This window comes from Haliotis cracherodii, unplaced genomic scaffold (genome assembly GCF_022045235.1).
Source record: "Haliotis cracherodii isolate W230 unplaced genomic scaffold, xgHalCrac1.p SCAF_23, whole genome shotgun sequence".
Taxonomy (NCBI): Eukaryota; Metazoa; Mollusca; class Gastropoda; order Lepetellida; family Haliotidae; genus Haliotis; species Haliotis cracherodii.
In genome coordinates, this window is record NW_027266279.1 from 13785325 (window position 1) to 13857413 (window position 72089).

The 72089-nt window shown below is 42.8% G+C and overlaps 2 protein-coding genes across 2 annotated transcripts; both read right to left on the bottom strand.

Moving 5' to 3' along the window:
• Positions 1–2945: 2945 nt before the first annotated feature.
• LOC139471578 (sodium- and chloride-dependent neutral and basic amino acid transporter B(0+)-like) lies at positions 2946–51341 on the bottom strand. Its single transcript, XM_071253956.1, has 15 exons — positions 51186–51341; positions 20652–20838; positions 19225–19356; positions 16843–16970; positions 16024–16217; positions 13691–13829; positions 11558–11692; positions 11074–11177; positions 10463–10587; positions 9786–9898; positions 7965–8093; positions 7116–7215; positions 5823–5929; positions 4446–4616; positions 2946–3522 (listed from the first exon to the last, which is right to left on the bottom strand). Exons 1-15 carry the CDS (start codon positions 51339–51341, stop codon positions 3400–3402), a joined length of 2043 nt encoding a protein of 680 aa, XP_071110057.1. The 3' UTR covers positions 2946–3399.
• An 11463-nt stretch (positions 51342–62804) lies between these two features.
• LOC139472001 (uncharacterized) lies at positions 62805–67296 on the bottom strand. The gene is made up of 5 exons (XM_071254509.1): positions 67119–67296; positions 66291–66386; positions 65954–66025; positions 65527–65916; positions 62805–62863 (listed from the first exon to the last, which is right to left on the bottom strand). Exons 1-5 carry the CDS (start codon positions 67294–67296, stop codon positions 62805–62807), a joined length of 795 nt encoding a protein of 264 aa, XP_071110610.1.
• Between the last annotated feature and the right edge of the window lie 4793 nt (positions 67297–72089).

Here is a 72089-nt window from a genome sequence, read left to right on the forward strand (position 1 = left end):
GGTTTCACACTGCAGTGTATACGAAGAAGAAAATTGTGTTATATAAATTGATGTTAATTGTTACTTGTAGGTCCATTTTGATGATAGATTCAAATGTACACGTGCGTTTGTTTACATTCATTTGTGCCATCACCTGTCTTGGCTTTCCAAAACTACACCAACTCACATCACTCACACCAACTCACACCACACTCACTCTCAAACCAACTCACACATCACACTCACTCACTCCCACACTCATTCCCATCACACTCACTCCCACACTCACTCTCACACCAACTCGACCCGTTAAGATTCCGGGGTGGAATAGGTCTTCAGCAACCCATGCTTGCTGTAAAAGGCGACTATGCTTGTCGTAAAAGGCGACTAACGGGATCGGGTGGTCAGGTTCGCTGACTTGGTTGATACATGTCATCGATCCCAATTGCGTGGATCGATGCTCATGATATCAATCACTGAGTTGTCTGGTCCAGACTTGATTATTTACAGACCGCCGTCATATAGCTGGAATATTGCTGAGTGCGGCGTTAAACAACAAAGCAACCAACCATCACACCAACTCACATCACACTATCTTATATCTCACAGAGAATAAACTGACTGGTTGGCCCTGTGTTCGTATCTCCCAGTTCACCATGAAAATATTCCTGTATTCCTGTCAAGCAGAAATTGAAGAATTCAATGGAAAGAAATCTCCATGACATCATGAATACACAATGCCATTTAGAAAGTGGTCAGCACTTTCTTAGTAAAGTACAGATTCTAGTACTTTTTTGGGTTGAGTCCCGTCCGGGATTCGAACCCACACCTGCCAGGGTGAGGCACCTAATCGCCAGCACACAAAGTCAGCGATCTAACCCACTCAGCCATCGAGCCTTCCACAAAAATGAAAGTCCGACAACTGGTAGTCTAGATCACGTACTTTGAGTACCCCTCTGACAAGTGTAAATTGGCACGGCTCCCATGGCCGAAAGCTATGAATACACAATGCCATTTAGAAAGTGGTCAAATGTAACTAATGTTATATTCGGGATAACACTTTCTTAGTAAAGTACAGATTCTAGTACTTTTTCTGACGTGCTCCATGACATCGTTCAATAATATGACAATAACTGCATTGATCATTTCAGAAAACATTTATTGTACACTGTAGTATAAAAATAAAGTACACAATTATTATAATATTCATACAATCGTTAAATCATGATATGGTATGGGGATATTTTCTTGATGTACATACATACATATGTTGAGCATTTCATTGAAAAGACAAAGGTAAATTCACAGACACATAAACATTATTTGATATGTTGCAAAATGGCGTTGATACGATATTGCTATAATGTGAATACAGAAATAACTCCGTTAATCCGGAAACCCGCCTTCTCAGCGATTTTACCCGGGTCTGTAATGTCCGGATTAACGAGGATCATCTGTATGTGCATAAATCGGAAAGTTGGATGAAACAGGACATGCATGGATGACACGTTGGAATAGCGTTTAAACACTGCAAAACAAAAATAAGCACGTTTCTAATAAACCGATATCAATTTAAAGTTGAACAAAGTTAATTGAAAACTTTTTCACTCACGCTTTTTTTCAGGTTCAGATTATTTTAATCATATCAACAAATCTTCCCAAAACAGCCATGTTATTTTTCAGTCACTACGACGGCAGATTATATAAACATTTTGATACACGAGCCATTTGAAAAAAATATATCTGGAATACATTGTCCATTTTGATAAGAAAGCTGACCCCAAACCGTCAATGTCTTTGGGCTATTCATATTCGTCTCTCCTTCACTAGAAAATGGACACCTTTAAAGTGACGGATAAAGAAGCTGTTTAGGATGTACTGTAAGAAAATAATGTTTCATGTTTTCATCTTAATTTATTCTTCCCGTCACACCTAGGAAAGAACTGCGCCCGAGACACACAGTATATTAATTGTTTTCTCATACGACTAAAGAAGCGCTACCCTATTGGCCGAGGGACGTTAAAAAAACCACTGCTCGGGTAGCCGAGTGGTAAAGCGTTCGCTCGTCACGCCGAAAACCCGGGTTCGATTCCCCACATGGGTACAATGTGTGAAGGCCATTTCGGGTATCCCCCGTGGTGATATTGCTGGATATATTGCTAAAAGCGGCGTAAAACCATACTCACTCACTCACTCACTCACTCAAACACACATTCCCTGACTGACGAGGATAGATTTTTTTTAAACTAAAAAGGCAATTCAGCACCAAATCCTATATTATTGACATTACATCGGGATCAATGACAATATACTGTGTGCTTAGAGTCTGTGAGTATATCATAGTCCTCGTAATTATGGGTGATCGCCTCCGTAGTCTAGTGGTAGAGCGTCCGCCAAGAGAGCGGAAGGTGCGGGGTTCGATCCCCGGCCGCGTCATAACAAAAGACGTTAAACGATGGTACTTGTTGTTACCCTGTCTGGCGCTCGGCATTAAGGGGCTAAAACAAGGACTGGTAGGCTCAGAGTCAGTATACTGGGGTATTCATGTTAAACTGCGGCATGGTATCTCAGTCCATACATCTAGACTGCATAGAAAAAACTATGATGCTAAAGCCCATGTTTACTTTTTATATTCCTACCACTTTTTTATATTCCTTCTCCGAATAGAGGGCAATATTCCTGGGAATTAGATGGTTATACTCGCCGGATTCATCACCAGTTTGAGACAATGTAACATCCAATAACGATTTGAAACGCAGTCAGTTTCATATGAAATATACAGGTTTCGAATCTACATTTGAAACTTCAAAATGAAAAGAAGCATAGTAAAATTTGCAAGCCATTATGCTTTACGCTATAACGAAGAACAATGTTCTGGTTACTGGTTTCAACAGGCAAATGTTATGATAAACAATATCCACATGTTCATTATGTTATTGGATATTCTGGACACCGTACATCAGGTACCAACTTGAAATTACATATGTAATAACAAAAGCTTACAGTAAAATTGTTTTTTGAAGGTTGGAACAACAAGATTAACACTTTAATAACAACATAAAAATCAAACTTTCGTAACAGTTAAACCCCAAAAATATATTTAAGCTAAAGAGCCTTTTGGCGAGGCACGGATAACCGCTTTGCAAACTAATTAATCTTTTTTCGATTTAATTGTACAATGCATAGATTATCGATATATCTTTTATGATGTTCATCGGTATAGAATGCACATATCGTATCCGAAGCATCTTGCGTAAACCGCTTTACCATGGAGTCAATTGGTGCAAGAGCTTCTTTGACGTTTCCTGTACCTGAGAAATAGCAAGCGTGTTGTTTTCTTGCAGTAGAGGCAAGTCAATTCTAACCTACACTACCAAAACAACATGCCCAACTCAAGAAATCAATAGTCAAAGGTTGATGTTATTGGGCGAACCCTGGGTTGAGGTTTCCTTTCATGGGGTACTCTTGTGGACCGACTCGGTAGTTCTCGGCTCTGTCAGCGGGACCCCATTTAGATGTTGGGCTGAATATTTTTCTGAATCGCTGGAAAAAAAGATCATAGGTAAATGAATAAATAATGAATGTTGTTATACGCCGCAACTGTAATAATCCAGTTATATAGCCTGTATGAAACAAACCAATATTGACAGAATTAACAACAACTCGTTAGCCTAAGGTACTTGGGCACACAGCCAGCCAGGGCTCATATGCGCATGAAGAGATTTTAGCGATAAGACTACTGCTAAAAGCGCTTTGTGCATGTGAGCCACGGTTACACCCATGATCCCAGTCTTAGTCGGTTCTTGCGATAAGTGAGTGAGTGAGTATGGTTTTACGCCGCTTTTAGCCATATTCCAGCAATATCACGGCGGGGGACACCAGAAATGGGCTTCACACATTGTACCCATGTCGGGAATCGAACCCGGGTCTTCGGCGTGACGAGCGAACGCTTTAACCACTAGGCTACCCGACCGCCCCCTCATGCGATAAGTACAAGGTAAAGTATTCATACAATCCGCGAAATCCGTGGTGTTTTGACATTTTATCGTTTTGAGTATACAGGCGGCAACCACATATTTTTCACAATGTTTTTTTCAAAAATTGTTTGTCAGCTTACAGCTAAATAGGCGAAAGAGATAACAAGTTTAATGAACGCTAATTTTGACGCCAAGTGAATGTTGTTTTAAACCGCCAATATTCCACGTATGTCCACGTCCTGTGGCGCAGTATTTGATGGTAGGATTCCTGCCGTGGGGGAATGGTGGCAAACTTGCAACCAGGGCCCACTTGCACAAAGCGATCTTAGCACTACAACTATTGTAAGCCTATGTTAAAGTATGGGAGTTACGATCATCTTAGCACTAAGATCGCGGTGACGTTTTGTGCCAAGAAAGTTGCTAAATGTGAAACGACATAAGATATAATGGCCGATTTCGTGATGAGGTGTGACCGTTATGTTGTCTTACCTCTGTCAGTGAGCCTGGTGTTTTCAACAAGATGTAGAAGAACCAGGCAGGGATGGGGATGATGACAACGGCAGCCAGTACCCATCCTAATATCTGGGCAAACACCGGGTAGGCCATCTTATTCGGGTAGGTAGGGGGTGTGAACTTCACCATCCTGTATATGAACATGGCCTGTTGAGATAAAAAAAAATAAAATATTTTTTTAATATTGCAATATTATTATGTTCCAATAAACAAAACCAATAAAGGATCAAACATGTAGGATTTAAATGACTGAGTGAAGGTGAATGATGTTTTATGACGCAGAACACTTTTCCAGCTGGATGAGGGGGCAGGGTGGCCCAGTCGTCTAAGGCGCCGCGATTAGCTGTGTGGAGTTGCGTCCCTTGGGCACGCCAGAAACCTATGATTGTGGGTTCGAATCCCGGTTCGCCCCGATTATGTTTCTAGGTTTGTCAGCACCATACCCGTGCTCGTGGGGTTTCACCGAAGTGGTAAACGTCTGAGACCTGCATCACTTCCGGCTTTCCTCCCACATTAAGCTGACACGCCGCTATATGACTGGAATACTGTTAAAAGCGGTGTTAAACCCACTCACTCACTCCAGCTGGATGATGGCGTCCTGTTATCAACGAGTGAGTGAATCTGATCTGTACCAGAAAATCCAGTGGTTGACAGCATGAGCAACGATCCATCCCGGCAGGGTATCATGACACATAATTGAGCAAAAGGTCACACATTGTACCATCCGATCCTCATTTATAACAAGAATGAGTTTCCTTGAGACCTTTTCCAACCCGGATTCCCTCCGACAAATATTACTTACTCTTTACCTTTCTCGTGATGCCACCGGCGTCTGAGACAGAGGATTACCGTACATAGGATTAACAGATTACCCTCATAGCAGTAACAGATAACCGTACATAGAATTAACAGATTACCCACACAGCAGTAACAGATTACCGTACATAGAATTAACAGATTACCCACACAGCAGTAACAGATTACCGTACATAGAATTAACAGATTACCCACACAGCAGTAACAGATTACCGTACATAGAATTAACAGATTACCCACACAGCAGTAACAGATTACCGTACATAGAATTAACAGATTACCCACACAGCAGTAACAGATTACCGTACATAGAATTAACAGATTACCCACACGGCAGTAACAGATTACCGTACATAGAATTAACAGATTACCCACACGGCAGTAACAGATTACCGTACATAGAATTAACAGATTACCCACACAGCAGTAACAGATTACCGTACATAGAATTAACAGATTACCCACACAGCAGTAACAGATTACCGTACATAGAATTAACAGATTACCCACACGGCAGTAACAGATTACCGTACTTACCCCGATAAGGAACGGAGAAGCCACGGCCCAACAGAACACCCAGTAAGGCCAGACGTGGGGCTTGCTACCCAGCATGAACTCGATATCCTTCATAAAGCGCATCACGCCTGGAAAAAATACACACGAATATGCCGTAACAGTTTATTTGAAACACGGACAATGCTGTTTTGCAATTTGTTGCTGTCACATACTCATTTGCTTTACACAACGATTTAATTAAATATCCTGATTTAAACGACTCGCATTTTTTAGGTTGGATGATCGATATCGATCGATTTGTTTGTTGTTTGTAATCTGACGCCCTCTTCCAGCTATGTCACGTCGACCTGTAAATAATCGAGCTTGGGATAAATCTGTGGTTGTACGATGACACACAGCCATGTAACAGGGTCTGAGGGGGTAGGGGTGGCCCACTTGTCTAAGGCGCCGCAATTAGCTGTTCAGAGTTGCGTCCCTTGGGCACGCCAGAAACCTATGATCGTGGTTTCGAATTCCGGTTCGCCCCGATTATGTTTCCAGGTTTGTCAGCGCCATGCTCGTGGGTTTCATCAAAGTGGTAAACGCATCACTTCGGGATTTGCTTCCACATCAAACTGACACGCCGTGATGTAACTGGAATACTATTCACAGCAGTGTTAAACCCATATCACTCACTCCTGGAGACTGAGACTGAACACCTGATATAATTTTAGAGGACTTGTACGGCAAGCGATGGTACTGTGGGCCCATTCTGGCATGGAATCCTTCAGGGTCGTATACTATACTATACATGTACATTAGTGTTCAAAACAAGCGTCTATAACGACCGGGAAGTCGACAACGCCGCGCCTCAGTCGCGATAGTGGGATCATTTGTTTTAATCAGATGTGGGCAAACGACCGTTTTATCGCGTGGCGACTAGGTTTCAGGGATTTCATTTTGAAGAGTGGTGTAAGTAACTTTTGTACCCTACAGACCGACAATGTACAAAGATTGTATGTACGACTCAATCACCTTCAGCAAAATTCAATTTTCTCGACCATGTCATAATGAGATGATAAAAAAATATATTTATTTGATTGACTACAGTTTGTTTGATGTTTAACGCCGCATTCAGCAATATTCCAGCTATATCAGGGCGGTCTGTAATTAATCAAGTCTGGGACAGACATTCCAGTGATTGACATCATGAGCATTGATCCTCGCACCGAGCCTGACCACCCGACCCATTTTGTCGCCTCCTACGACAAGCATGGGTTGATTTGGATCGGTATTCGTAACCAGATTTTGAAGAAATAAAGTATTGCCACCTACCATACACCCACATGACGGCGATACACTCGAAGCACGCCACCACCAAGACAGAGAAGTCGGCGCCGAAGTCGTTCATCAACGTCACAACGTAGTCGCCCCCCTAAAGAAGTCATAATATTACACCCAACTTGAAATGGGGAGGGTTTGATGAAAACATTACATACAGGGGACTATGCTGGGGTGGGGGTGGGGGAGGGGGTTAAGCAATTAGATTCAAATTTGGAGATAAACCTGCTGTGTTTTGAAATTTGATGTAGTTCCACTGTGGAGTAGATACCTCTTTATTTTAATTTGAACCGAGCGCTTATTCTTTATTAATTATTCAGTGTATTTTATCTGGAAAGATTGAGGTCACGACAAGGTCATGTTAAAGATACGACAAATAATAATAATCATACATTTTGATCTACATTTTCTTTCCATTATTGTCTTATACACTAATAAAAAGGACCACTCGATGTTTTCATATTACTATACAGTAAACTACGGTTATAACGAACTCAAAGGTACTACTAATTTTAGTTCGTTATAATCGTAGTTCGTTAAAAGTACATACACAGCATGACTACAGCAAGTAGTCGGGACCAAAATGTAAGTTCGTTATATCCATCAGTTCGTTATAAGCGTGTTCGTTATAACCGTAGTTTACTGTATAGTTAATAGGTCATGTCAGTATGTGAAAGAATAGGGTTGTCTGTAACTTATTTTGAGTGGTATTAATACTATGGACCATTCCGCTGACATTGTCGAGGATGTTAAACGATCAGAAAATCATAAAAATGTATTTGTTGCGACCTAAACGCCCTTTCTTTCATAATTTCTCAAGGAATGGACTTTGGCGCCACCTACCGGACAGACACAGGGAAGAGCCAGGAAGTAGCAGCCGATTCCGAGACCGACGCACAGCCAGCTCTTGTACTTCCGGAGATGAGGGAACTCATCCTGGATGCAGGTCAACACTGTCTCCATCAGACCAAACTGCAGCAGAAAAATTGCGTTAGTTCATACATTAGTTGGGGGCAAGGGTGGTCCAGTCGTCTAAGGCGCCGCGATTTCCGTGCAGGGTTGCGTCCCTTGGGCACGCCACAAACCTATGATTGTGGGTTCGAATCCCGGTTCTCCCCGATTTTGTTTCTAGGTTTGTCAGCACCATACTCGTGCTCGTGGGGTTCACCGAAGTGGTAAACGTCTGAGACCTGCATCACTTCGGGCTTTCCTCCCACATTAAGCTGACACGCCGTGATATAACTGGAATACTGTTAAAAGCGGCGTTAAACCCAACTCACAAACTCAAACATTAGTTTAGCTTAATGTGGGAGGAAATCACAAAGTGTTTACTTTGGTGACTCTAGTGAACACACGTCTGAAGCTGACAAACCAAGGATCACAGGCAAGTGGAATCCAGGATTCGAACCGGCAATTAGCGGATCTTAGTGTTGCATAGATGCATCACCATAGTATACGTTCCTTCCACTACTTGGATATGGGGCGGTTGGGTAGCTTAGTGGGTAAAGCGTTCGCTCGTCACAAAGGCCTGGGTGGGCACATTGTGTGAGGCCCATTTCTGATGATATTATTGCTGAAATATGCATAGAAGTGGCGCAAAACAATAGTCACTCACCTGGCTACTAATGTTTGTACAGGAAGACGGAATGTGACAATGAATAACGGTTCATGAAGGAGGTTTTCATTTTCACCTTTAATTTCGAGAATGTGCGGAATTTTAAGCTTCAAAGAAGCCGCCTTCAACGTACTAAATTATAGACTAGGACCAGGAAGATCCTTGTTGCCGGAGCTGCTATTCAATTGGCTGATGATTTTACGCCCCTCGTTTCTCAGTTCACACCTGAGGTATGGCTGTGCATCCAGTTATTATTCTCACATCAATGACATCGCGTTTCGTCATTAGCTGAGTCACTCAAAGTTATACGGAGAAACTATTTTGTCCATCCGAGGTGAGGTGAAATTGGGTTTAACGTCGCGTCCAAGATTATTGCACTTTTATAGCGACGTGCATGTACGTGTGTGTGTTTATGTGGCTGCTTGTACTAGTCCGGACTGATGCCGATTTATAGTGCTAGCTCACTGAGATACCATGCCGCAGTTTAACATGAATACCCCACTCAGACACAGTATAAAGACTCTGAGCCGCTCTTTCTCACATTTGTTTCTTGCCAGGATCAGTGTTTGAATAATATTTTGAATGCTTGACTGTGTGTATGTTTTGTTATATTTCTTAAAAATCACCTTGGCACCGTTTCCAATACTTGTATTTAATTTCCCCAAATGTATACATACATTGTCTTTAGAACGTGAGGTGACCATTGCCCTGGATGGCCATCCTCCTCATGTAACGGGGAAAAGGTGAAATAAAATGTTTAAAATAAAAAAAAGACTCTGAGCCGACCAGTCCTTGTTTTAGCCCCTTAATGCCGAGCGCCAGACAGGGTAACAACAAGTACCATCTTTTAACGTCTTTTGGTATGACGCGGCCGGGGATCGAACCCCGGACCTTCCGCTATCCGGGCGGACGGTCTACCATTAGACCACGGAGGCGGTCTTGTCCATCCGATCGTAATTGTAAGCGCCTTCTTACGGCATGTACTTTCTCCTTCTGGTTACCCACAGGAATTCGTATGAGATGCGAACAAGGGGGGTCTGAGCACTCACCTCGCTGTCCAGTCCCAATGTGAACAGCATGAAGAAGAAGATGACTGACCACAGCTGAGGAAGGGGGAAATTGGACAGCGCTTCCGGGTAGGCCACGAACGCAAGTCCATACCCTGACAGACAACAATATTACGTCATATTCAGCATGTATTACATTATGTTTATATAATTCAAAAATATTTGCTTATGAATACCAAGAATTGACTGCAGGAGTGAATTTAGTGTTCTATAGTGCTAGCCCAGTGAGATACCGTGCCTCAGTTTAACGTGGATACCCCACTCAGACACAAGTGTACCGACTCGTTTTTATTGTATCCCCTTAATGCCGAGCGCCAGGCAGGGTAACAACAAGTACCATCTTTTAACGTATTTTGGTATGACGTGGCCGGGGATCGAACCCTGGACCTTCCGCTCTCCGGGCGGACGCACTACCACTAGACCACGGAGGCGGTCGTCAAGGCAAACGAGTGGTTAATAACACAAGCAACAAGCCACGCGGTTGTTGTACGTTAACCAAAACCACGCCGCACATTGTGTCCATTTTATAAGGCATTTTCAACAAACAAGAGCACTTGGGACAAAATAAGTCCCGAAATCCCGGCGGGCAGCTAATATGAATTCGAAACCAGCGTAGGGTGCTCGTTGCAATAAGAATCACAATAACGACGTTGACGTACCTGCTTCAGCAACGTCGGTGACGTTGGCCCCGATGGTTTTTGCCATTCCACCAAAAGTAGTGAATATGACAAAACCTGCTATAATGCTTGTCACAAGGTCCATGACACTTATAAGTAACGCGTCGCTGGGAAGAAAGAAAATCAATCACAGAATGCGCAATAATATTGACAACAACGAGGAAAATAATGTGAAATATACATCTACAGCAATTATTTAAGGAAAAGACATATAACTGTATAAAAGAAACTATATACAGTAAAGTACGGTTATAACGAACTCAACGGGACCACTAATTTTAGTTCGTTATAACCGTAGTTCGGTATAAGCATATTACAGCATAACTACAGCAAATAGTCGGGACAAAAAAGTAAGTTCGTTATATCCGTCAGTTCGTTATAAGCGTGTTCGTTATAAACGTAGTTTACTGTACTTGAAAATTCACACTTCACTCTGCTCAACTTGTTAGTTGCCCTTAACGACAAGCATGAGTTGCTGAAAAAAACAATTCTAACCGGGATCTTCATAGGAGAAATTTTCGTTTATCATAAATACACCAACTTTTTGAAGCAGACAGGTATCACGGTATGTGAATTATTGAAATTTCACTTACCCATACACGTTGTTATTGAACTTGTTGTAACTGCCAAACATGAGGATCCCACCAAAGGACACCGACAGCGAGAAGAACATCTGTCCTGCAGCGGCAACCCACACCTGGAGATACACAGAGTGAGAGAGGGGGGTAAAATGCTGCTATAAGGAGTATTACTGTTATGTTATTGTGTTTCAGCACCATACCCGTGCTCGTGGGTTTCACCGAAGTGGTAAACTTCTGAGACCTACATCACTTCGGGCTTTCCTCCCACATTAAGCTGGCACGTCGTGATATAACTGGAATACTGTTAAAGGCGGCGTTAAACCCAACTCACTCACTCACCCACCCACTTGATGTGTGAGAAAAGTGGGTGTTCGTTGTTTACCACTTTGGTGATACCCATGAGCGCGAGTGGGGATTTGAAAAGCATTTTAGCCACAAACTCAATACCTTATGATGTTTCAAAGCAGCAATTTTTGTTACGGATTACAGAACTCACCTCTATATCAAGCAGCTTTGACCACTCTGGTATAATGAAAAACTTGACCCCGTCAATGGCACCATCGAGTAACGCCCCTCTCACCAACAGGATGAGTAAAACTATATAGGGGAAGGTAGCTGTGAAATATACAACCTGAAATATACAACATGGGACTCATATTGCTATCACAGAGAGAATGGCATGGTGATATGAATGGTTTAAGAAAAGGTAGCTGTGAAATATACAACCTGAAATATACAACATGGGACTCATATTGCTATCACAGAGAGAATGGCATGGTGATATGAATGGTTTAAGAAAAGGTAGCTGTGAAATATACAACCTGAAATATACAACATGGGACTCATATTGCTATCACAGAGAGAATGGCATGGTGATATGAATGGTTTAAGAAAAGGTAGCTGTGAAATATACAACCTGAAATATACAACATGGGACTCATATTGCTATCACAGAGAGAATGGCATGGTAATATGAATGGTTTAAGAAAAGGTAGCTGTGAAATATACAACCTGAAATATACAACATGGGACTCATATTGCTATCACAGAGAGAATGGCATGGTGATATGAATGGTTTAAGAAAAGGTAGCTGTGAAATATACAACCTGAAATATACAACATGGGACTCATATTGCTATCACAGAGAGAATGGCATGGTAATATGAATGGTTTAAGAAAAGGTAGCTGTGAAATATAGAACATGGGACTCATATTGTTATCAGAGAGAGAATGGCATGGTGATATGAATGGTTTAAGAAAAGGTAGCTGTGAAATATAGAACATGGGACTCATATTGCTATCACAGAGAGAATGGCATGGTAATATGAATGGTTTAAGAAAAGGTAGCTGTGAAATATAGAACATGGGACTCATATTGCTATCAGAGAGAGAATGGCATGGTAATATGAATGGTTTAAGAAAAGGTAGCTGTGAAATATACAACCTGAAATATACAACATGGGACTCACATTGTTATCACAGAGAAAATGGCATGGTAATATGAATGGTTTAAGAAAAGGTAGCTGTGAAATATAGAACATGGGACTCATATTGTTATCACAGAGAAAATGGCATGGTAATATGAATGGTATAAGAAAAGGTAGCTGTGAAATATACAACCTGAAATACACAACATGTGACACATACTGTTGTCAGATGGAGAATGGCATGGTAATATGAGTGAAATATGAGAAGGTAGCTGTTCATATATATTTAATTGGGGAAATACGTATTATGATGAATGAAAATATGCAGGTACGTGACATCCAGCATTCGTAATAATAGCATATCAGATAGTGTTTGTTTGTTTGTTTGAATGTTGTTTAGCAATATTCCAGCTGTATGACGACGGTCTGAAAATCAACGAGTCTGGACCAGACAATCCAGTGATTGATATCATGAGCATCGATTCATGCAATTGAGGTACGATTATCAGATAGTGAACAAAAATATGGATAATGCTGCAGTCAACAACATTGCAACCATATCAAAGCAGCAACCATCAGTCACCAAGCTGACAACGCGATTCACATCAGTCGGCTCTAACGGCAATAGTGAGTGAGTGAGTATGATTTTACGCCGCTTTTAGCAATATTCCAGCAATATCACGGCGGGGGACACCAGAAATGGGCTTCACACATTGTACCCTAACGACAAGAATGAAGTTACTTAGGACCTCCTCCCTTCCTTGAAGACCCGGATAGATTTGAGCTTCAGTAACCCATGCTTGTCGTAAGAGGCCACAAGAGGTCGGATGGCCAGACTCCTGACTTGGTTGATGCATGTGATCCTGTCCCAACTGCGTAGCTCCATACTGCTCATGGTGTCAATCAGTGGTTGAGGTCCAGACTCGATTCCAGACAGCCGTCATATAGCTGGAATATTGCTGAGTGCGGCGTTAAACAACAAACAAACAAACAAATAAATACTCTGGGGACCATTTCCATGGTGTACACACGGATCCTGGTTACGAATGGTCCCCCGGATCACTGCCCATAACCAGCCGCCATTATAGTCCCCCGATCCCATCCCATCCCACTACAAGCGATGTGTGCTTGGAAGCCCGAGCAGGATCACTTGAATAGTTTTGTCCCCAACTGGCTATATTACTTTGTAGATTGGAGCTTACCTTGCCTGAGGACTTAACACCTTTTATAAGGCAGAGTACGACTACTATCCACGACAGCAGTAGACAGAGTGACAGCTTCCATAATGGCGCACCCATGTTCTCAGGTTCGAGCCCGGCGGACCGTTGTATCACCTCCTCGCTGTAGAGAGAAACAAGTGCATCTGATGGCAAGAAACAAGTACATCTGATGGCAAGAAACAAGTACATCTGATGGCAAGAAACAAGTACATCTGATGGCAAGAAACAAGTGCATCTGATGGCAAGAAACAAGTACATCTGATGGCAAGAAACAACAAGTGCAAAAGTGAGCGTGGCTCACTAATACCCCCGACCCCTTGTGTCAGTAGTTACAAATTAAATAGCTAGGATAGGGTTAGCCTTAGGGTTTGAAAAATTAATAAAAAAATGGAAAATTAATAAAAAAAATAATTTTCTTTTGACTGCACCCCTCCATATGACACAGATTATATGTACTAAGTTTGAGATGTATCCTCTGAATAGTGTAAGAGAAATTGCGCGGGCAAAGTTTTCGGATGGACGGACGGAGTTAGTGAGTGAGTGAGTGAGTGAGTTGGGTTTTACGCCGCTTTTAACAGTATTCCAGTTATATCGTGGCGTGTCAGCTTAATGTGGGAGGAAAGCCCGAAGTGATGGTGCTGACAAACCTAGAAATATAATCGGGGCGAACCGGGATTCGAACCCACAATCATAGGTTCCTGGCGACCCCAAGGGACGCAACTCTGCACAGGGAATCGCGGCGCCTTAGACAACTGGGCCACCCATGGCCCCAGAAGCTTATGAAGAGACGGGGTCTTGAGTAAGGGACACAACTCTGTGAAGACTGTTCTCGGTTCTTCTCAATCCCATATACAGTATACTACGGTTATAACGAACTCAAACGGACTACTAATTTTAGTTCGTTATAACCGTAATTCGTTATAAGCATATATACAGCATAACTACGGCATATAGTCGGGACTAAAAAGTTAGTTCGTTACATCCGTTAATTCGTTATATTTAGCCCCTTAATGCCAAGCGACAGACAGGGTAACAACAAGTACCATCTTTTAACGTCTATTGGTATGACGCGGCCGGGGATCGAAACCCGGACCTTCCGCTCTCCGGGCGGACGTTCTACCACTAGACCACGGAGTCGGTCACCTCGGTTAAAAACAATGAAACTATGAAGTACTGTTACCACAGGCGTTGTCCAAGCTATTACGAACATGAAGGTAGCGGAAAAGGCCGACTACATCCGAGTGAACCCAAATGGACTGTTCCCTGTTGTATTGACCTTTTCTCCAATTCACAATTGTTACCCTTTGTTTTATCAATAGTTGTTCCTGTGATACTTCAAGACATGGACAAAACGCTTGAAATTGTTATCAAATGTGCATTTAAAGTCATATAAACGAGAACTAGCCTTTGCATTTTGTGGACACGTAACAACGACTGTTTTGGTTTGAATGTTGTTTAATGCCGCACTCAGAAATATTCGAGCTGTATGACGGCGGTCTGTAAATAATCGAGTCTGGACCGGACAAACTAGTGATTCATATCACGAGCAACGCTTCGCACCCTCGGTCTATGTTGACCAAGTCACCAAGCTTGACCAACCGAAACATAACGTGGCCACTAACGACTAGTATGTGATGATGGGGATTTTTTCTGACCCTATTAAATATAGAGGCAAGGTAAAATTGTGTCTGAGGAGAAACAGACAAAGACAGTTTTTAAGCTCAGGTTTCTCTTGAAATTCGAAATCTTTGCCCTTTTCACTCATTTTCTAGCCATGCTAAGTACTTGCTAATATAAATATATCTAAACCTGCAAGCGTTAAAAGAAAAAAAAAAGCTTGCAGTGAGTCATTTGAACATGTCAAGTATTCATCATTATTAACAATAGTTTACGTAACCACAAAATTTGACATTTATAGTGGGCCCCAAGCGTTTCCATACATGAAAAAATACTTGAATTCTATTGGTCAGTGGCGAGTTGATAAATGTCCATGTACCTGCTACAGCGGTGGACAACTGGAACATAGAGAACTCGTAGTCATGGTGACAGACATTTTTTACCGATTGCTGTTATCTCTGCAATTTAAGCTACGGCATCGTGAAATGTATAATAACATTGCTTGTAGTCGATGTACGAGATGCACAGCGCCTAAAAAATTGATGCACAACTGCCGTCTGGCAATATGGCGACGTTCAAACGCTTCGCATTTCAATCTCCGTTTCTTGTCAAGTTGTGGTCACTGATAAACATGGCGGTAACACAGAGGGTTCGTCAAAGCCTACAACTTAATATTTGCAATCATCCACATCACTTACTTGAAGAAAAACTCAGCTGACGACTTTGGCAAGCCTGTGTACGTGAGGTTTGTGCAGTTGACAGTCAGCAAGCTGTCAATGGTTTCATTTTTGGTGCAGGCGCACTCGGACATCATCTCATTTATTGTAGCGTTCAATGTACAAAATGGCGGCGCCTTTCTCCTCTGTTCCACGCATCCCAATGCGATCCATTCCTGGAAACCATTTTAAGTGAGTGAGTGAGTGAATACGCTGCTGTGAGCAATATTGCAGCCATATCACGGTTGGTTGGTTGGTTTGTTGTTTAACGCCGTAATCAGCAATATTCCAGCTTTATGACGGCGGTCTGTTAATAATCGAGTCTGGACCAGACAATCCAGAGACTAATATCATGAGCATCGATCCACGCAATTGGGATCGATGACATGCTTCAACCAAGTCAGCGAGCCTGACCACCCGATCCCGTCAGTCGCCTCTTAGACAAGCATTGTCGCCTGCTTCTGCTATCAAACTGACACAGTAAATGTGATGTATATTCGGAACAAATATGAAAAAATATATACTGGAATTCCAGATCAGCTTTTAAGTAACCAACATGAACCAACACAATTGAAGTAAATATTTATTTACTCGAACCTGTTTTTATTTTTTAAAACTTGAATCGTGAGAACAAACAAATATATATTTGAAATTGGACATTTATTTGGATTTTTTTGGGGTTACCGACCTGAATTTTTGGGGCAAATGTCTAAAAATAGTCAGAAAGAAAGTCAGGCTTCATATTGAAGGGACATTACTACAATATACATATTCGTTAATCCAGACAGTTGCGTAACTCACCTCTTTACACTTCGTCCAGGGTAGCACGGCCTGCATGGAGGAGAAGAAGTAGTAGAGGGTGTAGGCCATGATGACGTTGTAGTAGATGGCGACGTCGAGGGAGATGATCACCATGGCGATACCAATTCCTGCAATATGATTGGACCTTAGTTATCACGGCGTTGGAGTAGGTGGCACACTAAAGTTAACTGATGATAGGCAAGGCATGAACAATGGAGTATTTGGTCCACTGAACAGCTGATATATTTTTTATTTTGAAAGGTGTGAATCCTTTTAAGTATTTTTTTACAATGAGACTCAATTTACCATATTTAGCTGCACAAATACCCAATGAACAAAGTCTTCATGTGAAGGTAAACATGAACACATCTATTCATAAGTGCATTGTCAAGTAATTTAATAAATATAGAATACTAAACGAGCTCCCGTGTAATACCAATTTTATGAAACGAGTGAATAGTTGTGGTATCTGACGAGCGAAAGCGAGTCAGATACCAGAACTATTCACGAGTTTCATAAAATTGGTTTTACACGGGAGCGAGTTTAGTATTTTATTTATTACTGGCCATTTAAAACGTTTTTTGAATTATACTGTCGAGTGTGAATAGGCTGACACCTACACGATCCACGGCATAACACAATTGAGTTTAACATAATAATACGTCAAACACGTCAAAAGTTGAAACGTATGAATTTAATACCATACAACGGTCTACCTTTAGAATTCAGGCGTCCGTTCCACAAAATTATCGCAACTCACATACTTAAACGTAGACCAAGGACTGTCGTTGCGCTACAGCACGATCGCCTTGTGGAACGGGGCCTTGCACCTCAAAGTTTATAATCACGTCACAATACCCGACGAAATTTTGTTGCAAGATCCTTCGGCGATACAATGCCATGTGACGTCAGCCTAGCAACAAGGTTGCTGGGGTCATCAAGTGTGCTTAGCTCCTCTCAGTGATCTATCATCTCCACACGCAATGTCGTTGAATAAGCCAAGGTATGTTGAGAGCTTTCAATATTAACGTGTTCCGAGAGTACATAAGCACGCGTTTTGGTATTACACAATGTGTAATACAGCTGTATGTTTATTAAACGGGTGATCTCTTCACGGGCAAGTAATAAAGAATTGACTTTCACTTTGTGTGAGTTCATTGGAGTGAGGGCCAAACTGTATGAACGGTTATATCCCATTAGTTAGACGTCCCATTAGTTACTCTCCCAACACCCAACATTTCTCTCATCCTATTATACTGAATGGCCAAATATTATAAAATTTGTGAAACTCTTATCAACAACAAACACACAGGATCTAAAAAAATTATCGAGATTTATTGTAAAAATGTCCATTGGTATTAAAAAATGCTAGGTAATCACATGTTGTTATTAATTGCCATCTTGTCTGCTTTTTGTACATATGCATAATTATTTATTGTAATATGCTCTTGTACCACCTTTTGTGGTTTCTGAGAATAAACCGATTCTGATTCAGTTAGACGTCCCAATTGTTAGACATTTTTATTTAGGCAAAGAGGGAATATACCTACAGGTGTAATGGATCAGTCCTAACTAGATTAAAGTACTGCGTAGGGATAGGTGGCTCACAGTTTAGGGAGTATATATGTTACAATTTCGTTTAATTAACCTAAATTACCTTACTCTCAGCACAGGTTCAATAGGCATGAGATTAACTATGTAAACTATGGAGTAGCTTAATTGTCTTACTGTATGATCAGTTGAAGGAGATGAGTTAAGATTATCTACTTATCAAACAAATAAATATGATATTGGGGTACGTATCATTATCAGTATCGATATGACTGGTTTAAGGAAAGTAGAGTACATCACCTCTCGGCGTGGAAGTAAGCAGTTGATATTAGATGGATATATTTACAACAGAAACTGCGAGAGGCAAGCCTGCACACATTGGAGATGTGTCGTCAAGACGTGCAATGAGAAATGTACGACTGTCGGTGATAAATAAACTGTAACAGTTATCAAATGTAAAGTGTACATTACCAAAAACTGTCACAAAGTGTTGTTACAAACTGTATAAAATTAATCAAATGTAAAGTGTCATTAAATGTTAAGTATAATATTAAAGTATCTATTTAAAGCTGCTTTGCTTTGTTTGTCAGATCTTATCTGGACTATTCCATTTTAAAGTCTGAGGTAACAAGCATAAGGATTAGTGTGCACTCAACCGTTTAAAGTGTTATTATAAGCTGTCTAACTATAGGGACGTCTAACTAATGGGAGGACACCGTATGAACGTCGGAGCTTGCAGATCGTTTTTTATACAAAATATAAACATAATTCTAAAAACAAATTATTTTAAGATAGTTTCTTGGTGCCTATTAACAAAGATGATTCTCTCACCCTTAGCGCTGGGGTTCATCTCCCAGACGCCTGTGGGTCCTTTCCCCGAGAACTGCCCCATGACCAGCTCCATGAAGTACATGGGTTTCCCTATCAGCAGCTGCAGGACCAGATAGGCGATCAGGAAGGCGGCTAAAACAAAGGAGGAGAGAATGAGTGATTAGTGTTTAACGTTGCTTTGGTTGGTTGTTTAACGCCGCACACGGCAATATTCCAGGTATATGACGACTGCCTGTAAATAATCGAGTCTGGACCAGACCACGCAATTGGGATCGATGACATGCATCATCCAAGTGGGCGAGCCTGACCACCCGATCCCGTTAGTCGCCTTTTACAGTGTCCCCGCGTCACACTCCTCATCCTCAGACCCAAGACCCAGTTTCGATTCCCAACATGAGTACAATGTGTCAAGCCTAATTCTGGTGTTCCCGCTGTGATATTGCTGGAATATTGCTAGAAGTGGCGTAATGGGGCATTTACACAGGATGGCGACCTTCGTGCCTCCTGTGTGCGACCATAAAATCTGCCAGGTCGTCTTAAAGGAGGCAGAATGCCTAGGTCGTTCCAAGGTGGTACACAGGATTTTCAGACATTGCCATGGACGCCATGGTCGCCGTGAATTTTTGAACATGTTGAACATGTTCGCCGAGGAGGTTGGTTGTTCAAAGGTGGCTCAAAGGAAGCAGAAGGGAGGCACAACCATTGCCGTTGTTGCAGAATGAAGGCACAGTGGTCGCCCAGTTGCCGCCAGTTAATTTTTCCCGTCAATCTGGGTGATGCTTCTGCCCAACTTGTGCCTCCTTTGGGCGACCAACAGCGTCCACTGAACGATGCCTCCATTCGGCGAGCACGGCAACCCTTGAGACACCATGGCAATGCTTCTGCCTCTTTTCTGCCTACTTTGAGCTACATGTAATGCTTCCTCAACCTGCCTATAAAAGAGAGGGCTTGTATCTGCAGTGTTCCATTGTGATTGCAGACGCTGAACAACTCCTGGAGCAGTTACATAGAAACATGATTTTCTGGGTTTAGGTTTGTTGGTTGATTTGTTGTTTAACGCCGCACTCAGAAATATTCCAGCTATATGAAGGCAGTCTGTAAATAATCGAGTCTGGACCAGATAACCCAGTGATTGATATCATGAGCATCGATCCACGCAATTGGGATGATGACATGTATCAACCAAGTCAGCGAGCCTGACCATCCGATCCCGTTAGTCGCCTTTTACGACAAGCATAGTCACCTTTTACGGCATGGGTTGCTGAAGACCTATTCTACCCTGGATCTTCACGGGTCTGGGTTTAGGAGACCATTGAACGTCCTGGCCAGATTTTGATCGCTCAAGGTGGCACAAAGGTTGCACAAAGGCTTTAAACTCTACAAACTCACTCAATCTCCGACGACGACAATGGCAACATCAGACTCACCCCCGCCATTTTTGTAAGCCAGGTAGGGGAACCTCCAGACGTTGCCCAGCCCCACCGACAGTCCGATACAGGATAGAACGAACTCCGCCTTGCTTCCCCATTGACCTCTCTCCTCCACGTCTGGTGCCGTCTGGTTCCGTTCATCGTTATGACTCTGGTAGGCGTCCGCTGACCGGGCGCTCACATCCTGAAAGGTAAGGAATCTTTGAATTATGGTTGCCTAAATACATGGGCGGGGTTAGTGTGAGTGAATGTTGTATAGAGCCGCATCCAGAACCATTCAAGCTACAAGTATAACACAGCTACCTCTTAATAACGAGGGGCGGTCGGGTAGCCTTGTGGTTAAAGCGTTCTCTCGTCACGCCGAAGAGTGAGTGAGTGAGTGACTGAGTGAGTGAGTGAGTTTGGTTTTATGCCGCTTTTAGCAATATTCCAGCAATATCACGGCGGGGGACACCAGAAATGGGCTTCATACATTGTACCCATGTCAGGAATCGAACCCGGGTCTTCGGCGTCACGAGCGAACGCTTTAACCACTAGGCTACCCGACCGCCCCATCACGCCGAAGACCCAGGTTCGATTCCAGACCATACCATACTCACTCACTCACTCTTAATATCGAGTCAACAAAATCCAGTGGCTGATAGTATAACCAACGACCAACGTCATCGGGGCAAAATGACACCCACGCTTGACCACCCAATCCACTCGGGTATATTGTTATTCCGGACACTGCGCTAACCGGACAATTACTGTTATCAACTTCAACGCGCATACCAATAACTCGGTGGCGTTGATTTTTCATCTGGGGGCACGGGTGGCCCAGTCGTCTAGGAAAAGGAAAAGCGTCAGTCGTTACAGGATCCATTGATCACGTGTTCGACTCCAAGTGTTGTCCCTAAATCGTTCTAAGTCTGCCAGGGGGCACGGGTGGCGCCGCGATTCGCTGTGCAGAATTGCGTCCCTTGGGTACGCCAGAAACCTATGAATCCCGGTTCGCCCCGATTATGTAACTAGGTTTGTCAGCACCATACCCGTGCTCGTGGGTTTCTCCCCGAAGTGGTAAACGTCCGAGACCTGCATCACTTCGGGCTTTCCTCCAACATTAAGCTGACACGCCGTGATATAACTGGAATACTGTTAAAAGCGGTTTAAACCCAACTCACTCACTCACTCACTCACTGATTCTTCACCCAGACATGCTAATGTGGAAGATTTGAGTGGACCAGATAGCAGCTGGATTAACGGGGCGTATATGTATACCTTGAACATATTTCCACCATGAATGACCTCTTACGTAGGAAAAAATATAATCATTAAGGTCACAGTTCATAAACAGACAATATAAAAACCTCAACGCCAGAGAATAATAAGTTTCTGTTTTCTGCCGAAACACTTTCCATTGGGCGTTAAAGGTAACATCGCCATGAAAATTTATAGGAATGTCTTACTTTATGGAGTGGACGGCGCCATTGTTATTGGTTTATTGGGCAAGGTCTTCAAATTATTTGTATTTCTGAGAACACTTCTTTTGGTGAGGTGAGGTGAAATGGGGTATTTAGGAATTGTAATTCACAGGAATAGAAAACTAGTATCAAGTCTTAAGTCCCTCAGTGATAATGCTTTGAAAGCAATGTTTTGCCTGATAAAAAAATCAAGAAATTTAAATTTACCTATGGACTGTGTATTATCAGCTTTTGATACGATGGTATTACCAATATTAACTTATGGTTCAGAAATCTGGGGCTTTGAAAATTTAGAAATTATAGAAAGAATACACCTCAAATTCCTCAGACTTATCACAGGATTAAGAAATTCAACTCCTCGTTATATGATATATGGCGAATTAGGTAGGCTACCATTAAGAATAATAATTTGTAAACGAATGATATCTTTCTGGCACAAATTAACATATCAAACTGGTGTGTATAAACTTTCACAGCTGTTATATCAATATCTGTCAAATAACGGGAACAAGACTATTGCATCAACAGATCCCTGGGTTAGATGTGTTATGGATATACTAGACAGTATTGGATTATCTTATGTATTTAACAATCCGTCAATTTGCACATCAAAGTGGCTAGTGTCAGAAGTAGAGCAAATACTTAAAGATCACTTTTTCAAGAAAAGGAGAAGTGATGTTAATTCTAGTTCTAAAGGCTTATACTATAAACATTTAAAGGACACTCCGGTTCTCGATAAATATCTTCTATTGCCAAAACGAATAGCAATTCCAATACTACGATTTCGAACCTGTAATCATAATTTACCTAATGAGACTGGCCGATGGAAAAATATTCCAAAGGAAAATAGAACTTGTAAATTATGTAATTCCCCATCTATTGCTGATGAATTTCACTACTTATTCAGATGTAATTATTTTAAAAGAGAGAGGCGAACATTTCTCTCATCCTATTATACTGAATGGCCAAATATTATAAAATGTGTGAAACTCTTATCAACAACAAACACACAGGATCTAAAATTTTAATCGAGATTTATTGTAAAAATGTCCATTAGTATTAAAAATGCTAGGTAATCACATGTTGTTATTAATTGCCATCTTGTCTGCTTTTTGTACATATGTATAATTATTTATTGTAATATGCTCTTGTTCCACCTTTTGTGGTTTCTGAGAATAAACTGATTCTGGTTATGATTTTGGTATGACGCGGCTGGGGATCGAACCCCGGACCTTCCGCTCTCCAGGCGGACGCTCTACCATTAGACCACGGAGGCGGTCCTTCTTTAGAACATAACACGTTCACAAGTGTTTGGATTAGTGATGTTGTATGACATTTTGGTAATAGTCCACAATTCATGACACGGCTTTCCAATAAGGGCGTCACATAATGTTTACATGTGATAGAATCTTAGCCACTCCCGTGAGGAAGGAAGTCTTTTACCACTAGGCTACCCCATGTTGACACAAACATGGTAAACTAAATAAATTTAAAAAACAACAACAAAGTGACAACTGGTTTTGCGGATAGGCGACGGCAGAGAGTTGCATGGTCCAGACACCAGTGTTTTTTTGTGTTCTGTTTTGTTTTGTTTGTTACAAACATGAGATACATGCATTTAGGGGTGCTCTTAGTTTTTTGTTTGTTTGTTTGTTGCCGCACTCAGCAATATTCCAAACTTTATGACGGCGGTCTGTAAATAATCGAGTCTATGCCAGACAATCCAGTGATTGACATCATAAGCATCGATCCACGCAAATGGTGCACGATGACATGCATCAACCAAGTCAGCGAGCCTGACTACCCGACCCCGTCGCCTTTCACCTTAAGCAAGAGTTGCTGTAGACCTATTCTACCCCGGGTGTTCACGGGTGGACGGAAAATGACAAGAAAAGTTTGAGTATCACTTGATTTTGGTTGAAAGACAATTTTTAAAATGCATCGGCAATTGTCAATACCAGTGATAAGAAAACAAATGCACATAAACATATTTGTAAAAAATGTTGTTTTAATCCTTCTGCTTTCTACAAACATAAACAAGGCCTCACTTGATGTAATGTCGTATTTTTACTGGTTTTGCACACTGTCCAAGGTTACGCTGTTTTCATAAACACTTCAAACTTCAGTGCACACAAACCTAAATCCAAAACGAAAATGAAAAAAGCAAAAACCTTATCAAACACAAGATACAAAACGCAAATAGGACATGAGACGTGTATGCGGCAAATTGTTGTTACAGCACATTTAATGGGACTCGCATGACTGGCGTAATGAAACACGTCTATTGAAACGCAACACCCCTCAGAAGGGCTGAGCGTTCAGTGACGCTTCCATTATGCGTCAGTACTTTAAAGTACTCCTCAGGGCTGCACTTACAAAGCTATCTTAGCGCTAATACCCTCGTCCTTGTGTAACTCCCATATTGCACCATAGCAAGTGTGGCAGCCATCTTTGCTCGTTCAATCTCCACATTAGTACAATTTGTGAAGCCCATTCTTGAGTATCCTGCCGTGTTACGCAAAGAATATTGCTAAAAGCTGCGTAAAATACAAATCACTTATTAAACTCACCTAAAGCCCTATCTGAGTTGTTATGCTAAACTTGTTTTGTGGAACGGGGCCCCGGAATATCAAAATTGTTCTCATGTTTTGCCCATGGTCGAAGACGAAGCCGCCTTTGTGACGTCATCCCGATAATGTATTCATTTGTCAATTGCACATCCAAATATCACGTGCTGCATGAGCTGCACGTGCAGAGCATATTATAAAACATAACTCGAGACGCCTTAAACCCCATGTACTCCGAGTGATCCTGCTACAACGAATTTATCTTTCCGACATGTGTTAATATGACATTGTAAAATAAATCAAATAAATTCCAAATTGATAGAAAAGAGCTGCTTGATTGAGCTGAGGTTAACTTGTGTTATGTCACGTGACTTCCACTGACTCGGGAAAAGCGTGCGGCTGTTTGCTTTGAAGCGGGATTTCTGCCTCTCAGAAAAACACATGCAGTCTGCAGTGAGAAATGTATGACCCTTCAAGGCAGGTAACACGGCATTTTATCAAGATCACGTGGACCAATCAGATCTCATTATTCTGACATTGAAGTGTGATAATTATTATCATGGTGCCTTCAGTGCATTTATCGGCGAATTTATTTATAACACTGATCAAATGACGAGCTTTTATTGGACGAGCGGCTTTAGAAGCGCGGTAGATAACAATTACCGTATATTCATATTTCTTTTACCTTAAGTAAAACGTCGTGTACTATGTCGAAATATCGAGAGTTGAATCTGCTTGTTAAAAGTACATTGTGGAATAACGTTTAACGTCGTTTTGAACAGAACATCGTTTTACCACGGTTTAATGTGGAAGCCATAAGTGATTTTGGAACAGAATATTTTTCGGCCACTGTTGCAAAATATATTCATAAACAATCAGTAATTGTAAACTTACTTACTTTGAGGGCCATTTGTTTGTATTTGTAATTTCAAGGTGTTATGTTGAAATTTCATGATAATAAGTTGAAATTTTAAGATAATAACTTGAAGTTCAACTTAGTATCTTGAAATTTTAAGATAATAACTTGAAGTTCAACTTAGTATCTTGAAATTTTAAGATAATAAGTTAAAATTTCAAGTTAAAAAGTTATCATCATCAAGATTAACAAGATCATTATCTTGAAATTTCATCTTAGTATGTATCTTGAAACTTTAACTTAGTATCTTGAAATTTTAACAAAACATCTTGAAATTTCAACTTAGTATCTTGAAATTTCAAGAAAAATAAATAAATAAATATATGGCCCTGAAAGGCCTCCGTAGTAAAATATGAATGACTGATTGAAAAATATATTCATAACAAAAAGATTTGATAACATACCATCGCCATCTTCTGTCTCATAGTGACTGTCACACAGCTGTCAGCGACTGTGAGTGGTCTGTGTCAGACTGGGGACAAACCTCGCGGACAATCCCTACAGTGACGAGCATGTGTTTGTCGAGTCGTGGTTAGTTTGACGAGTCGTTAAGACAGACATACCATTAATTCCTGTGCCCGTTCCTGGCTGGCGTCCTAAGTGCGATGCTTCCGTGATCTATGCAAATTTCTGTTTATTTTGGTTTAGTTTCGTAGTCTCTGTTTAGCAATTGACCCATTGTAGTGTTTTGTATTTAGCAAGGGCTGGAGCCGTTTAATTTCGGGGCCCACTTTGTGCTGTGCGTGAAGAGGTTTGGTTTTGAACTGTTGACGGATTTTGAAGGCACGAAAAGTTATTAGCTCTTTCATTATACAATGCGTGTGTAAGTCATTTTTATCATACCGGCCCTTTCCAGGGATGTAACTAGTTGTCAAACTTTCTATCTGCATGAAAATTATCATTAACCATTGTTATTCATTTCTCCTAGTAGGGGTCGAGTCGGGATGCAGTGATAAGAGGAGACCAGTGAAGATCAGGGGTAGAATAGGTCTTCAGCAACCCAGGCTCAGCAACCAAAGCGACTATGCTTGTCGTAAGAGTAAATGAGTGAGTTTGGTTTAACGCCGCTTTTAACAGTATTCCAGTTATATCGCGGCGTGTCAGCTTAATGTGGGAGGATTCGAACCCACAGCGACTAACGGGATCGGGTGGTCTGGCTCGCTGACTTGGCTGATGCATGTCATCGTATCCAAATTGGCTGGATCGATGCTCATGATGTCAATCACTGGATTAGGAGGTCCAGATTCGATTATTTACAGACCGCTGTCATGTAGCTCGAATATTGCCGAGTACGGCGTTAAACAACAAACAAACAAAAACATAAATGAAAACTAGACTTTGTTCATTTCAAAACATGCATCCTTGGACTTAAAGCAACGTGTAATGTACACGTAGGGCTAAGCTGTGTCGAAAGGCCAAATATTTTTCAGGAAGCATTTGTTTAATATTTGAACACGAGCAAGTCTTTGACTCAAGCTGACTTTCTTTTGGGGTGTTCATAAACACAATACAAACATATGGTCGCGGACTTACAGTTGTAGGGTTTTTCTTGTATTTTAGCCACACGTATTTACTTGAAGCGTAACAAATATACGTACAACAATTTTGTTGTCAATAATGTCTGATATACTTCAAACCATTATTAAAAAAATTCCGAAACTTTAAAATTGGAAATTTCCAGTAAGCAAATAAGCGCCCTTATCCTACCTCGTCTTTTAAATAATCTCTGAATGATAACATCGTGAGGAACTTTTGGAAGATTCATTCATGCCTTTGGGGCACAAAGAAATACCAAGTCACAGATCCTGATCACCGGAACTCATTTAATCCACAGTAATACAGGGATGGGGGCCTTTCCTAACCCGGGAACAACAGACACATCACGTCTCCATGAGTGAGTGAGCTGGGTTTAACGCCGCTTTTAACAGTATTACAGTTATATCGCGGCGTGTCAGCTTAATGTGGGAGGAAAGCCTGAAGTGATGCAAGTCTCAGACGTTTACCACTTCGGTGAAACCCACGAGCACGGGTATGGTGCTGACAAACCTAGAAACGTATTCGGGGCGAACCGGGATTCGAACCCACAATCATAGGTTTCTGGCGTGCCCAAGGGACGCAACTCTGCACAGCGAATCGCGGCGCCTTAGACGACTGGGCCACCCGCGCTCCCCACGTTTCCAAGAGCTACAGTATGTAAATATACTCGAGTATCTACATTAACAGATTTACATGGGCGCAAAAGGATATAAAAAGTACATGGATGGTCACTGACAATCAATGATGACACCAAGTGTTTGCATATAAATGTAGTGCTGTTTGTTCCCTAACACCGCAGCCATTTCTCGAGTCCCCCCAACCGTGACGTTGTGATTTGTGTAAGCGATCTCATGGGAACATCTTCGTTTTACTTGTTAACAACACACTGGTCGACGGTTCATTTTTAAACTCACGGTCACTGATACGTTTCATTGACGTTCCAGATTAACGCCTGTACGCTTAAAGTATCGACAGCGACGTTACGTTTGACCTCTGATTTAGTGTAGGGGATCCCAGGGAACACTCACGTCCTACATGTATGCTACACATACAAATGGCGTATTTGCTGTGACAAACGTGTTATTAGCTGTGCCGTTTGAGTGCAGTACTCCAAATCGCCGGAGATTCCCCAACGCCCATCGGTTGAGGTCAACGATACATGACGTATGTTTACTATGCTTTATGATAATTTATATTCCGCATTTTATTGTAAAACCGTACTTAATAAACTTACAGGTTTACAGGTATAATAATGACAATTATGTTTGCACTTATATAGAGAAGAAATGTTAGTGATTTTCCTAACATCATCTCTGGATCGCTCCCATCCCCATCCCTCCCCGCATCTCTAGGTCGTTCCCACCCCCACCCCCATCTCTGTGTCACTCCCACCCCCACCTCTCTCCCCCATCTCTGTGTCACTCCCACCCCCACCTCTCTCCCCATCTCTGGGTCGCTCCCACCCCCACCTCTCTCCCCCATCTCTGGGTCGCTCCCACCTCCACCTCTCTCCCCCATCTCTGTCACTCCCACCCCCACCTCTCTTCCCATCTTTTGGTCGCTCCCACCTCCACCTCTCTCCCCCATCTCTGTCACTCCCACCTCCATCTCTCTTCCCATCTCTGGTCACTCCCACCCCCACCCCTCTTCCCATCTCTGGGTCGCTCCCACCCCCACCTCTCTTCCCATCTCTGGGTCGCTCCCACCCCCACCTCTCTCCCCCATCTCTGGGTCGCTCCCACCTCCACCTCTCTCCCCCATCTCTGTCACTCCCACCTCCATCTCTCTTCCCATCTCTGGTCACTCCCACCCCCACCCCTCTTCCCATCTCTGGGTCGCTCCCACCCCCACCTCTCTCCCCATCTCTGGGTCGCTCCCACCCCCACCTCTCTCCCCCATCTCTGGGTCGCTCCCACCTCCACCTCTCTCCCCCATCTCTGTCACTCCCACCTCCATCTCTCTTCCCATCTTTTGGTCGCTCCCACCCCCACCCCTCTTCCCATCTCTGGTCACTCCCACCTCCATCTCTCTTCCCATCTCTGGTCACTCCCACCCCCACCCCTCTTCCCATCTCTGGTCACTCCCACCTCCATCTCTCTTCCCATCTCTGGTCACTCCCACCTCCATCTCTCTTCCCATCTCTGGTCACTCCCACCCCCACCCCTCTTCCCATCTCTGGTCACTCCCACCTCCATCTCTCTTCCCATCTCTGGTCACTCCCACCTCCATCTCTCTTCCCATCTCTGGTCACTCCCACCCCCACCCCTCTTCCCATCTCTGGTCACTCCCACCCCCACCCCTCTTCCCATCTCTGGTCACTCCCACACCAACCCCTCTTCCCATCTCTGGTCACTCCCACACCAACCCCTCTTCCCATCTCTGGGTCACTCCCACCCCAACCCCTCTTCCCATCTCTGGTCACTCCCACCCCAACCCCTCTTCCCATCTCTGGTCACTCCCACACCAACCCCTCTTCCCATCTCTGGTCACTCCCACACCAACCCCTCTTCCCATCTCTGGGTCACTCCCACCCCAACCCCTCTTCCCATCTCTGGTCACTCCCACACCAACCCCTCTTCCCATCACTGGTCACTCCCACACCAACCCCTCTTCCCATCTCTGGTCACTCCCACCCCAACCCCTCTTCCCATTTCTGGTCACTCCCACACCAACCCCTCTTCCCATCTCTGGTCACTCCCACCCCAACCCCTCTTCCCATCTCTGGTCACTCCCACACCAACCCCTCTTCCCATCTCTGGTCACTCCCACACCAACCCCTCTTCCCATCTCTGGGTCGCTCCCAATGTAGTCTGACAATGAACTCCGCTTTACAAGAGATTTCTTATGGTTATAGAAAGGTTTGTGTCGCTTTTATTGCCATCTTGTCGAGCGTACGGAAATGAGCTATTGAGGACATCCATACACGTATGCCATCTTGAGAGTGTGTGCCCGGGATCGTTGTTATGTTTCACTACAGTGGCAAAGTAATAAAATATATGGACCGATATTCCAGTACAACCCACCACTCATTAACCGCGCCCAAATTGTATTGTCACCTTCACAACTCATATCTTGCAACGACCGAGAAAGGAACAAGGGCGATATAGTGTTTAAACATATTTCAGATTCTTTCGGGCGATACAGATCTTCACGAATGAGTGAGTAATGTTCAAGCAAGTCGGGGACATCATATTGTTCCAAGGTGGGGAATCGAACACAGTTTTAGGAGTGGTGAACCAACGCCTTGACCTATAGATTACCTCCCCTTTGTCAAGTTCATTATAAGATTCTAAGACTCCTGTTTTAACTACCTTTCGCGCGCAATGGAATCTGTTTCGGTTGATGATTGAGACTAGTTATTCTCTTGTGCTGACGTTTTATATTTTTAAACTCTCAGGAAAAATGACATTGTTGGTAAAAACATAGTTAATGATAATTATTGCTGTCATATTGAACACGAATTCAAAGAGCAGTTTGTGATCGAAATAGAAGGGTAGCAATGTAAGTTCAGTGGCACCTCGTTAACAAAATTCAGAGTAGTTCGTCTTATCCGCAGTTCGTGACAAGCGTACTGTCCATATCAAAGGTTAAACATAGTACCGATACAGATTGTTCTGGGCCGTAAATCGTCTCAAAGCGACATTTTATTTGGTTTGTTTGTTTGTTGTTTAACTCCGCACTCAGCAATATTCCAGCTGTATGACGGTGGTCTGTAAATAATAATCGAGTCTGGACCAGATAATACAGTGATTGACAATATGAGCATTGATCTACGCAATTGGGATCGATGACATGCATCAACCAAGTCAGCGAGTCTGACCACCCGATCCCGTTAGTCGCCTTTTACGACAAACATAGTCGCCTTTCTTTGAGTTAATGAAGTTTCATTGTATAAAGTCTCACACAAACCTACTGCATTTGTGGTGAGAAGCTAAAGGCATATTCTGCTAATAATATACAATAATAATACATTCATGATAATATACAGGCACTTGTAAATAGATAATAAAGACCTGTAAACATTTCTATCTATAATAAAAATTATCAACAAAAGCGGATCCAGAAAATTGGTACAAGGGTGCGCAACCAACCGCCTCTTCATTTTCCACAATTTTACAAAAAAAAATCGCTCTATATCATAATTAAGTGCATCCTCTATTTCGTTTCCAAAATACTGAATCCGCTTGCACATTACTAGTATCACGATTAAATGAATCAATAATGAAACCTATCAATGATCTATGCCATATTCAAGTTCAACATTCCGGCCATTTTACAGTTTTCAAGTCTATGCGTGCAGGAATATAGGAAAACATTAATAAAAAATGCATGAAATGATTTACCTTCATTTTTCAACTACAAAACGACGCAGACACTTTCCAACAACCAGCAGCAACAATACCCGGCCCCACCGCCTTGGTAACACAAAAAGAAACCCGTTTTTTTTCAGCACGGTGACCGCTGAGATGTTTACTATCCAGGGCCCATGTTAACCAGGGCAGTTCTGCACGCTCTGCCAGTTCTTTTCATTTCGCGCCCACATAAGGCGAGTCCCTGACCACGTGCTTTAAAAGTGACTTTATACACCGATTGATTTAACTCTGTAACCGTCAATTTCGGTTTTGTGCTTTTAAATTGTGTCTGCTAAGCCGGATTGTTATGCTTTTCGCGGGCGATGGCATGCGTGTCGCGCTATATGAAGGTGTTTGAGTCATACATAAAAAACATTTATAGATTCTGAAGCTTCATCGGTGATCGGGTCTTCTAAAACTTAACTCAGTCTACCATTTGACTAATGTAATGGATAATGATATTTATTTAGAACACAATTATCAAACGATAGCTGCCAAATCACAATATGCATTAATGGGATACACTGGCATAGCCGCGCACACAGAAGGATGTAGGGTTTGGCCTTCAGATACCAGGTGTACAAGTGTATATGAGTTGTGCAATAGCTGTTTGTCTCTCTTCATTAAACAAAGAATTGAAATGACCGTTCTTGGTAAACTCTGAATAATGTCAATGTGGCAATCACGAGTGAGTAAGGGAGTGTGTGAGTTGGGTTTAACGCCGCTTTTAACAGTATTCCAGTTATATCACGGCGTGTCAGCTTTATGGCGGTCTGTAAATAATCGAGTCTGGACCACACAATCCAGTGATTGATATCATCAGCATCGATCTACGCAATTTGGATACGATGACATGCATCAACCAAGTCAGCGAGCCTGACCACCCCATCCCGTTAGACGCCTCTTACGACAAGCATAGTCGCCTTTTACGGCAAGCATGGGTTGCTGAAGACGTATTCTCCGCCGGATCTTCACGGGTGTATGTTCCATGTATAATCGCAGGAAGCTTTTCACCTGTAAAGTTACCTTAACCCTATCTTGGTCGTTTTGTCCTTTTATTGTGATATTGGAAATATGCATCTTTTAATTTCCCACTCTTATGTCAAATTGTAATACATTGTGTCAATCATTGCTTCGTAGAGCAACCTAACTTTGCATTTGCATCCAAGTATAGCACATCTGGTGCTCTAATGTATTCAATGTATATTTATAAAATATGTTTTTGTTTATTTGGAATTTACTCGCTTTCATGAGTCTCATAGGTTCTTAAGTGAAAAATACTTCTTATAATATACATTTAGCAATATTGTATCACATAATTTTCTCCGTTGGGACCCTGCTAGCCTGCTCTCTAAATCCGAATGTTACCTTATCCAATGTTACCAATGTCCAGTGTTATCTTATCTAGCATAACAAACGCAACATTCGCTAAAGCATTAGCTATTCTGAATGACAGTGCAGTGATGGAAGTCTCCAGTTGAAGGCAGTATGTCACTGATCCGTGATCACTCAAATGTTATCAATTTCCCTCATTTCTGAAGTTAAGTGAGTGAGTGAGTATGGTTTTACGCCATCTTTAGCAATATTCCGGCAATATCACGGCAGGGGACACCAGAAATGGGCTTCACACATTGTACCCATGTCGGGAATCGAACCCGGGTCTTCGGCGTGACGAGCTAACGCTTTAACCACTAGGCTACCCGACCGCCCCCTGAAGTTAAAGCATGTACAATGTGTCAATAAGTGGTGGGTGGTGAGTTAGGTAGAGAGGGTTTGGATCGACTCACAGACATGTCACTTCGCATGGCCCCATTTCTGTTATCCCCAGCAAGCTGTCTACACAATGAGGTTAAACCGTCTCAGTAGGTAACTTTCGTATCCCAATCGATGCTCATGGTGTCGATCACTGGATTGTCTCGTCTAGACTCGATTATTTACAGACCACCGTCATATTGCTGAGTGCTGCAATGTCTTTTGAAAGGTATAGAAAAGACGCCCTGTCTGTGATGTCACGTGACTGACCGTGCAGTAAATCTATTTTTATTTTGCCTGTCATGAAAGGGCTTGAAATCAGGTGACGGTAACAAGATGGCGCCTGACTGACTCGTCCCGCTTGGCAAGGCATTATCACGATTGAATTGACAACACCATTTGACTTTCAAATTGTAAACAGAAATAAATGTTCTCAAAGGTAAGGCTTTAATTTGGTATGGTGCGATTGTTATTAGACATGTCATAAGAAATACTTCATCGTGGCTCGAAAACACAACGCGAGGATAGATGACTCCAAACATTCTTTTACAACGCTTGCTTATGAATAATACATATTCCTTACACATACACTTGCTCTGAAACATATTCTGGTCCCCGTGACTCACATTGTCATGGCTGGACAAACATCTTGCCTTGGGCGGTTACTTATCTCACAGTCATTAGAGACTTGTTGATTATCTAAACAGGATCGAGTGAAAGCACAACGGGGTCACCCCAACATAGCGTGGAGATACTAGAATCCCATAACGTTTAACACTTGTTGCAGTTTGTAGGTTTCAGTAGAGTATTATCGGAACACCGTGGGCTGCTGTATAACCTGTTACATAGGAACAGGTCTGTCTGATACGAGTGGATGTGGCTTTGAACGACGTGTTCAATAACAAGCAATTTGTATGGCTAACAACTATGGGTGATATAGGACTTGTCCTCCTAGACTATTTACGTAGAAGCTGTAGAAAAATTAAAGTTCATTAATTATCAAAATGAAAAACATAGACTGTATGATGGTTGTCACAAACTTTATATCGTCAGATTGTATTAATAACATGTACCTTCTCAAATGTTTCAAATTATTCTAATAAATTGTATATTCCAGATCAGAATATGTCCCCAGTATCTCATTGTCGCAAGACCCGTGAAGATCCGGGGTTGAATAGGTCTTCAGCAACCCATGCTTGCCGTAAAAAGCGACTATGCTTGTCGTAACGGGATCGGGTGGTCTGACCCCAAGCCACCACTGCTGTGAAATACAACGGACTCAGATCTAAACCAGATCGTTTCAACGCATTGATACAGCTGATATTGTTTTGAGTGTGTGAGTGAGTATGGTTTTACGACGCTTTTAGCAATTTTTCAGCAACATCAGTGAGTGAGTTGGGTTTAAGTATGTTCAAGGTATACATTTACGCCTCGTTAATCCAGCTGATATGTGTTCCACTCAAATCGTCCACATTAGCATGTCTGGGTGAAGAATTAGTGAGTGAGTGAGTTTGGTTTAACACCGGTTTTATCAGTATTCCAGTTATATCACGGCGTGTGAGCTTAATGTGGGAGGAAAGCCCGAAGTGATGCAGATCTCTGACGTTTACCACTTCGGTGAAACCCACGAGCAAGGGTATGGTGCTGATAAAACCTAGAAACATAATCGGGGCGAACCGGGATTCGAACCCAAAATCATAGGTTTCTGGCGTGAAGAAGGGACGCAACTCTGCACAGCGAATCGCGGCGCCTTGGAGCTTGAGCCACCCGTGCCCCCTAAAACATCACGGTGAGGGATAGAAATGGGAAAAGTGTTGATACATGTCTCGTATCCCGATTGCGTGGATCGATGCTCATGATGTCAGTCACTGGATTGTCTGGTCCAGACTCGATTATTTACAGACCGCCTGGAATATTGCTGAGTGCGGCGTTAAACAGCAAACACCCAACCAACCACACAAACATTGTTCAAGGAGCGTGTGCGTTTTGAATTATTTGCTTGCTTTTTATTGGCACTTTCTTTTGACGACGAGAGTCACGTAAACCAGTCATTCGGGTAACTGTGTTTTATTTGAAGTATTTGTTCTCATTCGATTTGCTTGGAAACCACCACACATTACGTATAAATGGCGTACCTAAGTCTGGGTAAACACATAAAACAAACCCATTAAAATACAAGAGGTTGTCGCTGTGTTATTGTCGTAAACTTTTTGAAACACCACATGTCTAATGGTCCACATTGCAGTTCTTGAGATTCCCTGCGCTTTTATATATTAATCGCATAACACGAGACATACTATCCGTGCCAAATGGACCGCCTCCGTGGTCTAGTGGTAGAGCGTCCGCCCGGAGAGCGAAAGGGCCGGGGTTCGATCCCAGGCAGCGTCAAACCAAAAGCCGTTAAAACATGGTGCTTGTTGCTACCCCCGCCTGGCGCTCTGCATTAAGGGGCTAAAACAAGGACTGGTCGGCTCGGAATCAGTATACTGTGTCTGAGTGGGGTATTCGTGTTAAATCGCGGCATAACAAAACCGGCATTATCTTGGGACTAGTACAAGAAGACACACAAGCGCATGCGCGTCACTATACAAGTGCAATTGAACGCAACGTTAAACCTCATTTCACCCCATCTTACAATATGGCCTTCATTGTGAAGCAGACTCGATAGAGATATCGCAGCTCGTCTCCACGCCGCTTGAGTCCGGTTTTGACAGAAACCAGCTGGAAATCACATAGTTACTTATCGAGACGTCACCATGCTATTTTCAACGATGAGCGGTAGCCATACGTATTGTAGCGTCTCTTTTATCACTGGTTTGTATTGGTTCGAACCGTTTATCTTTCACTTGAACCAAACACATAAAAACATAATCTTTTTTGTGTGTAACAGCCGAAACCAGGTTTCGCCAAGTGGGTGAGTTAATGGATATTGTTTTTCACAGCTTGAAACACTTTTCTGGCACACCAATCGACTTCAAACATCGTCTCAAAGGTGGAATAGAACCGGGTCTTCGGTGTGACGAGCGAACGCTTTAACCACTGGGCTACCCTACCGCTCTTACATGCTGTACCAATGAGCATTTAAGATGTCACATAAAGTGAGTTTTACTGTTATTTCAAGCCATAAAAATGCAGAATGTGAAGTGGTTGAAGTAAACAACGTGAGTCATGACCAACGCAGGAGATCCTGTTACCGTATTGTTTGTTTTAATCTCTCGTATTTGTAATATCACTTCCCTACTGAGCCGTATGAACAAGGTACAAAAATCATGTTTTTTTAATAATGTATTTACCTTTCAGATCTACAGAAGGTGTACATACCGTTGCGTCCAACACACATAAATAGATAAAACTAAATTTTAAAATGGGCATATGGTTAATTGACATTATTATCATTAAATGCCCTTAAATATAAAACGTCAAAGCCTGAGAATAACCAGTCTCGATTATTCGTCGAAACAGAAGGCAGGATAGCGGTGAAAATGATATGAATGGATCACTGAAAATCATTGATGACACCAGGGCCCACTTGCACAAAGCGATCTTAGCGCTAAGATGATCGTAACTCCCATACTTTAACAAAGGGTTACGATTGTCCTAGCGCTAAGATCGCTTTGTGCAAGTGGACCTAGGTTTTCGCGAAAAGGGAAAAAAAACCCATAATGATTGCAGTTTTTGTTATAATATTTTTTGAACCGTTGAACAATACGTTTTGGATAATTTTCAAAGAGGGAAAAAAACACGCCTTGCAAGATGTGACACAGGCTAATTTAAATGTGAACAGCAAACTATATTTATTCTTACAATGGCACAATTTTAGACGAGAAATGTTGACGTTTCCGATTAAATAAAAGAACACATTAACTAGACCACAATAGTGAACTGACGGGAATAGGCCAACTGATGACTGTACAATGACGTGAGTACACACGCCTTAAGCCCTGTAACCGTCTATCCTTAACCAAACAATGAACGTTCAAACGTGTGTACCAGATGCGATTAACGACGTTGTTTAAATAAATGGTGTTGCTTTGAGTATTTGTAGGCCACTTTGACTGGACTTGTTTGTTTGTTTACGTTGATGCTTTCAAGTTGTGTTCTGACCCTATAACGGATCTATTCTGAACTTGGACGCCATGTAACAACTTTTGTGTCCCGTCATGAGCTATTTAATCATTTGTTTATACCCTTGTGCTTAGACCGCCTCTGTGGCCTCGTGGTTGAGCCTCTGCCCGGTTCGATCCCAGGCCGCGTCATACCAAATGACGTTAAAAGATGGTGCTTGTTGTTACCCTGTCAGGCGCTCGGCATTAAGGCGCTAAAACAAGGACTGGTCGGCTCGAAGTCAGTATACTGTGTCTGAGTGGGGTATTCATGTTAAACTGCGGCATGGTATCTCAGTTTGCGATCGGCATTTGTCTTGACTAGTACAAGACACCACCCCCCCCCCCACCCCCCCCCACCACCCCACCCCCCCCCACCACCCCACACACACGTGCGTGCTATAATCTTGAACGCGACGTAAACCCCATTTCACCTCACCCTTATACCTTAATTAACTTTTTTACATTATTAAAACATAAACATTATCAGTTTACCTCGAGGGCCGCCATCCTTGAATTGAACCAGTACCAATGAAGGTAAGAATTTAGAATTTTCACCCACTTCCCCTCTCCCCAAACTCACTCACTTTGATTATTCGAAAGTGATTATTTTGGTAGCATCTTCACTTCAAGAGTCATAGCACGTTTACATATCAACAAGATAGAATAAAACCAGATTTAGGTTGATTTATATAATTCTCGACATGAGTACAATGTGTGAAGCCAATTTCTGGTGTCCCCCGCTGTGACATTGCTGGAATATTGCTGAAAGCGGCGTAAAACCTTACTCTCTCACTCACTCACTCACTCACTCACTGATTTATATATTATTGAACATCTGTGTCTATTTCAGGCTATATATGGAGGCACCGTTGGCCCAGTCGTCTGAGGCGAAGCAGTGCAGAGTTGCGTCCCTTAAAGTTGCGTGCCGATAGTCTATGATCGCAAGTTCGAATCCCAGATTCGCCCTGGTTGTGTTTCTAGGTTTGTCAGCACCATTCGCGTGGTTGCGGGTTTCACAGTGGCCAGTCAGAGATCTGCATCACATCGGGATTAACTACCACATTAAGCTGACACGCCGTGATATAACTGGAATACTGTTAAAAGCTGCGTTAAAACCAACTACCCCATTCATAGTGTTTAATTCACAATACTGGAGTTTTATACTTGTGCTTCAATTATTTAAAATCTATCCTTTCTTATAAAATACAATTGGAGGTGCAATAACCTTGCTTGTCATAAAAAGAGTGGAGTTATAATTATGTTGTGATGAAAAATGGTGTTGTTATTAAGATTTTTGTTATCAAAATGCGTGGTGCTATTACCGTGTTGGTCATAAAAAAGGGTGTTGTTACAACGATGTTTCTCATTTAAGTAAAATGTTTGGTGCTAAAACCGTGTTTATCATATAAAGGGTGTTGTTGCAACGCGTACGATGTTTGTCATTTAAGCAAAATGTTTGGTGCTAAAACCGTGTTTGTCATAAAAAGGGTGTTGTTCTAACAATGTCATTACAAATTGTGACATTATTGCCTCTGTTGTGCAGTTTAATATCTGTATTGTTCAGCATTATTTCCAGAATCATTTTAATGTGGCTGCAATGTAAAATTTCAGTGTCGTTTGGGCTTTATTGATTACCGTTGTAAGATATTTAACGAAACACTGGAGAATCATAATTAATAACTAAAATGACGAAAGCTAATGGGTTCTCTAGTTACTGTTCTACACAAGTAACACCATCAAGCACGATAGGATCACTGTTGAGTTTATTTTGCCTGGTTGATTTGAATGTATGCGATATAAGAGTAATGTTAATATTTTTTAAAATGGCTTTTTAACACTGAAAACATATTGTTCCACATGATCAAGAAGGACATTTGATTTGTTTTATCTTTACTGCCATCATTAAAGTGTAATATTATTAAAACTGAAATTTAAAAACGTTTTAAGAGGGAAAAAATGAACCTTATCCAGAATAATATTTTACTGATGCCTGGTTGAAAAGCATTCACCATGTAACATGTCTGGTTTAACTGGAGGAACATTAGCCATGTTCAACAATATAATGACATGCATCTTGTTCATTCATACATGTACGTGACCCACCCCTCCCCCGTTACACACAAGGGTCATTGACACATACACGATAAGCCGGACTGTCCCGTGCGTGGAGATGTCCAGTGTGACCTTGTGGTCAGGTCCAGCCAGTACAACAACGTGACACAAAACATCTCGTAACGGTGACATGACCGACGCGGGGGGTCTTGACGTATCGTCCTTGCGGATCTTGCCGATCGCCCTGTTAATAGCAATACCTACTCCAAGCGAACAAGGCACGCTACAGTGTTAATAGGTCATTACTTGTGAAGTAGCCCAACTGCCAAATACCACAATAGTACGTTTCGCCTTTGTTTGTGTTTGTGACGGGTGCCACCGGTCGGGCAGGTTACGCTCTCCTCCCGCGAACAAGTGCCATCATCATAAATAGGTTTTTGTTATTTGTTTGTTTGTTTGTTTGTTGTTTGACGGCGGTCTGTAAATAATCGAGTCTGGACCAGACAATCCAGTGATTGATATCATGAGCATCGATCCACGTAATTGGGATACGATAACATGCATCAACCAAGTCAGCGAGACTGACACCCGATCCCGTTAGTCGCCTCTTACGACAAGCATAGTCGCCTTTTACGGAAAGCGTTGTTTGCTGAAGGTCTATTCTAACCCGGAATCTTCACGGGGTCACTAATTGGTTATTCATAAACACATGCTCATGATACTGTCGGAATTGTACAATGGTTATGATTATGCAAAATGTTTTGTCGTTTTTATTTGAAATTTACGTGAACAATGTGCGTAACGATATCCGAGTGACTTCTTACACCCCTTCTCAAACCCTTCTTGCCCTTACAATGACAGTTGCCGAACTTATGCTCTTGCAACGACCGTTGACCTCTGACCTGACCAGGGTGAGGCCCATGACTCAGTTGTTGTTTTCATATCCCAACAATCCGTGTACCACGACGGGTATGGACGCTATAAAATACTGTGCTGAGAAAATTAATATGTCGGTTTTTCTGTGGCTTTTCTTTACGACGTTATATATAGGTCAGCTACTTTTATATACACTACCGGACAAAAGAAAGTATACACCCATGTTCGATGGTGGCTAAAAATGAAACAAACAAGAAATGTTCATTCGATGTTGATGTATTTCATACGGGTGTCATAGTTGTGTTTTAGACCTTATGTTTGCAGTGTTTTTGGCGATTGTTTTCAGTAACGGTTTGATAATTAATTGGTCAAATCCAACTTTCAAGTTTATGCTTTCTTTTGTCCGGGAGCTTATCATACACTGACGGTTGAAGAAGGAGTATATGATTAGTTGAGTATACTCATTCTGCGCTATTAACATGTATCACTAATGTCACGTCATAGTGTATATGACGTAACCTTATCAACGTGAGTGAGTGAGTGAGTTGGGTTTAACGCCGCTTTTAACAGTATTCCAGTTATATCGCGGCGTGTCAGCTTAATGTGGGAGGAAAGCCCGAAATGATGCAGGTCTCAGACGTTTACCACTTCGGTGAAACCCACGAGCACGGGTATGGTGCTGACAAACCTAGAAACATAATTGGAACGAACTGGGATTCGAACCCACAATCATAGGTTTCTGGCGTGCCCAAGGGACGCAACTCTGCACAGCGAATCGCGGCGCCTTAGACGTCTGGGCCACCCGTGCCCCCCACCTTATCAACGAGTGACGCCATGTTCTCAATAATAGAGAAATATAACGTCATGCTGCTTCACCAACATCAAACATTGCTAATCGATATTCAATAGTATATACAAGTGATGCTGTTTCAACAATCGATATTTCAGCTCTTATGCTTATTGTCACATGTTAACCGTTACACAACTGCACCAGCAAATGCGACATACATTTTATTTTGAAAAGTACGTCATTAATAATTCTAAACTTAACCACATGGTAAAGTGTGTATAGCTTTAGACATTCCTACATGTATTTACAGTAAAGGTGGATGTTGTCAGGAAGACAAGTATTCATTAGTGAGTGAATGAGTGAGTATGGTTTTACGCCGCTTTTTGCAATATTCCAGCAATATCACGGCGGGGGACACCAGAAATGGGCTTCACACATTGTACCCATGTCGGGAATCGAACCCTGTTCTCCGGCGTGACGAGCGAACGCTTTAACCACTAGGCTACCCGACCGACTCTCTCTCCCACCCCCCCCGACCAAAAAAGAAAAGAAAAGAAAAAAAGTATTCATTATATTTGGTTGCTATTGGTGACAAATTGTGAAGCGCAGATATCGAACTTCACTGTAATTTGTTCATTTTGAAAACACATTTAGCAACTTTATTGCTTGTTCGAAGGATTAGGATTGTTTGGTATCTATTGTCAACTTCAATGACAATCCCATATAACGAAACCCCGTGAAGATCCGGGGTAGAATTATAGGTCTTCAGCAACCCTTGCTTGCCGTAAAAGGCGACTATGCTTGTCGAAAGAAGCGATCGGGTGGTCAGTCTCGCTGACTTGTTTGATGCATGTCATCGTATCCCAGTTGCGTGGATCGATGCTCATGATGTCAGTCACTGGATTGGATTGCCAGAGTCGATTATATACAGACCGCCGTCATATAGCTGGAATATTGCTGAGTACGACATTAAACAACAAACAAACAAACAAACAAACCAATATCACGATTGCCAACACCGGCAGTATTTTTATGTTTTGCAATTAAATAATACAACAAAGAAGGACACTCCTGATTAAGCACGTACGATTACGAATGAGGATGTCATTAACTATGACTTTAAAACAGAAAACAATCTCACTGTTTTTGTTATTACACTAAGCACAATTCGTACATACCGTCCCGAATTAAACTGCTCAGAATGTGAATCATTTTAAGCATAGCCTTCGGCTAGCGTCACATTAACACAGGCGCTACTTCAAGTGATGGATGATGTCTCCGTCATAAGCTGATGCATGTATGTGTTTCATTGGAAGGAATGTCCCTCCGACGTATTTATGCTTTATCCTTTCCTGCGGTGAGTGAGTTTGAGTGGGTGAGTGATCGAGTTTGAGTGGGTGAGTGAGTGAGTTTGCGTGGGTGAATGAGTGGCCACTATTTCTAATTTTAGTTAGTTCTTACAAACATTAGATACATGCATTTAGGGTTGCTCTCAGTCATATTGTTTGTTTGTTTGTTTGTTTATTGTTTAATGCCGCACTCCAACCCAGTGATATCATGAGCATCGATCAACGCATTTGGGATACTATGACATGTGTCAACCAAGTCAGCGAGTCTGACCACCCGATCGCGTTAGTCGTTTCTTACGACAAGCATAGCTCTTAGTCAGAACCAGGGGCGGTGGGGAAGGCTAGTGGTTAAAGCGTTCGCTCGTCACGCCCAAGACCCGGGTTCGATTCCCGACATGGGTACATATGTGAAGCCCATTTCTGGTGTCCCCCGCCGCGATATTGCTGGAATGTTGCTAAAAGAGGCGTTAAACCATACTCACTCACTCACTTAGTCAGAACCAACACTACAGACAACAACGAGTGACCGAGTTGAGTTTAACTACGCTTGTATCAGTGTTTCAGTTACTAGTGATGGAGGCCTGGGACGTTTACCACTTTGGTAGACATTCGGATATCGTCACGCACTTCGTTCACGTAAATATATAATAAAAGCGACAAAACCCTTTGCATATTCAAATAACTTAAAGAAATATCTTATAACCGCAGACTTCATTGTACGATTCCGACTACATCCATCTTCCCTCCCGAGGCAAGAGAGTTAACTGACTTTAAAAGTCCAGTTTCCACCCTTGCCGAACTTGGCTGGAATTCCTTGGCTCTGTCGTAGCGCCACCAAGGGCTATTACAAGTTATGCCTTTCTGAGCCTCTCCTTTAGACCAATTGGATTCCACCTCTCCTATCAATTGCATTTGCTTGAAACAAAACAGTGGCGCCAAGTCAAGACGATCTGATCGATAATCAAGATCTATATTGTGATACAACGGGTCTTACATCACGCAATGCGTGAGCACCTCAATTAAAAACGTGAAAAGATTTGGAAAATATCTGTTGACAACGAGTTGGCGGTGCACATGCTTTGCAAATCCTGCAATCGACCGAAATCTGCACGACCGTTTACTGACCGGGTTTCAATTTCGATGCACGATTTTGATTGGACTATGCATAGACTCGTTAGTCCAGCCAAAATGTAACTCCATAATACCAGCCTAGTTCGGCAAGGGTGCTAACTGGACTTTTTTAGTCAGTTAACTCCCTTGCCTTGGGAAGATGGACTACATCATGAGCATGTGTTTATGAATCACTATCAAATAGTGATGATACCAGGTGTTCGCGAAAAGGTGAGCGTATCCTGTCCCACCGTTGGCACCCGTCACAGGCACGTGAAAGTCAAGTAATTTATCCACCTAATAATGCAATTATTCACCTCAGCTTTATTACTGATGCCTAAAATTTGGAAATGTCCTTCACATCTCCACTATAAAACGTTTGAACGCTTTACTGCGGCCTTGAATTTTATAACTCTGATAAAAAACCGACACTCTTTGAAATCTATGAGAAAGAGCATGTTAGATTGTACCTCAAAAGTTGTGAAAATAGACGTCAAAATCTGAGCTGCAGGGAAAGTTGTAGTCATCCCTCTTGTCATACACACTTGTGGCAAGTCTTTGTGTCCCTCTGAATCTTTACGACAGCCATGTTAATTTATGTATAATATTATTCATTGGACAATCTTTATGCTCGATAAAGTAACCACAATCAAGTATGTACATGCACCGCAGGATGCGTTGCAAGCATACCAGCAAGTCTCTCTCGTCGTGTCCTTTGTGCGCGCCGCAGATGTCGTGAGTCATATTGTTTGACACATTCGTCACCACTGGTCCCTTTCCATAACCTCGTAAGACTCGTCCCCCTATCGATGAATGTTATGTGCGAAAATACGACAAACCAATCAGAATGCGCGTATGGTTTCAAGTTCTTCTTCAAATAATCCCTCAGAAATAATTTTTGATTTTACGTATGTCTTGTATCTAAAAATATACCCAACACACAGTTACATGTGTTCAATCATACTGTATAATTCCGCATGTCCCCATGTGCTTTAAATTGCATCTCTAATATGTATAATATATGGGGAAATATATGTGAACCATTACGCAACGAGTTGACAATTGTTTTAGGTATGCCCGTTTGCGCTAAGACGAAACCCGGTCACAAAAATGGCCATGATAGGGGCACGAGTCGCTATTCGGCTTGTCCCGGAATAACACGAGTTGGTCACAAATGTGTTTGACACTCTTTCAATTATCTGGCGGTGTCAATGAAACCTGGAGCGCCATACACGTTAACCCCTTGGTGAAAGCCCCTGTTTTAAGCACGGTGGCACCCTGAAGACAAACCATGCAGAGTGAATCCAGGATTAGAACCAATAAATGTCAGATCCTGGAAAAGCTAAGGGACGCAACCCTGCAGATCAAATGACCATAGTTCACACGTGCCATTCACTGCAAAGTTTGTCAAGTATCGTTCAGTAAACGCAGTAACGTTCATCACTGATGATGAATATAATACCAAATGAACCGGTTATTTGATTGCGTCAAGATGAGTATGAGTTATAAACCGGATCTTATGACTCTATAGTGAGTGAGTATGGTTGTACGCCGCTTTAAGCAGTATTCCAGCAATATCACGGCGGGGGACACCAGAAATGGGCTTCACACATTGTACCCATGTCGGGAATCGAACCCGGGTCTTCGGCGTGACGAGCGAACCCTTTAACCACTAGGCCACCCGACCGCCCCTTATGACTCTATAAATAGGATGGGAGTAAACACGTTCTTTGGTTCTTTGGTCCGCAAGTAAACACGTTATTTGGTCCAGGTAGAAGTAACCACCATCTTTGGTTCAGGTCAGTACACCAGCAGTAAACATCGTCTTTAGTGCAGGTCAGTAAACCAGGAATAAAAATCATATTTGGTCCGGGTGAGTGGACAAGAAGTAAACACCACTTTTGGTCCAAGACAGAACTAAAAATCATCTTTGGTGCAGGTCAATATACCAGAAATAAGCACATATATAGTAAAAATCAGTATTTCAGACAGTTAGAGTATGGTTTTACGCCGCTTTTAGCAATATTCCAGCAATATCACGGTGGAGGACACCAGAAATGGGCTTCACACATTGTACCCATGTCGGGAATCGAACCTGGGTCTTCGCCGTGACGAGCTAACGCTTTAACCACTAGGCTACCCGACCGCCCCTCAGACAGTTAGAATCAATAGTTAATCCTAAAATATAATTAATATTGCCACCAAGGTATTTCAACCCCCCAAGTCCCCCCCTCCTCTCCCCCCCCAAAAAAGGGAAGTTACAGTCTGAACATTCAAACTTATTTTGGGCACGACAGCTGCCCCTAATTCTCTAAGCACATGTAGGTATTCGTTCAGTAGCCCACTTCAACACGATATGTTTGCATTTGAACTTCTATTGACACAGTAATTGTGACTGTCGATCCAACTCACTTGTAAAGCACTCGAACATCCCCATTCCCATTTTATACACGCGTACAAAGAGAGTAAAAGAACTCCACGCACCCCAGCGCGACCGTATCATACACAATTGAAACGACAAATAGGCACAATTAGCCAAACACTTAAAACGCCTGCAGTGGACCAGCTTAACATGAACAACTGCGGGCTTAGCGTTGCGCCCTGGCCCCCTCCTGCCTGACGCAGGTTAGGCCGGACAGGCACAACCACAACACAGTGTCATACATGTCATAACACCACAACGCCACGTCCGTCCCAAATCGTCCCATTCCGTAACCTCCAAAGAACTTTGCTTGTCCCGAATGGCCACCAATATCTCGAAACAGCCTCTCTGGTATGGGCGAAGCAGCTCCTATAGTCAATGCTGTTCTATACAGGTCATAAAAATACCTGTATCAAATATTGCCCTGCGGACTAATACGGTCGCGCTTCCGTACAAACATGTGCCACACTCAACTGACCCTCTCATGGTGTTTGTTTTTACTGTGTTTTCTATCTACATCAAACACCGTTGTGTCGAAGTCGAATTCGAAGGGGGGGCAACTAAAATACGTCGAGATATCCGAGGTTCGCGATCGACACAACCAAATGAGATACAGAAATAAGGAATACTCAGGGACCAAGCGTTTACTTCGAGACAACCTTAAGTTCGACACATCAACGTTCGACACAACGGTGTTTTTGTTTTACGGCATACCTTTACCCAAACATTATTTTGAGGTTGATTAAAGCACAATATCATGGTAACCCATCCAGACATGAAATGGATTACACAAATAGATATTGGACCATCATGAACTTATATCTTCTGTTGCTCAACAGAAGGGAACGAGCAAATGGCTACAGCACCGCCCTAACATATAGTAACAATAAGCATTGGAGCTGCCACAAAGAGAGAGATTTACCGGTTTGCACGGTCATAAAAATACAGAATGTGAAGCGGTGTAAGTTCAAATGACGTCATAACATGAATACATTTGGTCGGGGCGGGGTAGCATGCCAGAACCTAGACTGGCTTCAGTTCTCCTAAAGGGTACATATCTGGTGTACATCACCTCACTTTAAGTGGTTGCTGGTCGGGCGTAAACAAAGGTTATAAAGGTTAAAATGGGTCTATATGGATATTAGTCACGCACCCTAGGCCGGGATCAGGCCCTTGGGTACATATTTATACACCTGGCAGAGACCAGTGACCCGTATATATACACCTGGTCGACACCAGTAACCTGTATTTATACACCTGGTCGACACCAGTAACCTGTATATATACACCTGGTCGACACCAGTAACCTGTATATATACACCTGGTCGACACCAGTAACCTGTATATATACAACTGGTCGACACCAGTAACTCGTATTTATACACCTGGTCGACACCAGTAACCTGTATATATTAAACTGGTCGACACCAGTAACTCGTATTTATACACCTGGTCGACACCAGTAACCTGTATATATACAACTGGTCGACACCAGTAACTCGTATTTATACACCTGGTCGACACCAGTAACCGTATATTTACAACTGGTCGACACCAGTAACTCGTATATATACAACTGGTCGACACCAGTTACCGTATATATACAACTGGTCGACACCAGTAACCGTATATATACAACTGGTCGACACCAGTAACCCGTATATATACAACTGGTCGACACCAGTAACCTGTATATATACAACTGGTCGACACCAGTAACCCGTATATATACAACTGGTCGACACTAGTAACCCGTATATATACAACTGGTCGACACCAGTAACTCGTATATGTACAACTGGTCGAGACCAGTAACCCCTATTTATACACCTGAGCTAAAAGATTATACTGGTGTAACGGCACATGAAACAACGTGAGGTCACGTGGATCTAGGTTTGTCTCTGTCAATGTCTTCCCACGATATATGGAGTGAGATCATGATAAGGTAATGATGGGGTGTGGCGTCTGTGTTTCCTTGTTGCCAAAGGAAAACGATACATCACACTAGACCCTGACTCTTGGGTGATGTATGGGGATAGTTTGCTGTGGGGTATTTGAGAAAGACAAAACATATTCCAAATACGTGTCGGAAGAGACCTGTCATTACCGGAGGACGCGACGCCGCTTTTTTTTTGCATTTTGCGCCCAACGAATAATCGAGACTGGTTATTCACTGATGTTGACCGTGAAGATCCGGGGTAGAATAGGTCTTCAGCAACCCATGCTTGCCGTAAAAGGCGACTATGCTTGTCGTAAAAGGCGACTGACGGGATCGGGTGGTCAGGCTCGCTGACTTGATTGATACATGTCATCGATCCCAATTGCGTGGATCGATGCTCATGATGTCAATCACTGGATTGTCTGGTCCAGAATCGATTATTTACAGACCACCGTCATATACCTGGAATATTGCTGATTGCGGCGTTAAACAACATACAAACAAAACTGATATTGACGATTTATATTTACGAATCATGAAACATGATAAGTATCATACACAATGTATGGCGTTGTCATTCTAATCGTATTTAAAAGATATGGTGGACACGAAGGTACGCTCACTGAGAAACTATTTGTCATATTACAGTGAGCAAGGGACGCTACAAAGGGGCAGCTGGAGTGAGTGAGTGAGTGAGTATGGTTTTACGCCGCATTTAGCAATATTCCAGCAATATCACGGCGGGGGACACCCTAAATTGGCTTCACACACTGTACCCATGTCGGGTATCGAACCCGGGTCTTCGGCGTGACGAGCGAACGCTTTAACCACTAGGCTACCCGACCACGCAAGGGCAGCGTGAATTGAAAGGGTCGATGAAGTGAAGATGCAGACAAACAGGATGAGAAGATGTGGGAGCGTCTTACCTTGGATGAATCAACAAGACCACAATGGCTAAGGAGGTGTGTTATTTCCTGGGCTCCCCCGGGAGCTGACACACCCACCAGTACACTCATTATCGTATCTAGGTCAATACCAGCACATTCCATCCATCACGTTTCAATTCCATGATTCTTGTCTATTTCGGATTACGATTATATTCCGAATTTCAATCATTGGTAACAGGTGTTTGTGGAAGCATACATCATGTACAAAGAATACCACGCAGCACGGTGTTATGTTCAATAAATACATATTTATATGATGTTAATATAGTTCTTCTTGGCCCGTGGAGATCCGGGGTAGAATAGGTCTTCAGCAACCCATACTTGTCGTAAGAGGCGACTAACGGGAGCGGGTGGTCAGACTCGCTGACTTGGTTGATGCATGTCCTCGATCCCAATTGCGTGGATCGATGCTCATGATATCAATCACTGGATTGTCTGATCCAGAATCGATTATTTACAGACCGCCGTCATAAAGCTGGAATATTGCTGAGTGCGGCGTTAAGCAACAAACCAACCAACTAACTAATATAGTTCTTAGGATCTATATAGTGGACTATAGAGGATTATTTCAAACTTATTGTTTCAATACCGTTTGGTCATACTTTGTTACCCCTTTTTAGTATAAAGATACAAGTATTTAGGTTTTAATATACAACTAAAACAGTCGTAAAAAGAAATTAATTAAGTATCTGAATCATTGATATATATTTGTATATATACAATTTAAAACAAAACATAACATATTGCTTATGATCTGTAGGTTGTAGGTGATTCAATTTTATACATGTACATAAATTAACATTTACGGTCGAAGAATAAATTGAAACTTATTCAGGGTTTCGAGGAAGGACGATTTGCATCAATACATGTCAATAGATGTATTAGGTTGACTTCGACATGTACAAAAGTTCGAGGTAACCGTTTTATAATGAATGTAATTAGTCTATCGATTTCATATTGTTATGGTTTATCATAATTATTATTATTATTATGGTTTATTCGAATACAATATATGTCACAAAGGAGATCAGATTACATCACATGCCTTTATTAATATATTTTGTAAAACAAATCTAAGTTCATCTGAATGAACTAGGACATCGATTGTGGGTATGAATAGTAACTACGTTATATGGAGGTGATTAGTCCAGTAAAAAAACATGTGTAATTTTCAATAACCTCGCTATATGAGGCTATTGAGTGTATGCAGTGTTTGAGATCCAGACGATTTATGTGAAGGATCCAAGGATTTGCCACAGAAAATACATCACAAAATATATCACAATACAGATGTATGCCACAAAAGATATTCCCACTACATCCATCCCTCATCTATGCTCATACTGCCAATACATCATATACCCTGCAACAACAACAACAACAACAACAACAACAACAACAACAACAACAATAATAATAATAAGAAGAAGAAGAAGAAGAAAAAGAAGATATAAAATATAATAATTGATAACCTAACTTTAGATATGTTGAAATGAAAATGTACTGTAACTGTCGATACGAGAAAAGAAATATCGCGTAAAAAAACGGGAGCATGAATATCGCGTTTCATCGTTGAATCGTGACAGCCTCTTTTAAGAGGTACACACAACTCCATGTTATGTCATTACGCTGTCAGCGTCCTCGAGGGGTAAGAGTTGAGCTGTGGGAACCAAATGTGTTTAAGAAAACCGTGGCCACACTCTAATGAAAGGAAATGATCCCTACAAGCATGAGTGACGTTATATAAAGACGAACCATGATGTTTATTCATGCTTGAATATATTACCTGCAGATTGTGAGAAGGAGACAACATTTGAATATGTTGATGTGTACGTTTCGGTGTGTGCAATCGTTACATGGTGATGGTCATGCTGGAAATGCAACTTGGTTGTCACCATGCAAATTGCATAAATTAGTTGCAATGATAACTATATGCCAGAGGACGTTTATGCAACAAGCATGGTTTCAGGTTAGGCATCAAACCAGTTCGCTTATTGGTGATCTAGTTCTTTTACATGAAGACGTAACTAACTCTCAGTAACCAAGTCAAGAGACTGTTAAAATTTGTGTATATGTTATGGCGGTTAAACAGTCCATAAACAAAGACAAATACGTACAAAACAACTGAAGATATTTTCAGGTAAAAGTTGTAAAGATGGCAATCATTCATCCAGAAAAGCACATTTCTGATTCTGCTCACCTGTTTACTGGGTGAAAGTTTAAAAGTTTTCAAAGCTCAGCCTTCAACGGAATGTATGAGAAGTTTGAAAACAATCCCACGTTGGGGTGAACAGTAACGACCATATATTATGTCCAATATAACTAATAGTGACCATCATAATAAAAATACTCACTCTTTTTATCGTATCGCCCCCTGATTTCCCCCAAAGATCGTAAGATCCCTTTGTATTCGCCATGACCCTGTCTTTGTCACAGCCCGACTGAACGAGTCCAAACCGTGCGTTCTTAATGGTCTTGCAAGGCCGGGCGTATTCAGTAATTGACATCATCCGGAGATCTGCCTTTCACGCATGACATACATATTTACTTGACGTTGCCTTGGGCACCGTCGTACCACATGACAGAATGTGCGAATTGTGCCTTTCAAAGGAGAATAATTTGTAAAGCAGTTACGTACTGGTATATTTAGGTTATTACGCGAGTGTGTTTGGGGATGGTAAATATCCTGCATTAGGAATAAACATTGTATTTAGCAAGCCTTGGCCTTTGATATTTGCATCTCTATCCGCATATGACCCCAACGGATATCGTTTTTATCCGTTGGCTTTATCCTGCCGAGAAACCTACTCATTATATGATACAGTCTTTTATCTTGACGCTGAATAACCAAGTACAAACGATAGACTGGTAAGTAAAAAGGGTAATTCGTATTGACAATAGTGTATTGGAGGAGTCTACATAAGGAGAACAAGATTCTTTTTGTTTTCGACGTTTACGTCCGTTACACATGCATGAAACGTCAATTCGTAAATTCAAAATTATTCGCCTCAAAATGAAAGTGATATACCGTTAAAGTAAGACGAGTTCTATGGATGAACAACTTCTTTATTACAATTAGCGCGACGTTTCGGTGTAGATCCTAACACCTTTATCAAGTAACATCTATTGCTTGATAAAGGTGTTAGGATCTACACTGAAACGTCGCACTAATTGTAATAAAGAAGTTGTTCATCCATAGAACTCGTCTTACTTCATCACTCCAACTTCTAAATGCCACTGAAAGAAGTGATATACCGTTAGTCGCCATTTCACCCAATTTGAACTGATCGCCCCTTCCGGACGTATTAGAAAGTCTTGTACAAGTGACGTTATACCTTCCCCATCATAAGATAATCGGGGTATTACTATATCCGGACGCTTTTACTTAAAATGCTGGATAAAGTAGCGTAATATATCAAATATCACGTGTCTATTGCTACATCGCAAAAAGGAACCCTTTAACAGTTCGGGGGCACGGGTGGCCCAGTCGTCTAAGGCGCCGCGATTCGCTTTGCAGAGTTGCGTCCCTTGGGCACGCCAGAAACCTATGATTGTGGGTTCGAATCCCGGTTCGCCCCGATTATGTTTCTAGGTTTGTCAGCACCATACCCGTGCTCGTTGGTTTCACTGAAGTGGTAAACGTCTGGGCTTTCCTCCCACATTAAGTTGACACGCCGAGATATAAATGGAATACTGTTAAAAGCGGCGTTAAAAACCCAACCCAACAGTTCGAATCCAAGATCAGTTGACATAACCAAAAAACGTTTCAAAGTGGCGTTGAAACCCAAATCGGTTATCCACTTTCATGAACAGGGATTTGACGTTTTGGGAGTCCCCAATGGCCACGGACATGTCAGGAATCTCTCCGCGCAATCCATTAGAACCTGACTGAATGAGCTACGTTGCCTGGTCATGACTGGCTTATTTTTTCGACTTTGTAAAGTTTTCTCTACACAGCTATTGAGGGAGGGAATCAAGAACTGGAAACAACTGTATTGTTCCCCTCACGTTGTTGGCCTTGGGTCATGAAGACCACTCTAAGATTTCAAACAAACAACTACTTGTACATATTGGAAATCACGACCAAAACGTAAACACCATCCCATTTTGTTTAACATATCAAATACAAAAACGTCCTCGCTAGTGAATAATCAGTCTCGATATCAGCTTAAACACATTCCATCGGGATTAAAAAGGCGTTAAACGTGAACAGAATGTTTGTCCCAGAATATGAAAACATAAAAGTTAACAACTTCCCTGAACCATATTAATTATGTTGTCAAGACGTTGGCATCGTATTTTTACAAATATCTTTCGTTGACGAATAATGCACTTATATTGCAATGTATTTGTAGCACAAATGATATAAATGGAAAAACGCCAGTCATCACGGTTGAGTCGGTCCACTGATGGCGTTTGACACTGTAAGGAGCAGTCAAACTCCGTACAGCGTCCACATCGTTACATCTCCTGTTGAAATGAGGATGAGCACAAGTCGGTACAGTGCCAGAGTGTTGAATCATGTGTTGATGCTGTGTTCTGAAAACCGGATTTTCGCTTCAGTCTCCACTCCTATGTATGCGTCACACTTCAACAAAAGTTGTATGGAGACGTATAAAATGTATGTTTACTAATCAAGGCGCAATACACATACAAGGCTATGAACAACTTTCTGCATTTCCATTAAAGCTATGATACATTCACATTAACATCATGTGTATCCCTGTTGAACCTTTAAGAAACTTTCTCGCGAGATTATGTGAGATCTCCCTACGCGGGAACTCAGTGAGAACTCAACGAGAACTGATTGAATATAGCTTAACAAATCATAACTTATAATAACGTGAACGTGATATTAGATTTCTATACTGGTTTACCTACTCCAGAGTCATACAACTTTTCAAACCGGTATGATTTGTTTGTTTTGTTTGTTTGTTGTTTAACGCCGCACTCAGTAATATAACAGCTATATGACGGCGGGCTGTAAATAATCGCGTCTGGACCAGACAATCCATTGATTGACATCTTCAGCATCGATCCACCCAATTGGGATACGATGACATGCATCAACCAAGTCAGCGAGCCTGACCACCCGATTCCGTTCGTCGCCTCTTACGACAAGCATAGTCGCCTTTTACAGCAAGCATGGGTTGCTGAAGACCTATTCTAACCCGGATCTTCAGGGTCCCAAACCGATATGATATTGCGAACCAACACAGACTTTGCTAAAAGCCTCTTCACATATATCTCAAATCCATCTCGAATTTCCACAACCGACAGCATCATTTCAAAGGGATCACCCGAGATGATTTAATGACGAGAGGTCACAGTAAAGGTCAGCTGACCCCGGTGACAACACAGGCAGCCTTAACAACAATTAGAGGATTTCGTACAGGTAGAAGTATTAGGTTGCTGAAAGAGAACCTGATACGCGATACGCCGGGGACTAGTAACATCATGGAACCGAAACGTCCCCCGCTATAGCGCCACGATAAGTGAACTTGTAACTGGAAGAGCTTGTTCTGGTTTGTGAATCAAAAAGGTTTAAAGCTAGGTTTCACCTTCAAAGGACTGGGCCCACCCGCACAAAGCGAACTTAGCGCCACGTCGATCGTAATTTCAATTTTCTAACATAATTTTAAGATAATCGTAGCGCTAAGATCGCTTTGTGCAAGTGGGCCCTGGTCAAGTCTTTCCAGGCATTGTACAGTTGACAATCTGGAATTAAATAAATATGACATGCTGCTTGTCAACATGATGAGTGATGCTATCCCATGCTATGACCTTTACAGAGACTTTTAAAACCACCTACTCACTTGCACTTAATTTAATGGATCGGGTGTACATGTTTAGTGACTTGGTTGACAGCGTGGCGTCGTGTCCCGACCAGGAGATCATTACTCATGATACTGATCACTGGATTGTCTGGTCTGACTCGAATGTTTACAGGAATAAGGCGACAAACAAACACAAACTATTTATGAAAAATATGCGAGTGGCGGATCTTACTGCTGGAGCGGGACATGCTTAACCTTTTTGCGAACATCTCTCTCACTCTCTCTCTTCCCCTCTCTCCTTCCCCTGCTCTCCATCTCTTTCTCTCGCTCTCTCTCGCTCTCACTGTCTCTCCCCTCTCTCTCACTCACTCTTTCACTCTCTCTCTTCCCCTCTCTCCTTCTCCCGCTCTCCTCTCTCTTTCTCCCGCTCTCTCACTCTTTCACTCTCTCTCGCGGACTCTCTTTCTCCCGCTTCCTCCTCACACTGTCTCTCCTCTCTCTCACTCACTCTCTCTCCCCCTTTCACTGTCTCTCTCTTTCTCCCGCTCTCTCACTCACCCTCTCTCACTGTCTCGCTCTTTCACCCGTTCTCTCTCACACTGTCTCTCCTCTCTCTCCCCTCTCTCTCTTTCTCCCGCTCTCTCTCACACTGTCTCTCCCCTCTCTCACTCACTCTCTCTTTCACTCTCCCCCTCTCTCTCTTTCTCCCGCTCTCCCTTATACTGCCTCTCCTCTCTCTCACTCACTCTCTCTCCCCCTCTCTCTCACTATCTCGTTCTTTCTCCCGCTCTCTCACACTGTCCCTCCTCTCTCTCACACACTCTCTCTCTCTTTCAACCACTCTCTCCCACACTGTCTCTCCTCTCTCTCACTCACTCTCTCTCCCCCCTCTCTCACTGTCTCGTTCTTTCTCCCGCTCTCTCTCACACTGTCCCTCCTCTCTCTTTCTCCCGCTCTCTCTCACACTGTCTCTCCTCTCACTCACTCTCTCTTTCACTCTCCCCTCTCTCTCTCACACTGTCTCTCCTCTCACTCACTCTCTCTTTCACTCTCCCCTCTCTCTCTCACACTGTCTCTCCTCTCACTCACTCTCTCTTTCACTCTCCCCTCTCTCTCTCACACTGTCTCTCCTCTCACTCACTCACTCTCTATTTCACTCTCTCCCCCCTCACTCTCACTGCCTCTCTTTCTCCCGTTCTCTCTCACACTGTCTCCCCTCTCACTCTCTCCCGTTCTCTCTCACACTGTCTCTCCTCTCGCTCACTCACTGTCTCACTGTCTCTCTTTCTCTCTCTCTCACACACACACATATTGATGCAAGTGTGTTTTAGGCTTTGTCTGTGGGAATCCAAGTACTGTACATATGGATCCTTTATTTTAAGCTTAACGGGAATACACGGTAACCATCCATGAAGTTGGAAACCCCTTGGTTGATAATGTCAGCATCGAACCACCAACCCAGCTTCAGGGTGCTTTAAACACCAGACCCATAAGTAACATCACGATCTGACACCATTTTAACCACCCAATCTCCTAATCACCCGATCAGCTGATTTATACTCGAAACGTTCAAAAAGCGAAACATTCAACAGACACATAACTGTCGACGTACCATATTCTCTATAAACACCGCGCTTATATAAAACCCTTTATATACAAGTCTAATTTTAACAACAGGAAACCGAATCCCACCCCTTCCTTGTTGTAAAGAACGTTCTCCTCCCAACTGAAAAGAATTTCAAACAGTCTAACAATTCAATATACACGCATCGGAAGAGAGCGATCGCCACTGAGGTGGAAAACCACACTTATCTCACGTCGCTAGCGACCAGATGGATCGTCACACCTGCAGCTCGGCGCTCGTTTCCTCCTGGTTGAGTTACAACCACATGAACGTGGGACAAGGCCTTACAAGGTGCAGTTATGAAATTATATGGGATTATGTTTCATAATGGAATACCACAGAATGCAAGGAAGTGTTCAATATCCTGTATCTCCATCTTCAGATGCGCTGATGAGACTTTGAAAACGTGAATAGTCATGGTGATATTTGCATGACTTTCATTTTTTAGATCTGATGTTTTTCCTTCATATATTTCTTCTATACATGCTTATATATTCGTAATAGGAAAAGAGAAATTTTTAAGATGGTTTTAGGTTTGTATATACAGTGCAGTTGAAATAATGTGTTTTTCTGTGAAACGTGGATATTTACAGTCAGAGACTTAAGCAGTGCTCAACCTGAACAACAGCCGGGGCGGTCGGGTAGCCCAGTGGTTAAAGCGTTAGCTCGTCATGCCGAAGACCCGGGTTCGATTCCCGACATGGGTACAATGTGTGAAGCCCATTTCTGATGTCCCCCGCCATGATATTGCTGAATATTGCTAAAAGCGGCGTAAAACCATACTCACTCACTCACTGAACAACAACCCGATGAAGACCCGGGTTAGATTTGGTGTCTGTCGTAAAGGGCGAGAAACGGGATCGGGTGGGCAGTCTCGCTGACTGGTTGATGCATGGATCGTATCCCGTCTCGTAGATCAGTGTTCATGATGACAATTACTTGAGACTCGATTATGTAACTGGTATATTCCATGATAAACAGAAAACAAAAATCAACTCGATCGGTTTGTGTCATCATTGTTTGTCAGTGATCCATTCAGATATTTTCAATGCTATTTTGCCTTTTATGTCCAATGGATAATCGAGACTGGTTATTCAAAATAAGTCAGTCAGTGAGTTGGGTTTAACGCCGCATTTACCAGTATTCCAGTTATATCACGGCGTGCCAGCTTAATGTTGGAGGAAAGCCCGAAGTGATGCAGGTCTCAGACGTTTACCACTTCGGGGAAACCCAAGAGCACGGGTATGGTGCTGACAAACCTAGAAATATAATCGGGGCGAACCAGGATTCGAACCCACAATCATAGGTTTCTGGCATGCCCAAGGGAACCCATGTCGGGAATCGAACCCGGGTCTTCGGCGCGACGAGCGAACGCTTTAACCACTGGGCTACCCGACCGCCCCATGTGTTTTTGAACGTCACAAGGCGGCACGGCCCCATTGAACTGTAACCTGCACCAAGCATAGTCAGTGATAGTATCACATACACCCACATGTATGCCTACACCCGTCTTTGTGTGTATTGAGAGCATTGTAACAAGGAAGGGGTAAACGTCAAGAGTTCACTTCGTAAACAATACTATCTGAACCAGGCCACCATCAGGGCGTGGTGACACACACTCAAGTAACCGAGCCTGATGGCCTGTTCTCGATTCTCGTCGAGTCTTGCGACAATGAGATACTCGAGAAATACAGTAAACTACGGTTATAACGAACTCAATGGGGCCACTTATGTTAGTTTGTTAAAACCGTAGTTCGTTATAAGCACATGTACAGGATGTACATTGCAAATGCCCGGGACCAAAAGCAGTACGTTATATCCGTCAGTTCGTAATAAGCGTGTTCGTTATAAAGGTAGTTTACTGTATTCTGATCTGGAATATACAGGTTATCAGAATAATTTGAAACATTTGAGGAGGTACATGTTATAAATACAATCTGACGGTATAAAGTTTGTGACAACCATCATACAGTCTATGTTTTTCAATTTGATAATTAATGAACTTTAATTCTTCTACAGCTTCTACGTAAATAGTCAAGGAGGACAAGTCCTATATCATCCATAGTTGTTAGCCATACAAATTGCTTGTTATTGAACACGTCGTGAAAAGCCACATCCACTCGTATCAGACAGACCTGTTTTTACGTAACAGGTTATACAGCAGCCCACGGTGTTCCGATAACACTCTACTGAAACGTACAAACTGCAACAAGTGTTAAACGTTATGGGATTCTGGTATCTCCGCGCTATGTTGGGGTGACCCCGTTGTGCTTTCAGTCGATCCTGTTTAGATAATCACCAAGTCTCTAATGACTGTGAGATAAGTAACCGCCCATGGCAAGATGTTTGTCCAGCCATGACAATGTGAGTCACTGGGACCAGCATATGTTTCAGAGCAAGTGTATGTGTAAGGAATATGTATTATTCATAGTCTAGCTTTGTTGACTGTTTGATGTCGTGTATATAAAACGCGGCGGGGTCTTTGCAATGTCTTATGTCTGTAAATAATCACGTGATTTATATCATGAGCATCGATCTACGCAATTGGGATACGATGACATTCATCAACCAAGTTAGCGAGCCTGACCACCCGATCCCGTTTGTCGCCGCTTACGACAAGCATGGTCGTCTATCACGGCAAGCTTGGGTTGCTGAAGATTCTGACCCGGAAGTGGCACACAAAGATACGAGGTACATAATAAGCAGTCGTAGGCCCAATAAGCAGTCGTTAGCACAATAAGCAGTCGTAAGCACAATAAGCACTTGTAGGTCCAATCAGCAGTCGTAGGCCCAATAAGCAGTCGTAGGTCCAATAAGCAGTCGTAGGCCCAATAAGCAGTCGTAGGTCCAATAAGCAGTCGTAGGCCCAATAAGCAGTCGTAGGCCCAATAAGCAGTCGTAGGCCCAATAAGCAGTCGTAGGCCCAATAAGCAGTCGTAGGTCCAATAAGCAGTCGTAGGCCCAATAAGCAGTCGTAAGCACAATAAGCAGTCGTAAGCACAATAAGCAGTCGTAGGCCCAATAAGCAGTAGTAGGTCCAATAAGCAGTCGTAGGCCCAATAAGCAGTCGTAGGCCCAATAAGCAGTAGTAGGTCCAATAAGCAGTTGTAGGCCAAATAAGCAGTCGTAGGCCAAATAAGCAGTCGTAAGCACAATAAGCAGTCGTAGGCCCAATAAGCAGTCGTAGGCCCAATAAGCAGTAGTAGGCCCAATAAGCAGTCGTAGGCCAAATAAGCAGTAGTAGGTCCAATCAGCAGTCGTAGGCCCAACAAGCAGTGTGAGCACATTGAAAGACGAGTCAAAATAAACAGCATAAGTGTCCTAAGCATAATGACAAGTACTAGTATAGGTCCGTAAGAAAAGTTAGTCACTGAGAAGCTAGGTCTATAACATAACATAACGGCAAACGGCAGCTTAAGGACAGAAAAAAAACCTCATGCACAACGAAAATTTATCATTGTCAAGAAAATATTAAATTTTTAAGCAATATTTATAAACAACAACTTTATTTCGTTGTATGTTTCGTTGCTACAGACACACGAGACATTTCTGTGGTACTGGTGTTTCAGTTAATTATGCACCATCAACATGCAGCAGGTTCAGATGTCATAACACTGTAATGTCCTCAGTGAAGGAGTGAGGGAGTAAGTTGGGTTTAACGCCGCTTTTAACAGTATTCCAGCTTAATGTGGGAGGAAAGCCCGAAGTGATGCAGGTCTCAGACGTTTACCACTTCGGTGAAACCCACGAGCACGGGTATGGTGGTGACAAACCTAGAAACATAATTGGGGCGAACCTGGATTCGATCCCACAATCATAGGTTTCTGGCGTGCCCAAGGGACGCAACTCTGCACAGCGAATCACGGCGCCTTAGACGACTGGGCCACCCGTGCACCACCCGTGAACAAACCACCCACCCCACCCACCCCACCCACCCCACCCACCCACACACACACACACACCTGGGTGAAGGAATTCCGACTGAATGTTATTAAATATTAAGCAATCACCGTGACCCACGCCTTCCACGTGTACTCACTCATCAAGATATGAATTACCAACGGGTCAATACACATTCTTGACTATAGCCACAGGTAATAAACATGACAGATTAATCTGTCCTAAGTGATCAATTGATATCAATTACATACTGGTTGATTGGACTACTGCGGGAATGTCTTAAACTGGATATTTTGACAGGATCCATACACCTGGTGGTTGGGTGGGTGTGAGTGGCAGGGTGGTTGGGTGAGTGAGTGACAGGGTGGTTGGATGAGTGGCAGGGTGGTTGGATGAGTGAGTGGCAGGGTGATTGGATGAGTGGCAGGGTGGTTGGGTGAGTGAGTGAGTGACAGGGTGGGTGAGTGAGTGGCAGGGTGATTGGATGAGTGGCAGGGTGGTTGGGTGAGTGAGTGAGTGGCAGGGTGGTTGGGTGAGTGAGTGAGTGGCAGGGTGGTTGGATGAGTGAGTGAGTGGCAGGGTGGTTGGGTGAGTGAGTGAGTGGCAGGGTGGTTGGGTGAGTGAGTGAGTGACAGGGTGGTTGGGTGAGTGAGTGAGTGGCAGGGTGGTTGGGTGAGTGAGTGAGTGGCAGGGTGATTGGGTGAGTGAATGAGTGGCAGGGTGGTTGGGTGAGTGAGTGAGTGACAGGGTGGTTGGGTGAGTGAGTGAGTGACAGGGTGGTTGGGTGAGTGAGTGAGTGGCAGGGTGGTTGGGTGAGTGAGTGAGTGGCAGGGTGATTGGGTGAGTGAATGAGTGACAGGGTGGTTGGGTGAGTGAGTGAGTGACAGGGTGGTTGGGTGAGTGAGTGAGTGGCAGGGTGGTTGGGTGAGTGAGTGGCAGGGTGGTTGGGTGAGTGAGTGAGTGACAGGGTGGTTGGGTGAGTGAGTGAGTGGCAGGGTGGTTGGGTGAGTGAGTGAGTGGCAGGGCGGTTGGGTGAGTGAGTGGCAGGGTGGTTGGGTGAGTGAGTGAGTGGCAGGGTGGTTGGGTGAGTGAGTGGTTGGGTGAGTGAGTGAGTGGCAGGGTGGTTGGGTGAGTGGCAGGGTGGTTTGGTGAGTGAGTGGCAGGGTGGTTGGGTGAGTGGCAGGGTGGTTGGGTGAGTGGCAGGGTGGTTGGGTGAGTGGCAGGGTGGTTGGGTGAGTGAGTGAGTGGCAGGGTGGTTGGGTGAGTGAGTGGCAGGGTGGTTGGGTGAGTGAGTGGCAGGGTGGTTGGGTGAGTGGCAGGGTGGCAGGGTGGTTGGATGAGTGAGTGAGTGGCAGGGTGGTTGGGTGAGTGAGTGAGTGACAGGGTGGTTGGGTGAGTGAATGAGTGGCAGGGTGGTTGGGTGAGTGAGTGAGTGGCAGGGTGGTTGGGTGAGTGAGTGAGTGGCAGGGTGGTTGGGTGAGTGAATGAGTGGCAGGGTGGTTGGGTGAGTGAGTGAGTGACAGGGTGGTTGGGTGAGTGAGTGAGTGGCAGGGCGGTTGGGTGAGTGAGTGGCAGGGTGGTTGGGTGAGTGAGTGAGTGACAGGGTGGTTGGGTGAGTGAGTGAGTGGCAGGGTGTTTGGGTGAGTGAGTGAGTGGCAGGGCGGTTGGGTGAGTGAGTGGCAGGGTGGTTGGGTGAGTGAGTGAGTGACATGGTGGTTGGGTGAGTGAGTGTTTGGGTGGTTGGGTGAGTGAGTGAGTGACATGGTGGTTGGGTGAGTGAGTGTTTGGGTGAGTGAGTGAGTGGCAGGGTGGTTGGGTGAGTGAGTGGCAGGGTGGTTGGGTGAGTGAGTGAGTGGCAGGGTGGTTGGGTGAGTGAGTGGTTGGGTGAGTGAGTGAGTGACAGGGTGGTTGGGTGAGTGGCAGGGTGGTTGGGTGAGTGAGTGAGTGGCAGGGTGGTTGGGTGAGTGAATGAGTGGCAGGGTGGTTGGGTGAGTGAATGAGTGGCAGGGTGGTTGGGTGAGTGAGTGAGTGGCAGGGTGGTTGGGTGAGTGAGTGGCAGGGTGGTTGGGTGAGTGAGTGAGTGGCAGGGTGGTTGGGTGAGTGAATGAGTGGCAGGGTGGTTGGGTGAGTGAATGAGTGGCAGGGTGGTTGGGTGAGTGAGTGAGTGGCAGGGTGGTTGGGTGAGTGAGTGAGTGGCAGGGTGGTTGGGTGAGTGAGTGAGTGGCAGGGTGGTTGGGTGAGTGAGTGAGTGGCAGGGTGATTGGGTGAGTGAGTGAGTGACAGGGTGGTTGGGTGAGTGAGTGAGTGACAGGGTGGTTGGGTGAGTAAGTGAGTGACAGGGTGGTTGGGTGAATGAGTGAGTGAGTGGCAGGGTGGTTGGGTGAGTGAGTGAGTGGCAGGGTCTTTGGGTGAGTGAGTGAGTGGCAGGGTGGTTGGGTGAGTGAGTGAGTGGCAGGGTGGTTGGGTGAGTGAGTGGCAGATAGAGCTGAGTATTTCTGCTTACATCTTGGTCTCGACTGTGCAACTGAACAACCAAACGTTGTCAAAATACACGATCTTGTCTTCATTCCTAGCCGTAACAATGGTTTGAGAGGCCTCGTGAAACACTGATGACGTACGACATTGGTTCCCCTCTCACATGAACCCTCAGTACCTCTGATCTATCCAGTACATTAAGAACCACTAAGCAGGTCTATGTCCATGAAGCCCATCTTGCACTTGAAGTCCCTCTCTTTGAGTAGATCCCAAACCAGGAACAGTCATCCAATGCTGACTTTTCAAGATTCAACCTTTTTGAGTAATGATTTCATGCAGCACTTTGTTGTGGCTCACCGATTGACGAAGGTTTTTTCGTCTTTGAACAAGCCACGTCTTCAGACATTAGGAAGAAAGATCCTGGCACGCCAAAGGGACGCGACGCTGTATAGCTAGTTACGGAGCCTGGCTAACCGTGAATAGATGCTTTTTACCTGTCCCAAAATCGAAGCTGGACCTCGTTTGTGATGACAAAACGGAATAGTATTTACCACAGGCAGACGCAGACATGTTGAAGATGTATGGGGATGCATTTTTGAAAAGTGAACGGCACACGCAAATCACGTTCACAATACACCTGGCGCTTCGTGTTCTGTGACTGGTGATGGCACTATTCATGCGATTACTGTTACTTCGCACACGTCTGAGACTATTATCGCTGCTTACATATCTAGAATACGGGAAGCTGTATTATTTCAGGCAATTTAATTTGAGGATGTCATTAAGGTAATGAATATATATATATATATATATATATATATATATATATATATATATATATATATATATATATATATATATATATATATATATATATATATGTATATTATGTATTTATTTCTAAAGAAAAATGTCTAACATTGATTGAGGCACCGCATATACCTCGTCTCCAACCTTTCTCGTCTATTGCAGGAATGGCAGAAATTCTGTCGATGTTACAGAACCTGCGTGCATCTCCCAATTAAATCTCGACGCGGGACGGTTGGCCAGGCTCCGTAATTCGCTATATAGCGTTGCGTCCCTTTGCGTGCCAGGATAGTTCACGCTTTTGGTGCGTTCCATTCCCACTTTCATCCGTGTTGTCTTCTTGGGTCTATTGCCATCACGGGGACACGGGTGGCCCAGTCGTCTAAGGCGCCGCGATTCGCTGTGCAGAGTTGCGTCCCTTGGGCATGCAAGAAACCTATGATTGTGGGTTCGAATCCAGGTTCGCCCCGATTATGTTTCTAGGTTTGTCAGCACCATACCCGTGCTCGTGGGTTTCACCGAAGTGGTAAACGTCTGCATCACTTCGGGCTTTTCCTCCAAAATTAGGGGCGGTCGGGTAGCCTAGTGGTTAAAGCGTTCGCTCGTCACGCCGAAGACCCGGGTTCGATTCCCGACATGGGTACAATGTGTGAAGCCCATTTCTGGTGTCCCCCGCCGTGATATAGCGGCGTAAAACCGTCTTCACTCACTCCTCCCAAATTAAGTGTCACATCGTGATATAACTGGAATACTGTTAAAAGCGGCGTTAAATTCAAATCACTCACTGCAAATTTAAGGCTTGCCGGGGTCGGAGGATTCTTATTCTAAATCCAACATCATGATTCTAGATTTGTCGGCACTCTACCGTAGTCGTGCGTTTCACCGAATTACCGAGTCCCATTTGACGTAACTCCCACAAACCAAAGCCTCGCGATATAATAGAAATACTGTTCAGAGTTCACTCAGTCAGTATTCACAAGACACAAACAAGTACACAACGAAACTTCAGTCTGTGGGTGCACACATCTGGCATTCAATCTGTACATGCATATAAATTGTTGTACGTAAAAAAGCCACTATGTCTCAAACAATAAGCCAGTGTATTCTTCCTTTAAGTTACCCGAAACAATCACATCAACAGACCTCCGCCGATCCCACATGCACAAATAACAGTTGTTGTATAATGAGGATAACCAATTATAAAGGGGATACAACATAATAACGTGTTGAGAGGAACGTCAAGGGTGGCTGGGTGAGTTGGGTTCCAGTATTCCAGTTATATCGGAGCGTGTCAGCTTAATGTGGGAGGAAAGTCTGAAGTGATGCAGGTCTCAGACATTTACCGTTTTGGTGAAAACCACGATTACGGGTATGGTGCTGACAAACCTAGAAACATAATCGTGGCGAACCAGGATTCGAACCCACAATCATTGGTTTCTGGCATGCCCAAAGGACGCAACTCTGCATAGCGAATCGCAGCGCCTTAGACGACTGGGCCACCCATGCCCCCGAAACGCCAAGGTTTACTTGGTGATGTACCTAGTGATTTACTTGGCAATAAACTTGGTGATGTACCTAGTGATTTACTTGGTGATTTTACTTTTTGTTTTACTTGGTGATTTACTTGGTGATTTACCTGGTAATATACTTAGTGATTTACTTGGCGATACACTTAGTGATGTACCTAGTGATTTACCTAGTGATTTTACTTTGTGTTTTACTTGGTGATTTACTTGGTGATTTACTTGGTGTTTTACCTGGTAACATACTTAGTGATTTACTTGGCGATAAACTTGATGATGTACCTAGTGATTTACTTGGCAATAAACTTGATGATGTACCTAGTGATTTACTTGGCAATAAACTTGATGATGTACCTAGTGATTTTACTTGGCAATAAACTTGATGATGTACCTAGTGATTTACTTGGCAATAAACTTGATGATGTACCTAGTGATTTACTTGGCAATAAACTTGATGATGTACCTAGTGATTTACTTGGCAATAAACTTGATGATGTACCTAGTGATTTACTTGGCAATAAACTTGATGATGTACCTAGTGATTTACTTTGCAATAAACTTGATGATGTACCTATAGCTAGTGATTTACTTGGCAATAAATTTGATGATGTACCTAGTGATTTACTTGGCAATAAACTTGATGATGTACCTAGTGATTTACTTGGCAATAAACTTGATGATGTACCTATAGCTAGTGATTTACTTGGCAATAAATTTGATGATGTACCTAGTGATTTACTTGGCAATAAACTTGATGATGTACCTAGTGATTTACTTTGCAATAAACTTGATGATGTACCTAGTGATTTACTTGGCAATAAACTTGATGATGTACCTAGTGATTTACTTGGCAATAAACTTGATGATGTACCTAGTGATTTACTTTGCAATAAACTTGATGATGTACCTAGTGATTTACTTGGCAATAAACTTGATGATGTACCTAGTGATTTACTTGGCAATAAACTTGATGATGTACCTAGTGATTTACTTAGTGATTTTACTTTGTGTTTTACCTGGTGATTTACTTGGCAATAAACTTGATGATGTACCTAGTGATTTACTTGGCAATAAACTTGATGATGTACCTGGTGATTTACTTGGTGATTTTACTTTGTGTTTTACCTAGTGATTTACTTGGCAATAAACTTGATGATGTACCTGGTGATTTACTTGGCAATAAACTTGATGATGTACCTAGTGATTTACTTGGCAATAAACTTGATGATGTACCTAGTGATTTACTTGGCAATAAACTTGATAATGTACCTAGTGATTTACTTGGCAATAAACTTGATGATGTACCTAGTGATTTACTTGGCAATAAACTTGATGATGTACCTAGTGATTTACTTTGCAATAAACTTGATGATGTACCTAGTGATTTACTTGGCAATAAACTTGATGATGTACCTAGTGATTTACTTGGCAATAAACTTGATGATGTACCTAGTGATTTACTTGGTGATTTTACTTTGTGTTTTACCTGGTGATTTACTTGGCAATAAACTTGATGATGTACCTAGTGATTTACTTGGCAATAAACTTGGTGATGTACCTTGTGATATACTTGGTGATTTAATTGGTAATTCACTTGGAGATAAACTTAGTGATGTACTTGATGATTTAATTGGTAATTTACTTGGTGATAAACTTAGTGATGTACTTGATGGTTTAATTGGTAATTTACTTGGTGATAAACTTAGTGATATATTTGGTGATTTATTTGCTGATTTACTTTCACTGGTATTTTGTTCGGAAGCTGATATGCACACTCCAAAAAGTATTTTCACACGACAAATGTGTGTTGGTATTACCATGAGTGCAAATCATGTGATACATCCGCAATTGTAAACGACCAACAAAGGGAGCGATACAGATTTATAGGCGCTTCATTCAGTAAGCTTCACCAGTTGCTTGGCTATAGTTACCTCCCTTTACCTTCGGATGGGATAAGATGTGGCTTTAAAAGATAAAGAACTGTTGCTGATTTCGGAAAACATATATCAGTACATCACATGACATCAACACTGTTACTGAAATTAATCGCGTGGGTAATAAAATTTGATGTTTCGCAAACCTATAATTGCTTTTTACGCTGCAGCAGAAATCCTTGGCTTTCATAAATCGCGATTCACTGGCAACGTCCACATGCTAGAATTTTTATTGTGTGTGCGGTACAATCATCATCATCATCATCATCATCATCATCATCATCATCATCATCATCTTCTTCTTCTTCTTCGTCATCGTCGGTCATCATCATCGTCGTTGCCATCATCTTTGTCGTAACCGCCATCATCATTATGATCACCGTCGTCGTCATCATCATCGTTGTCACCGTTATCATCAGTGTCATCGTCGTCGTCATCATCAGCAGTATCACGAGGGTTTGATGCGTCCCGCGTTGGGTGTTATACCACGAGCCAGAGTGATACTGCTACAACGAATTTATATAATTTAAGTGTGATCATCTTGAAAGCGACGTCAAACCCCATTTCACACCAACTCCACACGCAGACTAACCTGGTTCGTTTTTTCACCAGGTACAATATCTAAAACACGTTCTTGGTGTTCCCCGCTTTCAATGAGTAGTGCTCAAAACACAACTCACTCACTCACTCACTCACTCACTCACTCACTCACTCGTTTGAAATACTGATATTCGTGAACTGTTCCTTTAAAAGAGGATGTTTGTATCAAAAGGCTGTATAGATTTCAATATGCACAGGCTTAAATGTTTTTATGAACGCAAGTTATAGTGAAAATACCATCTATAAAAGTAAACCCAAGCCTCGATTTCAAAATTGAAATTCTGATTGGATGGTTGTTCGACCCGTAATAACACCGAAGTGGTTCCTAATTGAGCACGAGAGATCATCTTGAGTAAAATTGTCTCAAATAATGAGAAAGCAGGAGAGAAGGGATGTTGTATTGACGTAGGACTGATCACATAATAGGACATGCTGGAGAATGTCGTGGTAACACTGTAGTATTTCCAGTCCTTGGAACGATAGCTGTTCGGTGAGGTGGAATGGTATAGTTAAAATCGCGTTCAAAATTATTTCACTCATATAGCGCCGTGCATAGGGCTTATGCAGGTTTTATAGTGCTAACCCAATAGATGCATGTACGTATACTATACCGCAGTTGAATATGGATACCCTACTCAGACATTTTACGACCCGTGAAGATTCCGGGGTAGAATAGGTCTTCAGCATCCAATGCTTGCCGTAAAAGGTGACTATGCTTGTCGTAAAAGGCGACTAACGGGATCGGGTGGTCAGGCTGGCTGACTTGGTTGATGCATGTCATCGATCCCAATTGCGTGGATCGATGCTCCTGATATCAATCACTGGATTGTCTGGTTCAGACTCGATTATTTTCAGACCGCCGTCATATAGCTGGAATATTGCTGAGTGCGGCGTTAAACAACAAACCAACAACAACAACAGACATTTTACACTCCGAGACATTCAGTCTTTATTTTGTCCTCTTAAGTTTGAGCGCCAGGCAGGGTAACAGCAAGTACCATCCTTCACGTGTTTTGGTGACTGTACAGTGGATTACAATGAGATCTGCGTATTCTTTGTCTCGTACTCTGTTTATAGTGCAGTTATTAACGGGATCACCCTCAAGCAAATCGCCCGGTGTTTTTCAACAACTACTTTTACCTTTTCCCACATCCCCAGTTCCTGAGTGAGTTTTTGTTTGTTAAACGCCACTTTGAACAGTATTCAAGTTATATCACGGCGTGTCAGCTTAATATTTGGGGAAAGCCCGAAGTGATGCAAGTCTCAGACGTTTACCACTTTGGTGAAAACCTCGAGCATGGGTATGGTGCCGACAAACCTAGAAATATAATTGGGGCGAACTCGGATTCGAACTCATAGGTTTTTGGTGTGCCCAAGGGACGCAACTCTGCACAGCGAACTGTGATGCCTAAGACGACTGGGTCACCCGTGCCCCGTATGAAGACTTATTGATAGTGAGTAGATATATATACAAGAAATATGTGAATGAAAGTACACGTGATTAAAAGTGAGTGAGTGAGTGAGATGGAATTAACACCGCTTCGAACAGCATCCCAGGTATATCAGTAAATAAGATGTCAGTTTGATGCGAGTGAGTGAGTGAGTATGGTTTTACGCCGCTTTTAGCAATATTCCAGCAATATCACGTCGGGGGACACCAGAAATGTTCTTCACACAATGTACCCATGTCGGGAATCGAACCCGGGTCTTTGGCGTGACGAGCGAACGCTTTAACCACTAAGCTACCCGAGTATTTCATTAAAATAAGTTTGGGCTGACAGGAAAGCCCAAAATACGCAGGTCTGAGATTACGGTGAACACGCATCAAAATCAAGACGAATATTGGATTCGAACCCAGAACAAACAAACCTTGTCACGGAGAACAAGAACAGGGAAACAAGTAATTTCAAAACGACAACGCAAGAGAATAAACAGTCTCGATTATCCACCAAAACTCAGACCACAGGGCGTAAAAGGAAAAATAGTAGTGAAAAGAAAACGAATGGATAACTGAAAATCAATGATGTCACCAGAAAAAAAGGTTAGCATGTCCTGCTCTTCAGGCAGCACCCGTCACTCGTGCTATTTTCATATAACAAGTATGCACCAGGGAACAGTGAGTGAGTTGGGTTTTACGCCGCTTTGAACAGGGTTCTCTGTATATCATGGTGTGTCAGCTTCTTTTTTTCTTTTTTTTCACAAATATTTTTATTGGCTTGTATAAACAAGACAGTTTCTATGCCCTGCGCCTGATGGTGATGGTGACTGCAGGGCAACTGTGGCTATATACATTACATGAAAGTTTATACAATCTATCAGTCATCCACCCTGGGTAGAGGGCATGCCACGATCAATTGTCAACACTGGGTGGGGAACATGCCACTATCAATCATCCACCCTGGGTGGGAAGGGAACTCCAGTATCAATCATCCACCCTGTGTGGATGGCATGCCACTATCAATCATCCACCCTGGGAGGAGGGCATGCCACTATCAATCATCCACCCTGGGTGGGAAGGGAACTCCAGTATCAATCATCCACCCTGTGTGGATGGCATGCCACTGTCAATCATCCACCCTGGGAGGAGGGCATGCCACTATCAATGATCCACCCTGGGTGGGAAGGGAACTCCAGTATCAATCATCCACCCTGGGTGGGAAGGGAACTCCAGTATCAATCATCCACCCTGTGTGGATGGCATGCCACTGTCAATCATCCACCCTGGGTGGGAAGGGAACTCCACTATCAATGTTCGTCAGCTTTATGTGGGAGGACATTAACACGAATTTTTCACACCTCCTTTCTCTCTGGCACCCGATTATGTTTCTAGGTTTGTCAGCACCAAGACTGTGTCGTGGGTTTCAAACATAATTTACATGCACAGACCCAGATAACGCTTTCACAAAAGGTCCATACTTTGAGTGTGTGGGTGAGTGATTTTAGCAATAATCCAGCCACATCAGAAATGGGCTTCACACATCGAACGGGCCTTCGTGTGACAAGCGAAAGCTTTAACTACTAGGCTACCTTACCCAATACATGAGGTTTTGTTTGTTTGTTTGTTTGTTGTTTAACGCCGCACTCAGCAATATTACAGCATTATGACGGTGGTCTGTAAATAATCGATTCTGGACCAGACAATCCAGTGGTTGACAATATGAGCATCGATCCACCAATTGGGATCGATGACATGCATCAACCTAGTCAGCGAGCCTGACAACCCGATCCCGTTAGACGCCTCTTACGACAAGCATAGTCACCTTTTACGGCAAGCATTGGTCGCTGAAGACCTATTCTACCCCGGGTCTTCACGGCGTGAAAACCTTGCAAACGAAGGGAAATTTAGTGAAGTACTTTAATACAATATGAACTTCACCACCTGCATGGACAGTGACGCCATAGGATATCACATTCTTGATCTGTTTATCTGACCTGCTCTTACTCTTCATCAGCGATGCTAATGACGATGTCAATGGGGTTACACGCACAGGAAACACCTACTTAAAGGCACTCCTCTCATATGATAAATTGGCAAGGAATTGAATTATCTCGCGCATAACAAAATGATTCGTATGTGTCATTCCTATTGCTTATTATATTTTAAAAAAAAATTATCACCAACATATCGCTTCACCTTAACGCTACAGGTAGCCACTCATTTTTGTACCGTTTTCGGTTCGGTTTGTCAAGGAAAGGCCCTGTGAACGAACAATGCATGTGCAGAATATATTCCAAATCCAATCTATCGCTTCAACTTAACGCTACAGGTAGCTTAGCCCAGTACAGACAACATATTATGTTTATCTCCTAAATAGATACGCTTAGACAAATTAAACAGTCATAGACAAAAAATCGATGTTCTAAAGCAAACTATTTTCATTACTTAACACTCTCTGCTGTCCAGCTGGAAAGCTCTCTTGATCCCTCAAATACAACCGATCACTGTTTACACAAACCTTGCCATTTATTGTTATTTATGTCTAGATCGGATTTCTCATAACTATTTATCACAATAAGTGACCACGACCAAGATCAACCTACATGGGGCATCACTAATAATCTGCACCAAACCAATGTTCCGTTCCCATGCGGTTGCTCTCTCTAAACTGGCCCAGACAAATGGTGAATGTGTCAATACGAAATCCCCAAAGGATCTCATATACGATTTAGAGGATAAGATATGTTAAATGCAAATATTAGACGTGTTATTCTCAAGGGGGCCTTCTTATTAACCTTACAAGCCAACGTTCAGTGTGCTGGAGGCGACTGCAGAAGCCGCTTGCAACCCCAGACAGGGCTATTGTGCAGCTTCGACTAACAATCTTTACGTCGGTGTCTCATTGGCCGTTGAAAACATGATGAAGTCTGACAGATGTCACAGGGCCTACTCCGTTAGTATTCGAAATACAATAGGACTAATATCTTTACTTTACTTCTACTTCATGTAGGAAAAGAGCGTCATACAATTCTTGCTCAGAAGTTGTTTCATTAAGGTTACAACAGTCAAGGTCTCAGTGAGGCTTTCAAAAAGTTTTATTGTTTATATGTCGAGGGCATTTCAAATTTGGCGCATCAGTCACAAAGATTATGTCCGATGCAATTCCCTATTTTGACTCGT

What these genes read in the sequence shown, in the direction of transcription:
- LOC139471578 (XM_071253956.1), bottom strand. Translation starts at nt 51,341, where the DNA reads ATGATGTCAATTACTGAATACGCCCGGCCTTGCAAGACCATTAAGAAC. An exon ending in GGGGCGATACGATAAAAAGA is followed by an intron (nt 20,839 to 51,185) that starts GTGAGTATTTTT and finishes CTTACCTTTCAG; the next exon opens with GATGTGAGCGCCCGGTCAGC. An exon ending in CCTGGACGAAGTGTAAAGAG is followed by an intron (nt 16,218 to 16,842) that starts GTGAGTTACGCA and finishes AATGGTTTCCAG; the next exon opens with GAATGGATCGCATTGGGATG.
- LOC139472001 (XM_071254509.1), bottom strand. Translation starts at nt 67,296, where the DNA reads ATGACACTGATGATAACGGTGACAACGATGATGATGACGACGACGGTG. An exon ending in ATTGCCAAGTAAATCACCAG is followed by an intron (nt 65,917 to 65,953) that starts GTAAAACACAAA and finishes GTAAATCACTAG; the next exon opens with GTACATCATCAAGTTTATTG. An exon ending in ATCATCAAATTTATTGCCAA is followed by an intron (nt 62,864 to 65,526) that starts GTAAATCACTAG and finishes ATCTACTCAAAG; the next exon opens with AGAGGGACTTCAAGTGCAAG.